The sequence below is a fragment of the Rutidosis leptorrhynchoides genome, chromosome 11 (assembly GCF_046630445.1).
Source record: "Rutidosis leptorrhynchoides isolate AG116_Rl617_1_P2 chromosome 11, CSIRO_AGI_Rlap_v1, whole genome shotgun sequence".
NCBI classification, from domain to species: domain Eukaryota; kingdom Viridiplantae; phylum Streptophyta; class Magnoliopsida; order Asterales; family Asteraceae; genus Rutidosis; species Rutidosis leptorrhynchoides.
Genome location: NC_092343.1, coordinates 103,445,697 through 103,517,785, shown reverse-complemented (window position 1 = coordinate 103,517,785; position 72,089 = coordinate 103,445,697). Strand labels below are relative to the sequence as shown.

Here is a 72,089-nt window from a genome sequence, read left to right as displayed (position 1 = left end):
GGGGGGGGGGGTTGATGGGTTCCAGGGGGGAGTCCATGAGCTTGTTTTGTTACTATTATGCGTTCAGGTGACCAATTTCCAGTGCCGTTAACTGTACCGAGTTTCCGAAACGTTAACAAGTCGTTAAAACACAATCCACCAAGTTTAATTCATTAAATAAATAATAAATTAAATAAGTTTTTCTTAAAGTTAATAATTGTTAAAAATAATTATTTTATCAAAATTCGATCGTTTCGCAGTCCCGAAAGTCATCTGTTGCAGTTCTTAAAACCGTATCGTTTTCTTTGCCAAAACATGAAATAAGTTTGGAATTTGGGGGGGGGGGTTGATGGGTTCCACGGGGGAGTCCATGAGCTCGTTTTGTTACTATTATGCGTTCGGGTGACCCGTGATGTTGTAGCGTGAGGGTACGAAATAGTATTATTTTTACTAGGAAATACTACAAAATATGACACAAGTTTTATTAATTTACGGATGTGATATACCTAAACCTTGCTACAACACTTATAGGCAGTGTACCTAATCGTAGAGTAGTGTAGTTTTTAGTAAGTCCGGTTCGTTCCACAGGGAGCTGGTGAAGTTAACGCTATATTATTAAGTTTATTTGTAAAATTATATATATAAATAAGTAGTAGTATTATTATAAAATGGGGGTTTTACCGTTTAATGACCGGTTTGTCGATTTTAAGCGTAAAAATAAATGACAAAAATTAAAGTGCGTAAAATAAATTGCGATAAATAAAATGACAGAAAATAAAATGACAGAAAATAAAAGTGCGATGAAAAATACAATAAAACAATTATGCTTATTTAAACTTCCGTAATCATGATGTTTAACGTTTTGATTTTAATTAATTGTTACTCGGGTTAATTGTCCTTTGTCATGGTTTATTTGATACCTATCTGGTTTTTATCCATAATAATCCATCGGTCATAAATATAAAGTGCGAGTGTCCTCGTCAAATTACCCTTATACCCGAAGTCAAATATTCCAACTAATTAAGGATTTAAACTGTGACGCAGTTATCACTTCTGTCAACAATTACACCAGTTATCACTGTATGTAATCTACCCCTGTTTTGATTAGATATGAATATTAATTTACCCACTTGATCAGTTTGAATAATCAATTACCCAACCCAAATAATTAATTAAATGATTATAATAGATTCCATATGAACGTCACTAAATAGGACAACCATAATCATTATTAATTATTAGGATAATTAATTTGAAGATAGGTTCGACAGACTCCAATGAGTTGTCACTCAATTAGACAATACCCCCATCTATTAATAGTCAATAGTCCAATTTCCACAAGTGTCGGTCTTTTGCCCAAACCTTAATTATGGTACAAAATCTAATAACCCCGTCTTAATATTTAGTCAAACATCACGATTACTTCGGCTTTAAATAAGCATAATAACGATTTAGCTACTAGACATTAAATTAAAAAGGAAAGACATAACTTACAGTGGGTATTAATATCGTAGTATTACACGGGCAGAGTCTTGACTTAAAACCCGTAAATCATTTGTTACAATACTAAACTAAATCATAATTATTAAAATTATAATTAAAATTAAAATTATTTATTTATGTTATATGTTTACAGAGAAGGAAAAGAAAAAGATGTGTTTGAGTTCGTGCATAAACTGCCTTTTTATAGGCATTTGGCCAGATTTTTACTGCCATGCGACTCGCATGGGTTTATGCCTATTTGCCATGCGACTCGCATGGCCACGCTGGACAGCTCACATATCTTTTGTCTTCTTGTTCGTCGACATATTTATTAAATATATATAAAATATAAATAATTTTAATAATTATTTATATATTATATTATATTTATGTGCATAGTAGACTAGATATTTTTGGTCCATTGCGTCGGGCGTTTCTTCTTGGCTCGGGTCCCGGTTCCGGATTTTCGGACGTCCTTGCGTACTATTTTATATCGTGTACTTTGCGTTTCGTAACTTGTACTCTTGTTATTTTTAGACGTTCCTCATCAATAATTTGAACCATTTTAATTGTATCTTGTACATTTGAGCATTTTGGACCTTTCCGTCTTCAAATCTTCATTTTCGCCTTTTGTCTTCGCACTTATTTAATATAAACGAATATTACTTGAATATGGAACAATTGCAACTAAAATCTTGTCTTTCTTGGGGGATAATGTTATGAAATATATGTTCCTTTTTAGCCTTATCAATATCCCCACACTTGAGCGTTGCTTGTCCTCAAGCAATACAGTCTTGAAATAATATAATACATCACACAAATCACTTCTTTATTCTTCACACTTTATACATTAGTGATTTTGATATGGCGGTATAAACAATGATAGTAACGATGTGGTTTAAAGGTGGGTGTGTCATCCACAGTTGCCTCGGGTTTAGGTCAACGACACTTGCAATCAAATAGCCGATTTACTTTCGGTTTCCAAAGCAAAGTGCACATTTGAAAGGTGGTTTACAGTCCCACATGACTATAAAAATTTAGATCCTTAAGGAAATTGGATCTTTATGAAAACATTTGATCTTTTTGAAAATTCAAGCTAGATTTTACCCTAGACAAGTTTTCTGATTTGACCCACCATTCGGTGTTGCAAAATATATTTGTGGATCAATATTTTGGCTTAAAACTTTTAGGTTCGTGTAATCCACTGCTATCCCGGTATCGGAAGCACACATCCAGTTTACTTGTTCTGTATATTACCTTTCGGTAAACTACCGTCCGGTTGTAAAGAAAAGCGATGAACAAGAAACTGTTAAGGCAATGTCTAATGACATGCATTTGTTCATGGTCTAATTAACGTGTCGGATGCTAGAACTATCCTTGGTAGGAGCAATAGTAAAGATCATCCTTTGATTTTTCGGTTTGGCACAAGGTCCTGTCTTCGACCATGCTATGCAACCACCGTTCTTACGGTTGACACCCGATTTGGTTCAGGTGACCTAATGAATTCCAGGTGAATTCCTAGGATTTTACGTTCAATGGTAATGAACGCATTGAAAATGGGTTTTCAGAAAACAAATCGGTTTGTATTTTTGATCAAAATATTTTCTCGTTCAAGCTCGGGTTTAGATATCATTGAATTCCATGAGTTTGTAATTCTCAATCTTTAAGGTCAATCTCAAGGATTGAGTAATATCAGGCTTAAAAGCTAATTTTTAATCTTTAAGGAGATTATCCTTTCTGGGGATCTGATTCATTAGTCTTATCAAGCTAATTTGCACGGTGCCTCCCCATTGTACGAGATAAATCCTTCTCATGGTTAGGATAAATCTGACCACATGGCGACCCTGTTTGATGCTGAGGTCCGTGGATTTCCTGCTGATTTTAGAGATGACTTTTCTAGATTTTTCGTCAACCTACAGCTGGTCTGGACGACAACTTCATGACCTAAATCAAGAAGCGCGTGTCTTTTTCGGAAGACTTTACTTCCTTTTAATGATGGAATTGATTCATCGTGTAGATCCATCTTTCTTTAATAAATCGGGTAAAACAGTTAATTTAGTCCAAAAAAAAAAACACCTGCAATAACTTTACAGAAACATGTGATAGATAGTTTTTAATTGAATAACTTGGTACATTCTCCCCACACTTAGTTTCTTTCTTTGCCTTTTTATTCTCCTTTATTCCATTTTAAATGAATTCAAGCGTTTTAGGTTGTTTCTCAATTTATGCCCTTTCCGAGGTAACGATAATTTCGGTATTAACACCTAGTTTTCACCGTTCATAAATATGTATAAACATAATTTTGACTTCATTTAATTGAAAATTTTTCAAATTTTCACAAAATTTGGCAAATAAACCAAGTATAAACCTGAGAGAATTTATAACCCTTCCCCACACTTAAGAGCATGCAATGCCCTCATTTGCATGAAATCAGACTATAATTATAAATTCATGAGGGTGATTAGCGTAGAGAAATGATTAAAAATACCCAGTTTGCAAACATCTTGTTAAACATCTTGTTGTTATCTCACATTTGATATTTTGCTTCTTGTCGTCAAAATTAGTACCTTTTGCTGAACTTAATGACAGTCTTTGAAAGTGCGTTGTTTTACCCTGTTTTGTATATAACATAAAATACAAACATATATATACATATTTTTGAAGTTTGGTATATAACCCCACGTTCAAAAATTTATAAAATATAATATTTTTTTGGCATACTTTAAATCAATGAAATAATGATAACAAAATTTGTCGCCTCGCCTTCGGGTAAAGCAATTTCGGTTCAATGACCTAGTGTTCAACTTACGACGAATTTTAGAAATCATTTTTTTTTTAAACTTAATGAAATAAAGTAAATTTTTGTTTTTAAATACACACAAAAATTAAATTTAAAAAGCATATTAATTTCATATAAAACCTAAAAAAAAAATTCAGAATGGAGGGAGAAAACTAGTTCTTTAGTGTCTGCTAGCGGAAAAGACCAATCGGATTCCATTCTCGGAACTACACGAGAACAGAACAACTAACTCTAGATAGCATTTTCTTTTTAGAACATTTGAATCTCCCCACACTTAGGTAGCCGTGGTGTCAAAATTGTGATTAACTTCATCGTTAATTTCTCTTGGTCCATAATCAACTTGCATATCTGTGACTTTTGCTTTAAGCCAGTGACCAGCTTTTTCCGTAATATCCACAAATTCAACTAGCTTCGCCTTTTCTTTAGGCGACAGATTGGATATTAACCGGTTATATAACTTAAAGTTTCCCTTACTTTTAGCATCAATAACCCGTTTAAAAAGTTTCTTCATTGAACTGTTAATAACGGGGTTATTTAATTTCGTATCAACTATGGGGTTCTTTATTATCAAGTCATCATTAGGTGTTACTTCATTTTCCCCACACTTAGGCGTTCTATTATTGTTAAGCATTACCGTTGGAGTTGGTAAAACAACATGGTTCTTACCAATCATTTTTGTCGGTTCAACGGTTTTGGTTTGTGGATATTTAGACTGTCGAATCATAAAGGTGATCGATTTCTCATCATTACTAAGTGTCATTCTACCCTTTCTTACATCAAATAACGCCCCGGTGGACGCTAAGAATGGTCGACCTAAAATTAGAGGAACGTTTGAGTCCTCTTCTATGTCAATGACAATGAATTCGACTAGAAAGGTTAAATTACCTACTTGAACGGGTAGGTTGTCAGCAATTCCAACTGGGTGCTTAATGGTTTGATCAAGGAGTCGAACACTCATATCCGTTGGACTTAACTTACCTACACCTAATCTCTTATATAAGGAAAGAGGCATAACACTTACACTTGCACCTAAATATGCTAGTGCATCATACATGACACAATCACTAAGTAGACAAGGAACAATAAATTCACCCGGATCACCTACCCTAGGTGGAGGTTTTGATGAAACTGTATTCACCGGGTTTACTTCTACTGTTTTTGTTTCTTGCACTTTTTTATTCTTCTTCTTCTTCTTTCCAGAGGTATCACAAACTTTATTACCTATTACTTGCTCATACTCAACTCCTTTTCTTGGAAACGGGATGGGTGGTCTGTATGGTGCCACCACTGGCTTTACATACTCGGGTGGTGGTGGTGGTGTAACTTCTTCATTGTTACTTACATCTAAAACCTCCCCAACTTCTGGTATTGGTTTTTCAGAATTTGTTGATATCATGTTAACATTCTCATTCCGAGGATTTACTTCAGTATTACTCGGTAGCTTTCCTTGTTCCCTCTCACTCATCATGCTAGCAAGAGTACCTACGTGTTTTTCTAGATTCAAAATGGAAGCTTGTTGAGTTCTTAATGACTGATCAAACCTCTCGTTCGTTTGGGTTTGAGTTTCAATAAATTGTGTTTGAGATTCCATTAGCTTTGCCATCATTTCTTCTAGATTTGGCTTTTTCTCTTCGGTTTGATGTGGCGGTTTATACAAGCTAGGTCTTTGTTGATTGAAAGTGTTGTTTTGAGTTGGTTGGTTATTTGGACCTTGTTGGTTGTACGAGTTATTGTTTGGTCCATTTGGATTGTAAAGAATGTTTTGATTTCGATTGAAGTTTAGCTTTGGCGGTTGATAATTATTCTGGTAATTATTTTCCGGCCTTTGGTTCATATAGGAAACATTCTCTCGTTGTTCCATCGTTAGTTCAATGTGACAATCTTTCAATAAGTGTGGTCCACCGCATTGCTCACAACTAATTCGTATTGCGTGAATATCTTTATTCATATTTTCCATTCGTCTTTCGAAAGCATCTATTTTTGCTGAAACGGAATCAAAGTCATGGCTAGAATCGGCTCTAGCCGCTTTAGATGAACGAACAATATCTTTTTCTTGGTGCCACTCATGCGAGTGGGAGGCTGTGTTATCAATAATTTTGTAAGCTTCAGTTGCGGTTTTCTTCATAATGGAACCACCAGCTGTTATGTCGATGTCTTTTCTTGTAGCAACGTTGACACCTTTATAGAAGATTTGCACTATTTGAAAAGTATCTAGACCGTGTTGAGGACATCCTCTCAACATCCTTCCGAATCTTGTCCACGCCTCATATAATGTTTCATTTGCCTTTTGCGCGAACGTAACAATTTCTCCTTGAAGTCTCACGGCTTTGGATGCCGGAAAGAATCGTTTAAGAAATTTTTCAACTAAAACATCCCATGTGTCAATCGCCCCTTCAGGTAACGATTCTAACCAATCTTTGGCTTCTCCCTTTAAAGTCCAGGGAAACAACATGAGATAGATCTGCTCATCTTCCACTTCTCGGATTTTGAATAGTGTACAAATTCTATTAAACGTACGAAGGTGTTCGTTAGGATCTTCATTCGGTGCACCACTGAATTGGCATTGGTTAGTTACCATATGTAGGATTTGTCCTTTGATTTCATAATCTGACGCATTAACTTCTGGCTTAATAATGGCGTGACCTTGGCCCGTGCGTGTGGCTCTCATTCGATCTTCCATACTTAGAGGTTCCGTTACTTCCACAATTGAATTTGTTGAATACGAATCACTAGAGGATTCTGATTTAATGGTTTGTGGCTCAGGAGGAATAATTAGTGGTTCAAGATCTTGGAATTGTCCTTGAATATGCTCCGGGTTCTTAATTGTGAAGTCGGGTTCAAAAGATGGATTATCGGAAATTTGAGTTGGAGTTCTTGTTCGACTAGATGACGATTCTAAAGAAAAATCAACGGCGACAATATTTGCTAGATGTCTTGATCGAGTTACAGGTGGTGAACGTATGACCGGCGGCGAACGTCTTGCTCGGTGCATTCACTGAATATCCTATTAGTTTTTAAAAAGGAAAGAAAAATTATAATAAGTTATCCAATTAATAGACTTTTCTGATTTTGCCCACGTTTCGAATAGCCAAAAGATGCAGCAGAGGGGCAGGATTCGTTTGGTCTCAATATAATTGAGTACTGTTTGGCTCCAATAACCCGGTCCACGTACAAATCCAACTATTACTACGAACCAGAAAATTTTGATGTCTATCAATTTAACCACTTAAAATAAATTTTCGTAATTTTAAGAAATTTAGAGAAGAAGTAGAAAAAATTCTAAGTCCTAAAAACTAGAATGGCGAGAAATAAGAAAGAAATAGATTGCGCGTCGAAAAATGTTGAAAAATAAAAAGGGTAGAAAAATAGGCGTCGAAAAACAAAAATAAGAAAGTAGCACGAAAAATGGCGTCGCAAAATTCTAAAGCACCTAAATCTTAGTCTAAGGAATAAGCACTTAAGGGATTTTACGGCAATCCTAAAAATTCTAGAAATAAAAATAAAATTACGGCAAAAACTAGACTTAAAACTAAGCACGAATGATAAAAATACAAAAATTACGCTTAAAATGACTAAAAGATACAAAATATAAAATAAATAAAAAGTAAAAAAAAAAAATTATTAGTTTTTATAAAAATATTATTTTTATATTTTATATAATAAAAGTATTAATTTAAAACTAATAATAAGTAAATATAACTAATTAAATTAAAAACTAAATATAATAATTAATAATAAACTAGGGTTTAGATTAATAATAATATATATATTCCGTAATTAATGCAAATTTAGGTCAATTATGTGGCCTGTCTGTGACACTCATGCGAGTCGCATGGGGTCAAGCGAAAAGGTCATGCGAGTCGCATGACCTGCTGGTTCAGTTCAGATGACAGGTCAAATTGACAGGTTCACGTAATAATTTAATTATTTATTTTTTTATTTTCTGTTTTCTATAAATAAGATATTTATAAATATATAATTTAAATAAAAACTTAATTTTAAAAAAAACTAAAATAAAATAAAAACACTTTATAATTTTATAACTATATATAAAAAAAAAAAAAACTTAAAAATAGATTTTAATATAAATTTTTTTTTCGGTTTTAATAGATTTTTAATTTTTTTTAATTTTAATATAAAAATATATATCTTTTACAAAAACTAATTAAAATTTAATAAATTTTTTTTTTTTTTTTTTTTTAGTAGTGGCGTTTCGCTTCGGCGTTCCCCGGCAGCGGCGCCAAAAACTTGATGTTGTAGCGTGAGGGTACGAAATAGTATTATTTTTACTAGGAAATACTACAAAATATGACACAAGTTTTATTAATTTACGGATGGGATATACCTAAACCTTGCTACAACATTTATAGGCAGTGTACCTAATCGTAGAGTAGTGTAGTTTTTAGTAAGTCCGGTTCGTTCCACAGGGAGCTGGTGAAGTTAACGCTATATTATTAAGTTTATTTGTAAAAATATATATATAAATAAGTAGTAGTATTATTATAAAATGGGGGTTTTACCGTTTAATGACCGGTTTGTCGATTTTAAGCGTAAAAATAAATGACAAAAATTAAAGTGCGTAAAATAAATTGCGATAAATAAAATGACAGAAAATAAAATGACAGAAAATAAAAGTGCGATGAAAAATACAATAAAACAATTATGCTTATTTAAACTTCCGTAATCATGATGTTTAACGTTTTGATTTTAATTAATTGTTACTCGGGTTAATTGTCCTTTGTCATGGTTTATTTGATACCTATCTGGTTTTTATCCATAATAATCCATCGGTCATAAATATAAAGTGCGAGTGTCCTCGTCAAATTACCCTTATACCCGAAGTCAAATATTCCAACTAATTAAGGATTTAAACTGTGACGCAGTTATCACTTCTGTCAACAATTACACCAGTTATCACTGCATGTAATCTACCCCTGTTTTGATTAGATATGAATATTAATTTACCCACTTGATCAGTTTGAATAATCAATTACCCAACCCGAATAATTAATTAAATGATTATAATAGATTCTATATGAACGTCACTAAATAGGACAACCATAATCATTATTAATTATTAGGATAATTAATTTGAAGATAGGTTCGACAGACTCCAATGAGTTGTCACTCAATTAGACAATACCCCCCATCTATTAATAGTCAATAGTCCAATTTCCACAAGTGTCGGTCTTTTGCCCAAACCTTAATTATGGTACAAAATCCAATAACCCCGTCTTAATATTTAGTCAAACATCACGATTACTTCGGCTTTAAATAAGCATAATAACGATTTAGCTACTAGACATTAAATTAAAAAGGAAAGACATAACTTACAGTGGGTATTAATATCGTAGTATTACACGGGCAGAGTCTTGACTTAAAACCCGTAAATCATTTGTTACAATACTAAACTAAATCATAATTATTAAAATTATAATTAAAATTATAATTATTTATTTATGTTATATGTTTACAGAGAAGGAAAAGAAAAAGATGTGTTTGAGTTCGTGCATAAACTGCCTTTTTATAGGCATTTGGCCAGATTTTTACTGCCATGCGACTCGCATGGGTTTATGCCTATTTGCCATGCGACTCGCATGGCCACGCTGGACAGCTCACATATCTTTTGTCTTCTTGTTCGTCGACATATTTATTAAATATATATAAAATATAAATAATTTTAATAATTATTTATATATTATATTATATTTATGTGCATAGTAGACTAGATATTTTTGGTCCATTGCGTCGGGCGTTTCTTCTTGGCTCGGGTCCCGGTTCCGGATTTTCGGACGTCCTTGCGTACTATTTTATATCGTGTACTTTGCATTTCGTAACTTGTACTCTTGTTATTTTTAGACGTTCCTCATCAATAATTTGAACCATTTTAATTGTATCTTGTACATTTGAGCATTTTGGACCTTTCCGTCTTTAAATCTTCATTTTCGCCTTTTGTCTTCGCACTTATTTAATATAAACGAATATTACTTGAATATGGAACAATTGCAACTAAAATCTTGTCTTTCTTGGGGGATAATGTTATGAAATATATGTTCCTTTTTAGCCTTATCAACCCGTTTCGAGTGCCGTTAACTGTACCGAGTTCCGGAACGTTAACAGGTCGTTAAAACGCAATCCACCAAGTTTAATTCATTAAATAAATAATAAATTAAATAAGTTTTTCTTAAAGTTAATAACTGTTAAAAATAATTATTTTATCAAAATTCGATCGTTTCGCAGTCCCGAAAGTCATCTGTTGCAGTTCTTAAAACCGTATCGTTTTCTTTGTATTCCAAAGCATGAAATAAGTTTTCAAATTAATATATCCACATATTAATTATAGTAATTCTCTAAGAACTAAATATGCATTTATTTCAATTAAATAAACCAAACGCAAGTAAGTACCATTAAGTTAAGCTCAACAGAAATAGCAGGGTTATTACAGCATGCCACAGACATGCTCCATTTTGACATTTTGGCTACCCCTTGGAATAAATTCAATAAGTCGTATGGGTCATCTTTCCCTTTGTAGTATACCAAAAGGGCTGGTATCTTCATTCCATCTGGGAATGAGCAGCATTGGATGCTTGGGACGATAGGAGTTTTCTGACTTCCCCAAGGGTTTTCCGTGCTTTTTGTTTTTAATAATCGGGAACTACTCCCTTGATTATATTGTGACGACCCGTAAATTTCCGACCAAATTTAAACTTAATCTTTATATGAAATTGACACGATAAGCAAAGTCTGTAATATTGAAGTCTCAAAAACTTTGAACTGTGTTCATGTATACATTTGATTTGACTATTCCCGATGATTCACGAACAATTGTTTGTAAATAACTAAATGTATATAAATGTGTATATGTATATGTATATATATAAACAAAAGTATATATAATAATTTGAATTAGTATAATACCAATTAATCATTTGAATTAAATAGATAGTGTAATGTACAAAATAAATAAGATGTTATTAAATAAATATATATATGTATACATGAGTAATATTATATATATATTGTAATATATAAAATTGATAAATAGTAAATATCCAAGACATGTTAGTATATAATATATAATTAGTAAAGATGATTAACAAGTTGTAATATTACGATATTAAATATAATTACGAGTTGAAAATATAGTTGTTAAAGTAGTATTATTATTACTTTCATTAATATTAATATTAATATTTGTATCAGTACTATTAGTATATAAAGTGTATATATATAGATAAGTATATATTTTTAATATTACTATTATCAATAAAATTAATGTTATTATAACTAATAATATTATTAGTATCACTAACGATAAAAACATTTTATTCAATGATTGATATATTATTAATATCAATAGATAATACATAAATATGAAGTTGATATATATATATAAATATTATTATTACAAATATTAATCTAATTAGTATTATTCTTATAATATTCATTAATAATATATTCATTACTTTTGTTTATCTTTCTTCTAGTATAAATTTTGATTATTAATACAATTATTATTATTATAAATTCTATTATTATTAGTATTTTTAATATTAATGAATTCTATTAATAAATTTATAATATTAATTAATATTACAGAGTTTAATATCACAATTATATAAATTTAGATTTATATAAATATAAATACAGATATATAAAAATATATACATATACAGAAACAAAATACAGATAGAAATATATATAGATAGATACAATATATATAGTTAAATAAACAAATAAATACGGTATATATATATATGAATATAAACATGATATTTACTCAAAATAAATAAATATGTAATCTGATTTATATCATCATCAACCTGTAGGTAAATTGAAATTCTGTCTTTAAATAACGATTTCAATAACAGTAATATCCAAAATCAGTTTACCATATCTTTCACCTTTTTAATTTTTTTAATTTTTTTTTACTGGCTGAACTAATCCTGTCGACCAAATGGTTGCATAAAACAAGCGACTTCAGTGGTAATTGATAAGATAGCAACCACACATTATCATTTATCAATTTACAATTACTTGTATCACTAAAATTTTAAACAGAAAAGTAAGAACACCTCCCAAACCTCTGTTCTTCATTATTTTTGTCAAATCTCGAATTTGAATGAAATTTCAAAATGTAAAAATGCAAAGTTATTAGGAATCGTTCATTTAAACTTGCTGCACAGTTTCAAGGTTCAATTTTTCCTATCGATTCCTAATTTTCGAGTCAAAGTTTGATTTTCAAAAGTCAAACAAATCGTTCGTAGCAAAATTCGAATTCATTCTTGAGTCTATGGAGAAATTGATGATTGGGAAAGTTTCTAAAAGTGATTTGACACACAATTCATGTTGTAACTTTTGTCTATAACGTTCTCAAAATCTGAATCAATATTTATTTTTATTTTTTTTATTTGCGACAGCAGATATGAGTTTTTTCTTTTCAATAAATATTTATTTATTTCAATAACACAACTTTACAATTCATGGTTGTTTACAAGTCATAAACAATCCTATAAATTCGTTAATTTAGTTTTTGGATGTTGGTTGGATCGTTTGAGCTTTTGAGGATGGAGAATATAGAACAAAAATAGTCGACAGTTAAATATATATGGTTTGGAAATATTTTAGAAAATATGAATTGGAGTAATGGTTAAGTGTGTGTTCGGGTTGGCGTGTGGTCACGGGTTTGAGTCCAGGGGCTGTCATATTTTGTTTTTGGAACCCATTTCACTTGAGGTAGTTTTCTACTTCTATTATTATTATTATTATTGTTATTGTTATTATTATTATTGTATTTATTATTATTATTATTATTATTATTATTATTATTATTATTATTATTATTATTATTATTATTATTATTATTATTATTTTTATTATTATTATTATTTTTATTATTATTATTTTTATTATTATTATTATTATTATTATTATTATTATTATTATTATTATTATTATTATTATTATTATTATTATTATGTAGTATTATTGTTATTAAGTAAATCATTATTATTATTAACATTAACACAAGTTATATCATTACCATTATTATTACTAGTATTATTATTTGTAAATTATTAGGATTATCATTATTAATATCATACTTATTATTAGTATTACTGTATTATTATTGTTAGTATTATTATTATGATTTTAAGAATATTAAAAATGTTGATAGCAAAAATATATAATAAAAGATGATATGATAAAGATTTTAGAAACTAGTTATAATTATTCGTACATATAACCAACTATTAAATTTTAATATAACACTAAACAATAATGTATATGAATATATTAATACAACTATATAGATACTAATCATATTGAAAATATACACAAATTAAATATATAATATATAACGTATGATATAATAAATAAATCTGTTCACTTACAATTATATGTATTAATATATATACCTGATATAGGTTCGTGAATCCAAGGCCAACCCTGCATTTGTTCAATGTGGTCATATGTATTTTTACTACAAAATACATTAGTGTGAGTTTCATTTGCTCCCTTTCTAAATGCTTTTGCAATATATATTTTTGGGACTGAGAATACATGCGCTGCATTTATAAATGTTTTACGAAATAGACACAAGTACTTAAAACTACATTGTATGGTTAGATTATTAAACCGAATATTGCCCCTTCAATTCTTGTAGCCTAAGAATTAGGGAAATGACCCCTAATTGACGCGAATCCTAAAGATAGATCTATGGGCCTAACAAACCCCATTCTGGAATTTGGAATGCTTTAGTACTTCGATTTAAATGGTGATTGCGATTGCCAATATTTATGGCATACTTGCGAGTATGCGGGGGATATTCTATATGCATTATGTTAATGTCGGTTACCAGGTGTTCATCATACGAATGGATTTTATACACTTGCGAGTGTAATGATATTTATGAAAAATGAGGATCTTGTGGTCTATTAAAATTATGAAAATGATTGATTACGATAAATTAATGAACTCACCAACCTTTTGGTTGGCACTTTAAAACATGTTTATTCTCAGGTATGAAAGAAAATATCCCGCTGTGCATTTGCTCATATTAGAGATATTACTTGGAGTCATTCATGACATATTTCAAAAGACGTTGCATTCGAGTCGTCGAGTTCATCAAGATTATTACTAAGTCGATTATAGTTGGATATATTATGAAATGGTATGCATGCCGTCAATTTTCGATGAAATGAAAGTTTGTCTTTTAAAAGCGAATGCAATGTTTGTAAAATGTATCATATAGAGGTCAAGTACCTCGCGATGTAACCAAATGTAATGTATTCGTCCAGATGGATTAGGACGGGTTATGAAAGTTGGTATCAGAGCGGTGGTCTTAGCGAACCAGGTCTTGCATTAGTGTGTCTAACTAATAGTTGTTTAGATGCATTAGTGGGTCTGGACTTCGACCGTGTCTGCATGTCAAAAGTTTTGCTTATCATCTAGTGTCGAAAAATTAATTGCTTATCATCCTTAAATTCTAGACACGTCTTACTGCCCCTATTGCATAGACAGTGTATAGATAAATTCATATCTTAGCGTATCTGTTATTGTTACCCTTGCCTGACAGCTTCCGTAGATTCCTCCATAACTTATGGGATATTAGTATTATATATGCATATGTAAATTATATATTGCAGGGTACTAATATACATCCTATAATCTATTTCTTATCGAAAATTCTTCATCTGATCGTACGAGATGAATCCCACAACTAGTTCGAGTCCCTCGAATTCTGATAGTTATTCCGATAGTTATTCAGACAACTATTTCGATATGAGTATTCACCTGAGCTCCGAAAGTAGTGTAACCGGAATGGATCAACCAATTAGCCATCATTAATTCTGGATGAATTGGGGGTGGATTCGTAGTCGACTTAACCGATGGAGATGAGAAGAAGGCAATCCTTTCCATCCACCACATTCCCCTCTCGGTGAAGAACCTGAAACACTTACCGGCAAAACTGTTCAAAACACCAATTTTTATCTCAGAGTATCTCACCACGACTATATCATAACTCATATTCTAAACCTTATTCATCCGATCGTTCTGACCGACAATCATCCCGGAATAATAGAAATAGTCAAAGAATTTCGCGCTCGTGTAATCAATTTGGAGAATATGGTGCAAAATTTACCAGCTTTAGCAACACCACCAGCACCAACAGTACCATCAGTAACAGCACCAGTACCATCAACAATCCATGTCTCAACATCTCATTCTGTACCTCGAGCATAATCATCATTCTATATGACATTCTACAACATTTATCTTCGTACGACATGATGAATATGTAATCTCTAAATGTTTTAGAGATTATGTACTCTAGTTCTAGCCGTAAATCAGATGAGCTTAATATCATATTAACTCATTAAATCCATGATTACATCTGAAGAAAATATATATGTATATATGTTTTCATAAAGATTGTAATTAAAAATTCATGTGTACAAACTGTTAATGGTGAAAATATTTTAACGGGTAGGTAATACCCGAGGAATATTTAGATTTCACTTTAATAAGTTATACTGTACATTCTTCGAATCTGATTCAACAGTCATTTATTATCCTACTTACATCCACCGATATACGTATCCATTCACCGCAGGATAACCCTTTTCATTCAATATCATATTTGGATTTTGATCTATCAGAATCTAACAAGTAGCATAATGAAGAAAACATTGGACAAAAATAAAATTTGTTAGAAACAAACAAATTAACTATGAGAAAATTTTTTAAGAATCCACGCTAACAAAATCCTAGCTAACTGTTAATTCCTTATTGTTCATTTTAATTATCACAATTTATTTATCACATTTTAATTCTCGCAATTTTATTTATCGTCATTTAATTTCTGTTATTTACTTTACACACTTTAAATATCGGGACACGTATACAAAGTTTTGACATATCATATCGATGCGTCTATATATATTATTTGGAATAACTATAGACACTCTATATGCTGTAATGCATGAGTTCGCTATACAGGGTTGAGGTTAATTCTTAAATAATATATATACTTTGAGTTGTGATCGAGTCTGAGACATGTACACGGGTTATGATACGTATTAATTAATTCGAATATTATATATTAAACTATATATGAATTATTGAACTGTTAACTGTGGACTATCGACTGTGGACTAATAATATTGGATAATTAAAATGAATTAAAATATTGATTATAACATATGAAACTAAACATTTCTTCAAGTTTGCCACTTGATTTCATCTTAAACCTCATTTGTATTTGGCCGATTACAATCTGCATTCAAACCCTTCGTAACCCTTGAAAACATCTCAATCGAGAGGATGAACCAACAGCACTTCATCTACGTAAGAAGAAATTGATGCATATAGTTATGCACTTGAAAACTCTCGGAACCTGAGTAAACGTTTAACACGTATCTGTGCTAATTCCTTTAGTGTTATTATTACCTAAAATAACTTGGTAATTCCTTTCAAAGTAGCAAATTTTGTCACAGCTCCGGCAAGTTAACTTCGAATTTTCGTTCAAAACAACCTTATTATCACCTTGATTTATATGTATGCTCTTTTATTGTTACCGGAAAACCTTTTATATTCCACCATATTACCATCAACGTTTAATCATCTAAAAACACAATTCTCTTGAAACCACCTCGGATTGATAACTGATGAATCAGATATGGTAGCATTAAACGCAGAGGAAATAGCAAAACTGTAGATGGTCTAAACGGTCAAAAGTTTGATAATAAAGAATGGAATGTTGGGAATGCTCGATAGAAAATTTAGTACCGAAAATTGGATTATGCGAAACTATGAAGGAAACTGTGGACAAATCACAAAGACTAAACTTACCTTCAAAGAATCCAAATGATTCAATGCCTGCTGAAGCCTTTAGCAAATATCTTGCTCCTTACTCTAAACCCTTGTGGACGATATTCTTCATCATCCTCCGATCTTAGATATTCCAAGATATCATCGTATCTTTCATTATAAATATCCTCCATATCTCTGAAGATATTTTCATAACTATTCTTATCTGAAATCATTGATCTCTTCGCGCTATCAGTATTACATCATATAAGAAACTGTTAGTTTCTATATTCTGTAAACTTTCGAGTTTAAATTAAGAATGTTTTTGAAGTAGTGTTGGGAACTGATGCATGAGTTAGTATAATATAATGACACTTGATCAACGTGATTATATTACAGTAATTCATGCTGAGTTTCTAAAATGAAACGTGATGATTCACAGATCATAACGTCATCACGTGCCATGTTACACGACTCCTGTATTCTATTTAACCTCTAAAATATGAAGAAAATATTTCTTGATGATTCGGTCTTTTTCAGGGTATTCTGGTAATTTAACAAATCAAAATCGCGCCATCACGATTTCCTTCTCAGAACATTAACAATGTTCATTCCGAAATTCATATCTGCGAATTCTGGACCATTACAAGCAGTACTTAATCACAAGAAGAAGAAACGAAAGAATGAAAATTCTAAAATAGAAATTGGAGTATAAATCACAGCAAATAGAAGAGAGCATTAACTGTGGATGACAATGATTATAGAAGACAGAAGCAGGAACTTCGAAATATAAAAGAAGATATAAAACCCAACAACAACAACCCAGAAATTACAAACCGTATATATCGATTGTGACGATCGCTCCAAATTCATATGGACGAACACGTCATTCATTGATTTCATTGCGAGGTATTTGACCTCTATATGATACGTTTTGTAAACATTGCATTATTTTGAAAAGGCACACCATAAATGAATATTTAAATCAAAGGTTTTGTCATCTGATAATTTCTACATATAGACAATCACCATAAATAATAGTTTACAACAGTACTTCCATTGACAATGCAGTCAAAATAAGATACATGGTGATGATTTGGTGAATGCAACGTTTCCTTGAGAAATATGTCATGTAAGACTCCATGCACATAGCTTGTCTAACATCAAAGCAAACAACGGAAGACTTCTAGGAAACCTGAGAATAAACATGCTAAAAAGTGTCAACACAAAGGTTGGTGAGTTCATAGTTTTAATGTTTCGTATAATCTGTATATAAAGGTGGATCACAAGATTTCAGTTGTTTCATCCGAAACGTTTATCAAAATATTCTACGAAATTGAGCACCCTGGTAACTAAACTTTAACGTATATATAATTTGTACCCTTTGTATAATCATCTTAATAATACACGCAAACCAACGTGTACGCTTCTCAAATAGCATACATCCGTTAAAAGGCTAGTGCTCTAGCTCGGACGGGGATATCAAGCCCTATGGATCCATATACTACTACTCGCGCCCACCAGTTCTTATAACTGGCAGTTACTAGTTACCAAAGCTAAGGGATTTTCAGTTCAAACTCAGTGTAGAATTTAGTATGTACTTGTATCCATTGCGTTTAAAATAAAGTGCATGTATTCTCAGCCCAAAAATATATTGCAAAAGCAATTAAAAAGGGATCAATGAAACTCACCTTAGCAGCATATAAAGTCGTTCACCAAAATGTGATCGAAACACGGATTACCAAATAACCGTAGATTTCAACGTATCAATATTGAGATTCAATATTGTAGGAAAGTATGTAGACGCAACAGAGATGATAAACACTAGTTTTGATTCACAAATATACCCCCGAACATTACCTTTAATCTCCTTGGCAATAACCCATAATTTCTTTAGCTCTATCCCGCTTGAAAACCATTTTGAAAGTGATACGCTCATGACCTCGTCGTAGTATTTTATGTATAATACTAATTAATAATAATACTACTAATAATATTAAGATTAATAATAATATTAATCATAATTCATAATAATAATAATAATAATAATAATAATAATAATAATAATAATAATAATAATAATAATAATAATAATAATAATTATAATATAAATAATTAAATGTTTACAGAGTATGTGAAATAAATGAAATCAAAGTGCAGAAATCGATCAATTTATAGATGTAATCTGGAATCCATTGTCATGCGATCGCATGAGTTTCATTTGATATGGCCATGCGATCGCATGGCCAGCTGTACCTGGTCACAATGTTTTAACTTTTTGTTTGTCGACATAATTTAATAATAATATATATAATATATATAATTTAAATTAATTAATTATATATTATATCTTATTCTCGTGCTTAGTGGACTTGTAACTTTTGCTCCGACAAGTCGTACGTCATCACTCGACTTATGTCTCGGTTCTGGTTTTTCGAATGTCCTTTAGTACGCTGAGAAAACTTATACATTACATTTTGGGACACGTACCTTAGTCAAAATATAGCCTTAAATTATCCCTAAATTATATCACTCGAAATATAACTTATACATTTGAGTGTTTTGGTCATTTACTTCTATAAATCATCGTCTCGCTACTTGTTAAAATACATTTTAAAATAGTTTTTACTGTAGCAATTCACTGTAGCAAAGTCAATTTTTACTGCAGCAAATAGTGATTTTCGAAAACACTGTAGCATTTTGGGTACTGTAGCAATTTGAAAATACTGTAGCAAATTAGTGTTTTACTGGTTCATCTTAAGCGTTTTAGTTAACTTATCTAAATATCAATCGAATCAATAAACGAATGTTACTATCGTTTACTAAATAACTTGAAATTATATATATGTATATATCTTTTTAATATACATAAATCAGTTTTTAAATACACATTGGAAGTTATTTATAAATAAATTTTAATAATAAATATTTCAACTTATCATATATATTCAAATAGATATTTAAACCAATAAGTTTAATGTAAGGTATCAAACAATTAATACATTGTTACCTTTTCAAGTTATAGTATATATGTATCTATTTACATATAATTGTTCGCGAATCGTCGAAAATAACCGAAGGGTATTTAAATATATAAAAGTAGTTCAAAAATTTTGAGATTCAGTTTTACAGACTTTGCTTTTCGTGTCAGAAATGTTAATCATACAAAGATTAAGTTTAAATTTGGTCAGAAATTTCTGGGTCCTCACATCGATGCATATCGCAATATAAAGACACGGGAGAACTAAAAACACTATGAAACCAAGGGTATAGTAGAAGTAAATAGATTCTTCCGGCGGCAAATAAAAAAGAAGAACAACAGATATGAAAGTTAAGAGTATATCAAGGATTAGAACCGGATGGAGCATATTGACGAACGTTTTAAAGTATGAATTGAGGAAGGAAGAATAGAAGGTGTGAGATGTGAGAATAAGGAAACGAAGAGGGTAGATTTATAGTAAAATATCCGACAGAGCAATCAAAACAGATGATCGTATTTAAGGCGGATCCTAAATTTCCTTAATATCGAAGAATTAAATCTTATTACAAAGATTTTCTCCAAACCTCTTGAACTCCGGAAATCAACCCATCTACGTCAAAAGATATAACGAATCTACGCTTACTCATTTCACTCTTTTGTGATAACTTCACTCGTACTCTTCGAATAATCGAATTATCTTACTTATATTACTCAATGATGATAAAACTCTATTTATCAACTCATATTCGTCATGAAAACATTTTTATCGTTAGCCATGACCACCTCACTCAAATTTCGAGATGAAATTTCTTTAACGGGTAGGTACTGTGACGACCCGTAAATTTCTGACCAAATTTAAACTTAATCTTTATATGAAATTGACACGATAAGCAAAGTCTGTAATATTGAAGTCTCAAAAACTTTGAACTTTGTTCATGTATACATTTGATTTGACTATTCCCGATGATTCATGAACAATTGTTTGTAAATAACTAAATGTATATAAATGTGTATATGTATATGTATATATATATAAACAAAAGTATATATAATAATTTGAATTAGTATAATACCAATTAATCATTTGAATTAAATAGATAGTGTAATGTACAAAATAAATAAGATGTTATTAAATAAATATATAAATATATATATGTATACATGAGTAATATTATATATATATATTGTAATATATAAAATTGATAAATAGTAAATATCCAAGACATGTTAGTATATAATATATAATTAGTAAAGATGATTAACAAGTTGTAATATTACGATCTTAAATATGATTACGAGTTGAAAATATAGTTGTTAAAGTAGTATTATTATTACTTTCATTAACATTAATATTAATATTTGTATCAGTACTATTATTATATAAAGTGTATATGTATAGATAAGTATATATTTTTAATATTATTATTATCAATAAAATTAATGTTATTATAACTAATAATATTATTAGTATCACTAACGATAAAAACATTTTATTCAATGATTGATATATTATTAATATCAATAGATAATACATAAATATGAAGTTGATATATATATAAATATTATTATTACAAATATTAATCTAATTAGTATTATTCTTATAATATTCATTAATAATATATTCATTACTTTTGTTTATCTTTCTTCTAGTATAAATTTTGATAAAATTATTATTAATACAATTATTATTATTATAAATTCTATTATTATTAGTATTCTTAATATTAATGAATTCTATTAATAAATTTATAATACTAATTAATATTACAGAGTTTAATATCACAATTATATAAATTTAGATTTATATAAATATAAATACAGATATATAAAAATATATACATATACAGAAACAAAATACAGATAGAAATATATATAGATAGATACAATATATACAGTTAAATAAACAAATAAATACGGTATATATATATATATATATATATATATATATATATATATATATATATATATATATATATATATATATATATATATATATATATATATATATATATGAATATAAACATGATATTTACGCAAAATAAATAAATATGTAATCTGATTTATATCATCATCAACCTGTAGGTAAATTGAAATTCTGTCTTTAAATAACGATTTCAATAACAGTAATATCCAAAATCAGTTTACCATCTCTTTCACCTTTTTAATTTTTTTTTTTTTTTGTACTGGCTGAACTAATCCTGTCGACCAAATGGTTGCATAAAACAAACGACTTCAGTGGTAATTGATACGATAGCAACCACACATTATCATTTATCAATTTACAATTACTTGTATCACTTAAATTTTAAACAGAAAAGTAAGAACACCTCCCAAACCTCTGTTCTTCATTATTTTTGTCAAATCTCGAATTTGAACGAAATTTCAAAATGTAAAAATGCAAAGTTATTAGGAATCGTTCATTTAAACTTGCTGCAAAGTTTCAAGGTTCAATTTTTCCTATCGATTCCTAATTTTCGAGTCAAAGTTTGATTTTCAAAAGTCAAACAAATCGTTCGTAGCAAAATTCGAATTCATTCTTGAGTCTATGGAGAAATTGATGATTGGAAAAGTTTCTAAGAGTGATTTGACACACAATTCATGTTGTAACTTTTGTCTATAACGTTCTCAAAATCTGAATCAATATTTATTTTTATTTTTTTTGTTTGCTACAGCAGCTATGAGTTTTTTGTTTTCAATATATTTTTTTTATTTCAATAACACAACTTTACAATTCATGGTCGTTTACAAGTCATAAACAATCCTATAAATTCGTTAATTTAGTTTTTGGATGTTGGTTGGATCGTTTGAGCTTTTGAGGATGGAGAATATAAAACAAAAATAGTCGATAGTTAAATATATATGGTTTGGCAATATTTTAGGAAATATGAATTGGAGTAATGGTTAAGTGTGTGTTCGGGTTAGCGTGTGGTCACGGGTTCGAGTCCAGGGGCTGTCATATTTTGTTTTTGGAACCCATTTCACTTGAGGTAGTTTTCTACTTCTATTATTATTATTATTGTTATTGTTATTATTATTATTGTATTTATTATTATTATTATTATTATTATTATTATTATTATTATTATTATTATTATTATTATTATTATTATTATTATTATTATTATTATTATTATTATTATTATTACTATGTAGTATTATTGTTATTAAGTAAATCATTATTATTATTAACATTAACACAAGTTATATCATTACCATTATTATTACTAGTATTATTATTTGTAAATTATTAGTATTATCATTATTAATATCATACTTATTATTAGTATTAATGTATTATTATTGTTAGTATTATTATTATGATTTTAAGAATATTAAAAATGTTGATAGCAAAAATATATAATAAAAGATGATATGATAAAGATTTTAGAAACTAGTTATAATTATTCGTACATATAACCAACTATTAAATTTTAATATAACACTAAACAATAATGTATACGAATATATGAATATAACTATATAGATACTAATCATATTGAAAATATACACAAATTAAATATATAATATATAACGTATGATATAATAAATAAATCTGTTCAGTTACAATTATATGTATTAATATATATACCTGATATAGGTTCGTGAATCCAAGGCCAACCCTGCATTTGTTCAATGTCATCATATGTATTTTTACTACAAAATACAGTAGTGTGAGTTTCATTTGCTCCCTTTCTAAATGCTTTTGCAATATATATTTTTGGGACTGAGAATACATGCGCTGCTTTTATAAATGTTTTACAAAATAGACACAAGTACTTAAAACTACATTGTATGGTTGGATTATTAAACCGAATATTGCCCCTTCAATTCTGGTAGCCTAAGAATTAGGGAAATGACCCCTAATTGACGCGATTCCTAAAGATAGATCTATGGGCCTAACAAACCCCATTCTGGAATTTGGAATGCTTTAGTACTTCGATTTAAATGGTGATTGCGATTGCCAATATTTATGGCATACTTGCGAGTATGCGGGGGATATTCTATATGCATTATGTTAATGTCGGTTACCAGGTGTTCATCATACGAATGAATTTTATACACTTGCGAGTGTAATGATATTTATGAAAAATGAGGATCTTGTGGTCTATTAAAATTATGAAAATGATTGATTACGATAAACTAATGAACTCACCAACCTTTTGGTTGGCACTTTAAAGCATGTTTATTCTCAGGTATGAAAGAAAATATCCCGCTGTGCATTTGCTCATATTAGAGATATTACTTGGAGTCATTCATGACATATTTCAAAAGACGTTGCATTCGAGTCGTCGAGTTCATCAAGATTATTACTAAGTCGATTATAGTTGGATATATTATGAAATGGTATGCATGTCGTCAATTTTTGATGAAATGAAAGTTTGTCTTTTAAAAGCGAATGCAATGTTTGTAAAATGTATCATATAGAGGTCAAGTACCTCGCGATGTAACCAAATATAATGTATTCGTACAGATGGATTAGGACGGGTCATGAAATATATGCCCACATGGTTGAGGGTTTTGTGGCATATTCAAGGCTTGGTAGTAGCAAGGGTTGGTACCTGGTGTTATAGGGATGTTCTTATGAGTTAATATAGGCATTGTTCCTACGAAGGTGGAGTTCTGATTTGCACATGGTATTCCCTGGGGACATATATACTGATTTGGGAGGTCGGCCCATTCCAACTTTGGTGTTGGGGTAGAACGAAAACATTTGGTACGTGAGGCAAGGTAGTTGTAGTGGCAGAAACTACATTATGATTACATGGGGGCCCTGAAGGGATCTCCAGATTTACCTGAGGTTCTGAAGTGTTGGTTGCTTCTACATGTTGCGTTGTGGTTTGGATGTGGGAACTCACCGGAAGGGTTACTGAGGGATTTTAACGAGGTGGCTCTTCCATTTCTCTCTCTTCGTCGTATTCTTTGCTTTCATACGTGAGAGTCCGTCTGCTCTAGAGGATTTCCGTAGCTCTTAGTCCTTCATGACGGTACTGATGTGGTCGTAGTTATTCAAGATGAACGTTTTTTCTATAAGCGGTGATGGTTCCACAGATTGCGAACCAGAGCACTTGATAGAAATGAACGTAGTAGGCGTGAGAGGTAATTGTGTAAGCATCCCTACCGTTGTAAATTCTACTTGTGGTTGATTCGAGGTTGGCGTTTCTATGGGTTGTGGTAACCCATGTGGTATGTGACTGGAGTTTGTCATGGTGTCAAATTTTTAGTTTTCAAAACATAATATATATTTTTGTGTGTCCCACAGGGTGTGCCAATTGTTTGTACAATTCATGACGGATCTTATCGAAGAGATAAGTGTGCCAACACCGGGTCACATAGAGGATAAAATGACGGATATTATTGTTATTATTATTATTATTATTATTATTATTATTATTATTATTATTATTATTACTTTAAATGTTCTAAAATTAATTTTTTGGTTCATATTGATAACAGTTTTAGATAATTATTAGTCACTTGGATGTTACACATTGATTTATAAGGTTAACTGTTTTTATCAACTTCACCATGTTTCATAAAAATAATTATAAATAAAAATATAAAATACTAAATGGTACGGGTGCGGTTAATTAGGTGCATGTACATATTTTTTTCATAAGCACCCACAAAGTTCGGTTATTTCGATAGTGTTAATCAAATCTGCGATTATTCGTCCGGTTCGATTATTTAGGTGCGGTATTACTAGTTAATATGGTTATGATTCGGTTAATGCTGTTTTATGGTCACCTTACGGCCAATTCAATTACATACAATAAATACAATATTATGTCAACAAACTATGTTTAAAATTCCACAAATTTGCAGGTTATAACCTAGTTAATATTATTATTATTATTATTATTATTTTTTTTTTAATTTTATTATTATTATTATTATTATAATATAATGACATAATTAATTAATAAATGATAGAATCAGTCTTTCAATTGTTCACTCCTACTCCATTAGCTTAACGTAAACAAGTATTTATATGGGGAGGTGATACTCACAAACTCCTTTTTGATCCATACACACTAACTTACTATTATACTCTTATTTACAATAATGTAGGCTCAAAACTCTAGATAAACTTAGGGATATAATTGTAAGTTTTATGACAAAAAGTATGTATGGATCAAAAAACAGTGTGTGAGTATCACATCCCTTTTATATGTGCCAAGTTGGTCAGCGAATGATTATAACATATGCTGGAGTTCGGATAACATTGAGATGTTAAAATGAATTACTGAGTTTAAATAATCTAATATGCTAAAAAGTCTTTTTGTTTACATAATTTATTAAGTTTACTTGGTTAAAACAGGCTAGAATAGTAGACTAGGCGTCTAGGCAGGTGGTTTCTCTTTTTAATTTTCCCTATATCTTTTATTTTTTTTATTTTTTTATTTATTTTATTTTTTTTTTATTTGGAACACTCGGGCTTATAGAATTTACTTAGTTTTCTAGGCTTTCAACCTATTGAATTTGTTGGATTAACAAATCTGGCTGAAATGAGTTTAAGTTTCTAATCATCTAGTTGAATTAACTATGAGTTATCATTCATCAACTTGGATCAAGTATTAGGTATGGCCCAACTAGTGATGATGTGTATGCAAGGAAAACACTAAATAACACTCATATCTGGGAAGGCCCGTTATGCCTATATAGGTTCACAAAAAATGATTTTGACCAGTTTTTTTTTTTTTTTTTTTTTTTTTTTCTTTCTTTTTTTTTTGTAAGCGAGTAAACCCTCATATGAACGAGTACATTGACTCCTCTTAGAAGGTAAAACCTCAGGTAATCAAGCCCCGAGCGCGAGACCTGATACCGGGTGAATTGCGCATTATGCGCACCCTCTAGTCACACTCTCTTTTTGAACAATTTGGCATAGTCAGGAATTGAATCCGACTGGTGTGTTTCATTGGACAACTCGGTAACTACTCAGGCAAGCCTGCGTTGTTTTTGACCAGTTTTTGGTATCAAAAAATCGATTGAAAAAAATATGGTTTTTAAAATTCGGTTTTGGTTTTTTTGGAATTGGTATTTATCGGTTTTAAATATTCGAAATGATTTTTTTTCAGATTTTCAACTGCTTTTTACCAGTTTAGTTCTTTTCGATTTTCTCCCATTCGACTTCGATATAAGTGTATAACTAAATTATTCGACCAAAAATGCAAGTGAAATTAAAATTAACTAAATTATAAATTATTCAATAAAAACATAACTTATATTTAATCAATGATATAAAATACAAACACTCATTACAACTAAAACACTTATAACTTTTATTTAAACAATACTATTAAACAATGTCAATACTATACATCCAAATACATTTTGAACTTCGGTATGTCCATTACCCGAAAACGTATTAGTGTACTAAAGTTTATCCACATTCGACATTTTCATCACCTGTTCATCCCAAATTCTTCAGCATCCTCGGCTTCAACTTCAAGGACTTTAAATACACCTTCTTCAAGTTAGGCCGAGGTGATATTTCAATTCAAATTCTTATCTTATAATAGTTTCTTCAAAACATTTTTACCAATTGGACCTTTCAAGCTTGTTACATTTTGTTTCATATCTACCCCGTCAAATTATCTTTCAAACATACACTTACTTCTAAGGATTCCGTGATAAGTCTTTGTGATGACCCGGGAATTTCCGACCAAATTTAAACTTAATCTTTATATGATTTCGATAAGATAAGCAAAGTCTGTAATGTTGGGTCTCTTCAGTTGTGATGACCCGGAAATTTCCGATCAAATTCAAACTTTAATCTTAATATTATCTCGACATGATAAGCAAAGTCTGTAAAGTTGAGTCTCAATGTTTTTGAACTGTTTTAATATATTCGTTTAACCTTTGACCATTCCCGACGATTCACGAACAATTGATTGAAAATAAAAATGCATATATAAATATATACAAAAGTTATGGATATTATATGTCAAAAATTATATTAACAAAAGAAAATAACATATCAAGTAAATACATATATAATACTTATAAATATATAAGACAATCATATTTAAAATACAAACACAAATTGTATAATGTATTTATATTAAAATGAATAAATAATATTCAACATATGTTATATGTGGTACAACTATAGTATGTACTATTAATATGTTAAATATAATTATACATTAAAAATATGATTTGTTAAATTAATATCAATACTATTATTTTTATTTTTATTATTATTATCAATGTTAATATTAATATTAATATTTATATCATTAATATTATTATTTCTAATACAAGATATATATATATATATATATATATATATATATATATATATATATATATATATATATATATATATATATATATATATATATATATATATATATATATATATATATGAAATTGGATATGAATAAGTTGGTATATATAAATTGATATGTTGTTATTATTATTATTAATATTATTGTTATTATTGATGATATTAGTATAATTAGTATTATTAATATTAACAATATTATTGTATTATATATGGTAAATGATATCATTATCATTAGAAATATTATTATTACTATTATATTATTATAAATTTGTATTATTATTATTATGTATATTATATTAAGAGCATTTAATATTATAGTTATATTTATATTAATTAAAATCTATAAAGATAAATATGTAAAGAGATATACATATATAGTGATATATAGATATAAATAGATATATATAGATCTATATAAATGTATTTATTAGAAAACCAACATTTTTATTCATTATTATTATTATTATTATTATTATTATTTAATAATTATTATTTATGTAATTATTATTAATACTAATATATTTATATTAATTATGTAATATATAAAGAAAAATCGTACGAATTAGATTTCAAGGATCCATCGAACTGTATTGAAATTTTATTGTGGTCTTCAATATGTTACATGTTTATATCAAATTCCCAATACAATCCAAAATTCAGTACAAGCTATATCGTTCTTTATTTCTTTTATTATTATTCTGTGTACGATCGATTCTTCAGTCAATGAATCTTGCTATAAAACAAGAGCTACACTGAGTTATTACTTCAATTAATCAACATTACATCCTCAATATCAATTATTAAATTTAACAGCTTTTAATTATCAAATTAAATAAAAAAAATAGGAATTGAGTCAGGTACTGCTCTGTTCGTCTATTTTTCTGTCAAGTCTCAAATTCGATCTAAATTGCAAAATGTGTAAATGCTATGTTGTTAGAAATCTTTTGTTTAAACTGCTCGCAAAGTTTTAAACCCCAATAATTTGTATCGAGCAAGAATTTTAGAGTCAAAGAATTAAGTTTAAAAAGTCAAATGTGCTGTTTATGAAGAAATTCGAAATCGTTATGAGGTTTTATGATCAATTGATGATCCAAAAACTTCATAGAGGTGATTTGAAACATATTTGATGTTATAAGTTTGGGCTAAAACATTACAGAAATCAAAATCAAAGTATGAGTTCATACGTGTTTATTTTTTTTTCTTTTTCTTCTGTTCCAGCATTTGTTTTTAAATATTTTATGTTTTAATTAATTTTTTTAATCACTAATGCTTTCTGTAATTAATTCAAATCCTAATTTAATATATTTAAGAGTTAGTAATCTTAAATGGATCCCTGGGTCTGAATTCGATGAAGAAGAAGAAGAAACCAGATTGAATTTAAATATGGGTTATAAAAATAAAAAGAGTAGAATAAAACAGAAAGAAGTGGTTGGAGCCGTGGTTAAAGGGATATGTTGGGTATCGTGAGGTCTCGGGTTCGAGTCCCGTTGGTGCATTCTCTTTTTAGGGTATATCCCTACTTCTCATTTACATTATTATTATTATTATTATTATTATTATTATTATTATTATTATTATTATTATTATTATTATTATTATTATTATTATTATTATTATTATTATTATTATTATTATTATTATTATTACTATTATTAATGTTAGTATTAATTATTGATAATATTAGTTGTATTATAATTATCATTCTCATTATAGTTACTAACATAAGTTTTAGGTATCAGATATTATTATTATCATTACAAATATAAATATTATTAATATTATTGTTATTACAAAAATTGTATCAATAAATGTATTAGTATTAATTAGTATTATTATTAATATTCTCATTAGTAATAAGATTATTATTATTATTATCATAAATAAGTGATAAGTAGTATTATCAAAAATTCTTATTTCCATTATCATTATCATTACTTGTATTATTATTATTATTATTATTAAACTTATAATCATTATTCTCATTAGTAGTAAAATGAATATTTTATAATTTTATTAATAAAGTATGAATATTATTATTATGATTAGGTTTATGAATTAAGGTTATAGAAACTTTAATCCTTAGTTTATAAAGTTAACACGAAGATTACGAATATAGAAAGCTTGGAGATCAATAGTATTATGAAAATGATACAAAATTATTATGATTATCATTTATATTAATATTAGTACCATCTCTATAATTATTAGTAGTATCATTATTAACAATATCATTATTATTATTATTAACATTATCATTTTAATAAAGTTATTATTAGTATTAATATTATTTTTAGTAAATCATTAATAGCAAACCTATAATTTTTAAACAGATAAATATTTTGTATATAAAACAAACTTATTACATATACTACAATTATATTAATAAGCCATATAATTATATATACAACATATTAACATTACTTATATAAAAATTTATATACAACAAATTAGATATTTTTCAGATATAGACATATTAATATAACTATATAAATAATAATCATCCTCAAATATATATACAAACTAAATACATAATATATGAAGTAATAAGATATGAGATTGTTCGATTACGAATATATATTTTAATATAAATATATAAATGATATAGGTTCGTGAATCCGAGGCCAACCCTGCATTGTTCAATATCGTTATATGTATTTTTACTACAAAATACATTGGGTGAGTTTCATTTGCTCCCTTTTTAAATGCTTTTGCTATATATATTTTTGGGACTGAGAATACATGCGCTGCTTTTATAAATGTTTTACGAAATAGACACAAGTAATCGAAAACTACATTATATGGTTGGATTATTAACCGAATATCGCCCTTCAAGTCTGGTAACCTAAGAATTTAGGGAAATGGCCCCTGATTGATGTGAATCCTAAAGATAGATCTATGGACCTTGACAAGTCCCATTCGGGGTAAGAATGCTTTAGTACTTCGAGATTATTATACAGACGAGAGGTTCTGTTTTGGGGATATTCTATGCATTAAGTTAACGTCGGTTACCAGGTGTTCAATCCATATGAATGATTATTTTTGTCTCTATGCATGAGACGTATATTTATGAGAAATGAAAATCTTGTGGTCTATTAAAATGTTGAAAATGATTATTTATGTTAAACTAATGAACTCACCAACCTTTTGGTTGACACTTTAAAGCATGTTTATTCTCAGGTATGAAAGAAGTCTTCCGCTGTTCAATTGCTCAATTTAAAGATATTACTTGGAGTCATTCATGACATATTTCAAAAGACGTTGCATTCTAGTCGTTGAGTTCATCAAGATTATTATCAAGTCAATTATAGTTAGATATATTATAAAATGATATGCATGCCGTCAACTTTCTATGTAATGAAAGATTGTCTTTTCAAAAATGAATGCAATGTTTGTAAAATGTATCATATAGAGGTCAAGTACCTCGCGATGAAATCAACTGTTGTGAATCATTTATAATCGATATGGACTTTGTCCGGATGGATTAGGACGGGTCCTTTCAGTTGGTATCAGAGCGGTGGTCTTAGTGAACCAGGTCTTGTATTAGTGTGTCTAACTGATAGTTGTTTAGATGCATTAGTGAGTCTGGACTTTGACCGTGTCTGCATGTCAAAAGTTTTGCTTATCATTTAGTGTCAAAAATTATTTGCTTATCATCCTTAAAGTCTAGACACGTCTTACTGCCTCTATTGCATAGACAGTGTATAGATAAATTCATATCTTAGCGTATCTGCTAATCCATATCTTAGCGTACCTGTTACTGTAAACTTTGTCTGTCGTATTCCGTAGATTCCTCCGTAACTTATGGGATTTTAGTATTATATATGTATATGTAAATTATGTATTGCAGGGTACTAATCTACATCCTATAATCTATTTCTTATCAAAAATCCTTCATCTGATCGTACGAGATGAATCCCTCAACCAGTTCAAATCCCTCAGATTCCGATAGCTATTCCGATAGTTATTCCGACAGCTATTTCGACATGGATATCCACCTGAGCTCCGAAAGCATGCGTCACTAGAATGAATCGACCAATCATTCATCCCTAATTTATCTGATGAGTTTGTAGTCGACTTAATCAATGGAGATGTGAAGAAGGTGATCCCTTCCATCCCGCACATTCCCCTCTTGGCGAAGAACCTGACACATTTACCGGCGAACTAGTCCGAAACACCATTTTCACTCTCATTTTCAGAGTATCTCGTCATGATTATATACTATCTCAAATTCTGGGTCTTATTCATTCGCTCGTTCTTACCGACAATCATCCCGGAGTAATCGAAGAAGTCAACGAAATTCGCGCTCGAGTAATCAATTTGGAAAACGTGGTGCAAAATCTACCAGCTTCAACAACAGCACCGGCAACATCAGTACCACCAACAACCCAAGTTTCAACATCACATGCCTCAACATCTTATTCTGTACCTCGAGTATAATCATCATTCTACATGACGTTCTACATCTTCGTTCCTCATGATGATTATGTAATCTCTAATGTATTAGAGACTATATATTCATGTTCTAACGATAAATCAAATGAGTTTAATATCATAATAACTCATTAAATCTATATTACATCTGAAGAAAATATATATATGTAAGTATATTTTCATAAAGATTGTAACTAAAAATTCTTTTGTACAAACTGTTAATGGTGAAAATATTTTAACGGGTAGGTAATACCCTAGAAATATTTGGATTTCGCATTAATAAGTTACACTGTACATTCTTCGAATTTGATTCAACGATCATTTACTATCCTATTTACAACCACCGATATACGTATCCGTTCACCAAAGAATAACTATTTTTTCATTCAAATTCAATTTCATATTTGGATTTTGACTTATCAGAATCCAACAAGTGGCATAATGAAGAAATAATGGACACAATAAAAATTGATTAGAAACAGACTAATTAACAATATGAAATTTTGTTAAGAAACCACGCTAACAAGATCCTAGCTAACTGTTCCTAGCTAACTGTTAATTCCGTATTACATTTTATTTTATCGCAATTTATTTATCGCAATTTAATTACCGCAATTTATTTATCGCAGTTTATTTATCGCAATTTATATTCTCACAATTTTATTTATCGTCATTTAATTTCTGTTATTTATTTTACGCACTTTAAATATCGGGACACGTATACAAGGTTTTGACATATCATATCGACCTATCTATATATATTATTTGGAATAACCATAGACACTCTATATGCAGTAATGCGGGAGTTAGCTATACAAGGTTGAGGTTGATTCTACAATAATATATATAGTTTGAGTTGTGATCGAGTCTGAGACGAATACGGGTCACGATACGTATTAATTAATTCAAATATTATATATTAAACTATATATGAACTATTGAATTGCTAACTGTGGACTATCAACTGTGGACTACCAACATTGGACAATTAAAATGAATTAAAATATTGACTATAACATATGAAACTAAACAATTCTTCAAGTTTGCCACTTGATTTCATCTTAAACCTCAATTGTATCTTGATGATTCCAATCTACGTTCAAACCTTTCATGATTCTTAAAAACACCTCAATCGAGAGGATGAACCAACCACACTTCATCTACGGAAGAAAAGATTGATGTATATAGTTATGCACCTAAAAACACTCGGAACCTGTGTAAACGTTTAACACGTGTCTGTTCTAGCTCATTTGACATTGTTATTACCGAAAATAACATTTCAACTCTTTTTCCAATTAGCCAATTTTGTCACAGCTCCAGCAAGTCAACTTCGACTTTCCATTCGAATTAGCCTTATTATAACCTCGATATATAAGTTTGCCTATCGGCATCATTACCGGAGAACCGTTTATATTTCACCACATTATCAGTAAAATTACCAGTAACTTCACTGAATTTTGGACTTTTTGAAAAATCATTATATTCATTTGAACCCCATTTTGTATTTATCTATACCCTATAACAATAATTGCCATACCAATTACCGAGAATCATCAATCAGTATTTCGAATCTCGTAGTATTTCTACATCAATAGTTATATGTATACATATAACAATTATCTCCTAGAATTACGATCTTCAATTCTGAAATTTTGAAAAGACACCCAGTTTACGAATCGATACTCTGAATGTTGAAAAAGCTGAATGAAGCAGCAGAAACTGTAGGCAACCGTAAACGACCTTAGTCATCGGAAGTTATATGATAAAGAATAGTATGTTGGAAAAGCTCAGAAACGTTGGAACTGGAAAACAGATTGAGCTAACCATGAAGGAGACCAAGGACAAATACAAGGACCATACCCTATATTCAAAGAATCCAGATAATTCTGGATCCGTTGAAATCTTTAGAGAATATCTTGCTCCGAAGTCATGTTAAAATCTTGCGGAAAATCTTTCTCCATCAACCATCGAACTTAAAAATTCCAAAATATCATCATCAATATCTTCGATATTTCTGAGGATATTTTCATAAATATTCTCGTTCGAAATTATATACCTCTTCGTGCTTCCCGTGTTTCATTATATTGGAAACTTCTGAAAAATATAAGTTTAATTTATGAATAAATCCTGGAGAAATGTCAAGAAATTGATGCATGAATTAGTATAATATAATGATACTTGATCAATGTGATTATATTACAGTAAGTCATGCTGAGTTTCTTATGGGATATGATGATTCACAGATCATAACGTCATCATGTGCCATGTTACATAACTCTTTCATTCTACTTAACTTCTGAATATATCAAGAAAGTATATTCTTGATAGTTCTATTCTCCGTGATTCTGGTAATTTGACAAATCAAATCGTGCTAATACATTAGTTCTTATTTAGAACACGATGTTTATCCAAAATTCCATACTTACGAATTCTGGACCGTTACTCGCTTTATTAGAGATCGGGAGGATAATAAAAAGGCAAAGAGTGTAGAGACCCGAACTTTTCCATGTTTATATATATATTATGAAATTAATATTTACATGATTAAGTGTTTCCAACATATTAAGCAATCAAACTTGTTAAGACTTGATTAATTGAAATAGGTTTCATATAGACAATTGACCACCTAAGTTGACCGGTGATTCACGGACGTTAAAACTTGTAAAAACTATATGATGACATATATATGGTTATATATATAGTTAACATGATATTATGATAAGTAAACATATCATTAAGTATATTAATAATGAACTACATATGTAAAAACAAGACTACTAACTTAATTATTTTGAAACGAGACATATATGTAACGATTATCGTTGTAACGACATTTAATGTATATATATCATATTAAGAGATATTCGTACATCATAATATCATGATAATATAATAATTTAAAATCTCATTTGATATTATAAACATTGGGTTAACAACATTTAACAAGATCGTTAACCTAAAGGTTTCAAAACAACACTTACATGTAACGGCTAACGATGACTTAACGACTAAGTTAAAATGTATATACATGTAGTGTTTTAATACGTATTCATACACTTTTGAAAGACTTCAAGACACTTATCAAAATACTTCTACTTAACAAAAATGCTTACAATTACATCCTCGTTCAGTTTCATCAACAATTCTACTCGTATGCATCCGTATTCGTACTCGTACAATACACAGCTTTTAGATGTATGTACTATTGGTATATACACTCCAATGATCAGCTCTTAGCAGCCCATGTGAGTCACCTAACATATGTGGGAACCATAATTTGGCAACTAGCATGAAATATCTCATAAAATTACAAAAATATGAGTAATCATTCATGACTTATTTACATGAAAACAAAATTACATATCCTTTATATCATACACCAAAGACCAAAAACACCTACAGACACTTTCATTCTTCAATTTTCTTCATCTAATTGATCTCTCTCAAGTTCTATCTTCAAGTTCTAAGTGTTCTTCATAAATTCCAAAAGTTCTAGTTTCATAAAATCAAGAATACTTTCAAGTTTGCTAGCTCACTTCCAATCTTGTAAGGTGATCATCCAACCTTAAGAAATCTTTGTTTCTTACAGTAGGTTATCATTTAATACAAGGTAATAATCATATTCAAACTTTGGTTCAATTTCTATAACTATAACAATCTTATTTCAAGTGATGATCTTACTTGAACTTGTTTTCGTGTCATGATTCTGCTTCAAGAACTTCGAGCCATCCAAGGATCCGTTGAAGCTAGATCCATTTTTATATTTTCCAGTAGGTTTATCCAAGGAACTTAAGGTAGTAATAATGTTCATAACATCATTCGATTCATACATAAAAAGCTATCATATTCGAAGTGGTAAAATAGTAATCACTAGAACATAGTTTAGTTAATTCTAAACTTGTTCGCAAATAAAGTTAATCCTTCTAACTATACTTTTAAAATCAACTATACACATGATCTATATCTATATGATATGCTAACTTAATGATTTAAAACCCGGAAACACGATAAACACCATAAAACCGGATTTACGCCGTCGTAGTTACAACCGGGGGCTGTTTTGGTTTGGATAATTAAAACTATGAAAAACTTTGATTTAAAATCTATACTTCTGGGAAAATGATTTTTCTTATGAACATGAAACCATATCCAAAAATCATGGTTAAACTCAAAGTGAAAGTATGTTTTTCAAAACAGTTATCAAGATGTCGTTCTTTCGACGGAAATGACTACCTCTTTCAAAAATGACTTGTAACTTGTATTTCCAACTATAAAACTATACCTTTTCTGTTTAGTTTCATAAAGTCAAGTTCAATACAAAACCATGGCCGCTTAAATCACTCAAAACGGATAAGAAACGAATAAATGGCGAGCAAAACAAAATTGGTAAAAACTACTCATTTTATCTACGTGAAAATTGGTAACAAATCTATTCCAACCATAACTTAATCAACTTGTATTGTATATTATGTAATCTTGAGATACCATAGACACGTATACAATGTTTCGACCTATCATGTCGACACATCTATATATATTTCGGAACAACCATAGACACTCTATATGTGAATGTTGGATTAGCTATACAGGGTTGAGGTTGATTCCAAAATATATATAGTTTGAGTTGTGATCAATACTGAGATACGTATACACTGGGTCGTGGATTGATTCAAGATAATATTTATCGATTTATTTCTGTACATCTAACTGTGGACAACTAGTTGTAGGTTACTAACGAGGACAGCTGACTTAATAAACTTAAAACATCAAAATATATTAAAAGTGTTGTAAATATATTTTGAACATACTTTGATATATATGTATATATTGTTATAGGTTCGTGAATCAACCAGTGGTCAAGTCTTACTTCCCGACGAAGTAAAAATCTGTGAAAGTGAGTTATAGTCCCACTTTTAAAATCTAATATTTTTGGGATGAGAATACATGCAGGTTTTATAAATGATTTACAAAATAGACACAAGTACGTGAAACTACATTCTATGGTTGAATTATCAAAATCGAATACGCCCCTTTTTATTAAGTCTGGTAATCTAAGAATTAGGGAACAGACACCCTAATTGACGCGAATCCTAAAGATAGATCTATTGGGCCTAACAAACCCCATCCAAAGTACCGGATGCTTTAGTACTTCGAAATTTATATCATATCCGAAGGGTGTCCCGGAATGATGGGGATATTCTTATATATGCATCTTGTTAATGTCGGTTACCAGGTGTTCACCATATGAATGATTTTTATCTCTATTTATGGGATGTGTATTGAAATATGAAATCTTGTGGTCTATTGTTACGATTTGATATATATAGGTTAAACCTATAACTCACCAACATTTTTGTTGACGTTTAAAGCATGTTTATTCTCAGGTGAATATTAAGAGTTTCCGCTGTTGCATACTAAAATAAGGACAAGATTTGGAGTCCATGTTTGTATGATATTGTGTAAAAACTGCATTCAAGAAACTGATTTCGATGTAACATATTTGTATTGTAAACCATTATGTAATGGTCGTGTGTAAACATGATATTTTAGATTATCATTATTTGATAATCTATGTAAAGCTTTTTAAACCTTTATTTATGAAATAAAGGTTATGGTTTGTTTTAAAAATGAATGCAGTCTTTGAAAACGTCTCATATAGAGGTCAAAACCTCGCAACAAAATCAATTAATATGAAACGTTTTTAATCAATAAGAACGGGACATTTCAGTTGGTATCCGAGCGTTGGTCTTAGAGAACCAGAAATTTGCATTAGTGTGTCTTATCGAGTTTGTTAGGATGCGTTAGTGAGTCTGGACTTCGACCGTGTTTTCTTTAAAAATGATTGCTTAACATTTTTGTTGGAAACTATATATTATTAACATGTATATATTATGTGATATATTAATCTCTTAACATGTTTGATATTGTGTGATAGATGTCTACCTCTAGCACAAATCCCATTGAATCACCTAATAATAACGAAGAGTCGAATATATATTGGACTGATTCACAAGTTCCCGAATCAGAACCGGAAGAGGAGGAACCGAAGGAGGAAATAGAACCGGTGGGGGAAATAATAAAACGGTTAAGTAAAAGAAAATCCTCAACCAACCGACCAAGGTTAATTATGGTCAATGGTGTTTCCGCCATGGAAGCAAAATATTGGGAGGATTACCAATTCTCCGATGAATCGGATTCCGACGAGAATTCCGATGATGTTATAGAAATTACCCCAACTGAATTTAAAAAAGCAAAAGAAAATAATAAGGGAAAGGGCATAAAAATAGAGAAATCTAATTCCAACCCCGATGAACTTTATATGTATCGTCAACCCCCGAAGTCCTTAAGTTGTAACAATGACCCGGGAACCTCTAAACCACCAGGTTTTTCTAAACCATTGTGGAAAACGACAGCTCGTATTAGGGGAACATCATATATCCCTATAAACTTGGCAAAACGAACCAAAACCGAAGAAGAAGAAATGAGCGAGTCGGAATAAGATAGTTGTATTCGTGTGGTGTAATATATGTAATATAGTGTGCTTATGCTTTATGATATATGTACAAATTGCTTGTATTGATAAGTATTTTTTTTATGAATCTAACTCTTGTCTATTTTACAGTATAATAACACAAAATGGATAGACAACCCAATATTTTAAGAGACCTACCCGGAGACATGATTGATGAAATCTTGTCTAGAGTCGGTCAGAATTCTTCGGCACAACTATTTACGGCGAAATCAGTTTGTAAGACATTCGAAGAACGTTCCAAGAATGCCTTGGTTTATAAGAGACTTTCGTTTGAAAGATGGGGGATATCACATTGGGAAACCCCTAAGTTACGATGTGTTTACTTTGACGCATATATTGCGGGGAACCCAAATGCTATTTTACGCAACGGGTTAAGAAATTATTTTGACTCAATGTATCCGAATATAGGACTTCATGATTTAGAAAAAGCGGCTAACATGCAACATAAAGAAGCATGCTATGCTTACGGGTTAGTAATGTTCGCTTCTCACCAAAGTGAGAAAAAGAACATCGGGCTACAATTATTAAACAAAACGTTCCCACAAGTGACGGAGTCGGTAATTGGGGTAAGAAATGAGGTTTTTAGGTTATTACGAGACTGTTGGTCATTACTTAACCCTCGTCCCTTTGACGACGTTACAATACGCTGTCTTATCAACGGCCATAACGGTTATGTTCCACAAGACCAAGGATGGGAAGTAGTCCTAGTAAAACCAGAATGCATGACTTGTTTCTGGACGTATGAATTACGTGTCTTTATTGCCTTTGCTGAACGACTTGTGTACTAGCTAGAATTATCTTCACAACTATCTTGAATCAAAGTTATTGTGTGCTATATTTCATGCTTTATGTAAAATAAGCGGTATTGTAAGTTTGTAAAATATTGTATAAAAGTTTGAACGCGAAATATTATTATAATCAGTTTTTCATATAGAATTGTAGTAGTTGAATTATATATTAGCTACTAAGTATAAAATGCTAATATGAAGAAAAAGCTTTTATAAATGAGTTCATATTATGCTACGAAATACTATTAACTACTCTTAATATTCTGTATGATTAACTTGTTCCATTTGAATATTTTGAAGGAAATGGCACCGACTACTCGACACACCGTGAATATGAATGAAGAGGAATTCCGTACTTTTCTAACTTCAAACATAGCCACAGTACAGGCTGCGCTACATACCAACAATAACCTTGGATCTAGCAGTACAGGAAATCGTGTAGGATGCACCTACAAAGAATTCATTGCCTGCAAACCTTTAGAATTTTATGGAACCGAAGGACCGATCGGATTGAAACGGTGGACCGAGAAGGTCGAATCGGTGTTTGCCATAAGTAAGTGTACTGAAGAGGACAAAGTGAAGTACGCTACACATACCTTTACAGGTTCTGCATTAACATGGTAGAATACCTATCTAGAGCAAGTAGGACAAGATGATGCGTACGCACTACCGTGGTTAGCATTCAAGCACTTGATGAACGAGAAGTACCGTCCCAGAACCGAGGTCAATAAGCTCAAGACAGAACTTAGAGGGTTACGAACCCAAGGATTTGATATTACCACGTACGAAAGACGATTCACAGAATTGTGCCTATTGTGTCCGGGAGCGTTCGAAGATGAGGAAGAGAAGATCGACGCGTTTGTGAAAGGATTACCGGAAAGAATCCAAGAAGATATAAGTTCACACGAGCCCGCCTCCATACAACAGGCATGTAGAATGGCTCACAAACTAGTGAACCAGATTGAGAAAAGAATTAAAGAACAGACGGCTGAAGAGGCCAATGTGAAGCAAGTCAAAAGAAAGTGGGAGGAAAACGGTGATAAGAATCACCAATACAACAACAACAGCAATTACAACAATAATCGCAACAATTATCCCAACAATCGCAACATCAATCGCAACTACAACAAATGGCCCAACAATAACAACAACAACAACAACAATAACAACAACAGCAACAGCAACTACAACAATCATCCCAACAACAATAACAACCGCAACAACAAAAATCAGAAGCAGCTATGCCAAAGGTGTGAAAAGTATCACTCGGGGTTCTGCACCAAATTTTGCAACAAGTGTAAAAGAAATGGTCATAGAGCGGCGAAGTGTGAGGTCTACAGACCAGGGGTTAACAGAACGAAAGGAACAAATGGTGTCGGAACGAGTAATGGCGGAGCAAGTAGTGTCGGAGCAAGTTATGCCAATGTAGTTTGTTATAAATGTGGAAAACCGGGCCACATTATTAGAAATTACCCAAACCAAGAGAACACGAATGGACAAGGCCGCGGAAGAGTTTTCAATATTAATGCGGCAGAGGCACAGGAAGACCCGGAGCTTGTTACGGGTACGTTTCTTATTGACAATAAATCTGCTTACGTTTTATTTGATTCTGGTGCGGATAGAAGCTATATGAGTAGAGATTTTTGTGCTAAATTAAGTTGTCCATTGACGCCGTTGGATAGTAAATTTTTACTCGAATTAGCAAATGGTAAATTAATTTCAGCAGATAATATATGTCGGAATCGAGAAATTAAACTGGTTAGCGAAACATTTAAGATTGACTTGATACCAGTAGAGTTAGGGAGTTTTGATGTAATAGTTGGCATGGACTGGCTGAAGAAGGTGAAAGCAGAGATCGTATGTTATAAAAATGCAATTCGCATTGTACGAGAAGAAGGAGAACCCTTAATGGTGTACGGAGAAAAGGGCAACACGAAGCTACATCTTATTAGTAATTTGAAGGCACAAAAACTAATAAGAAAAGGTTGCTATGCTGTTATAGCACACGTCGAGAAAGTACAAACTGAAGAAAAGAGCATCAATGATGTTCCCGTCGCAAAAGAATTTCCCGATGTATTTCCAAAAGAATTACCGGGATTACCCCCACATCGATCCGATGAATTTCAAATAGATCTTGTACCAGGAGCTGCACCAATAGCTCGTGCTCCTTACAGACTCGCACCCAGCGAGATGAAAGAACTGCAAAGCCAATTACAAGAACTTTTAGAGCGTGGTTTCATTCGACCAAGCACATCACCGTGGGGAGCTCCTGTTTTGTTTGTCAAGAAGAAAGATGGTACATTCAGGTTGTGTATTGACTACCGAGAGTTGAACAAACTTACCATCAAGAACCGCTACCCACTACCGAGAATCGACGACTTATTTGATCAACTACAAGGCTCGTCTGTTTATTCAAAGATTGACTTACGTTCCGGGTATCATCAAATGCGGGTGAAAGAAGATGATATTCCAAAGACTGCTTTCAGAACACGTTACGGTCATTACGAGTTTATGGTCATGCCGTTTGGTTTAACTAATGCACCAGCTGTGTTCATGGACCTTATGAACCGAGTGTGTGGACCATACCTTGACAAGTTTGTCATTGTTTTCATTGATGACATACTTATTTACTCAAAGAATGACCAAGAACACGGTGAACATTTGAGAAAGGTGTTAGAAGTATTGAGGAAGGAAGAATTGTACGCTAAATTTTCAAAGTGTGCATTTTGGTTGGAAGAAGTTCAATTCCTCGGTCACATAGTGAACAAAAAAGGTATTAAGGTGGATCCGGCAAAGATAGAAACTGTAGAAAAGTGGGAAACCCCGAAAACTCCGAAACACATACGCTAGTTTTTAGGACTAGCTGGTTACTACAGAAGGTTCATCCAAGACTTTTCCAGAATAGCAAAACCCTTGACTGCATTAACGCATAAAGGGAAGAAATTTGAATGGAAGGATGAACAAGAGAAAGCGTTTCAGTTATTGAAGAAAAAGCTAACTACGGCACCGATATTGTCATTGCCTGAAGGGAATAATGATTTTGTGATTTATTGTGACGCATCAAAGCAAGGTCTCGGTTGTGTATTAATGCAACGAATGAAGGTGATTGCTTATGCGTCTAGACAATTAAAGATTCACGAGCAAAATTGTACGACGCATGATTTGGAATTAGGCGCGGTTGTTTTTGCATTAAAGACTTGGAGGCACTACTTATATGGGGTCAAAAGTATTATATATACCGACCACAAAAGTCTTCAACACATATTTAATCAGAAACAACTGAATATGAGGAAGCGTAGGTAGATTGAATTGTTGAATGATTACAACTTTGAGATTCGTTACCACCCGGGGAAGGCAAATGTGGTAGCCGACGCCTTGAGCAGGAAGGACAGAGAACCCATTCGAGTAAAATCTATGAATATAATGATTCACAATAACCTTACTACTCAAATAAAGGAGGCGCAACAAGGAGTTTTAAAAGAGGAAAATTTAAAGGATGAAATACCCAAAGGATCGGAGAAGCATCTTAATATTCAGGAAGACGGAACCCGGTATAGGGCTGAAAGGATTTGGGTACCAAAATTTGGAGATATGAGAGAAATGGTACTTAGAGAAGCTCATAAAACCAGATATTCAATACATCCTGGAACGGGGAAGATGTACAAGGATCTCAAGAAACATTTTTGGTGGCCGGGTATGAAAGTCGATGTTGCTAAATACGTAGGAGAATGTTTGACGTGTTCTAAGGTCAAAGCTGAGCATCAGAAACCATCAGGTCTACTTCAACAACCCGAAATCCCGGAATGGAAATGGGAAAACATTACCATGGATTTCATCACTAAATTGCCAAGGACTGCAAGTGGTTTTGATACTATTTGGGTAATAGTTGATCGTCTCACCAAATCAGCACACTTCCTGCCAATAAGAGAAGATGACAAGATGGAGAAGTTAGCACGACTGTATTTAAAGGAAGTCGTCTCCAGACATGGAATACCAATCTCTATTATCTCTGATAGGGATGGCAGATTTATTTCAAGATTCTGGCAGACATTACAACAAGCATTAGGAACTCGTCTAGACATGAGTACTGCCTATCATCCACAAACTGATGGGCAGAACGAAAGGACGATACAAACGCTTGAAGACATGCTACGAGCATGTGTTATTGATTTCGGAAACAGTTGGGATCGACATCTACCGTTAGCAGAATTTTCCTACAACAACAGCTACCATTCAAGCATTGAGATGGCGCCGTTTGAAGCACTTTATGGTAGAAAGTGCAGGTCTCCGATTTGTTGGAATGAAGTGGGGGATAGACAGATTACGGGTCCGGAGATAATACAAGAAACTACCGAGAAGATCATCCAAATTCAACAACGGTTGAAAACCGCCCAAAGTCGACAAAAGAGCTACGCTGACATTAAAAGAAAAGATATAGAATTTGAAATTGGAGAGATGGTCATGCTTAAAGTTGCACCTTGGAAAGGCGTTGTTCGATTTGGTAAACGAGGGAAATTAAATCCAAGGTATATTGGACCATTCAAGATTATTGATCGTGTCGGACCAGTAGCTTACCGACTTGAGTTACCTCAACAACTCACGGCTGTACATAACACTTTCCACGTCTCGAATTTGAAGAAATGTTTTGCTAAAGAAGATCTCACTATTCCATTAGATGAAATCCAAATCAACGAAAAACTTCAATTTATCGAAGAACCCGTCGAAATAATGGATCGTGAGGTTAAAAGACTTAAGCAAAACAAGATACCAATTGTTAAGGTTCGATGGAATGCTCGTAGAGGACCCGAGTTCACCTGGGAACGAGAAGATCGGATGAAGAAGAAATACCCGCACTTATTTCCAGAAGATACGTCAACACCTCCTACTGCTTGAAATTTCGGGACGAAATTTATTTAACGGGTAGGTACTGTAGTGACCCGAATTTTTCCATGTTTATATATATATATATATTATGAAATTAATATTTACATGATTAAGTGTTTCCAACATATTAAGCAATCAAACTTGTTAAGACTTGATTAATTGAAATAGGTTTCATATAGACAATTGACCACCCAAGTTGACCGGTGATTCACGAACGTTAAAACTTGTAAAAACTATATGATGACATATATATGGTTATATATATAGTTAACATGATATTATGATAAGTAAACATATCATTAAGTATATTAATAATGAACTACATATGTAAAAACAAGACTACTAACTTAATTATTTTGAAACGAGACATATATGTAACGATTATCGTTGTAACGACATTTAATGTATATATATCATATTAAGAGATATTCGTACATCATAATATCATGATAATATAATAATTTAAAATCTCATTTGATATTATAAACATTGGGTTAACAACATTTAACAAGATCGTTAACCTAAAGGTTTCAAAACAACACTTACATGTAACGGCTAACGATGACTTAACGACTAAGTTAAAATGTATATACATGTAGTGTTTTAATATGTATTCATACACTTTTGAAAGACTTCAAGACACTTATCAAAATACTTCTACTTAACAAAAATGCTTACAATTACATCCTCGTTCAGTTTCATCAACAATTCTACTCGTATGCATCCGTATTCGTACTCGTACAATACACAGCTTTTAGATGTATGTACTATTGGTATATACACTCCAATGATCAGCTCTTAGCAGACCATGTGAGTCACCTAACACATGTGGGAATCATAATTTGGCAACTAGCATGAAATATCTCATAAAATTACAAAAATATGAGTAATCATTCATGACTTATTTACATGAAAACAAAATTACATATCCTTTATATCTAATCCATACACCAACGACCAAAAACACCTACAAACACTTTCATTCTTAAATTTTCTTCATCTAATTGATATCTCTCAAGTTCTATCTTCAAGTTCTAAGTGTTCTTCATAAATTCCAAAAGTTCTAGTTTCATAAAATCAAGAATACTTTCAAGTTTGCTAGCTCACTTCCAATCTTGTAAGGTGATCATCCAACCTCAAGAAATCTTTGTTTCTTACAGTAGGTTATCATTCTAATACAAGGTAATAATCATATTCAAACTTTGGTTCAATTTCTATAACTATAACACTCTTATTTCAAGTGATGATCTTACTTGAACTTGTTTTCGTGTCATGATTCTGCTTCAAGAACTTCGAGCCATCCAAGGATCCGTTGAAGCTAGATCTATTTTTCTCTTTTCCAGTAGGTTTATCCAAGGAACTTAAGGTAGTAATGATGTTCATTACATCATTCGATTCATACATAAAAAGCTATCATATTCGAAGTGGTAAAATAGTAATCACTAGAACATAGTTTAGTTAATTCTAAACTTGTTCGCAAATAAAGTTAATCCTTCTAACTACACTTTTAAAATCAACTATACACATGATCTATATCTATATGATATGCTAACTTAATGATTTAAAACTCGGAAACACGATAAACACCATAAAACCGGATTTACGCCGTCGTAGTTACAACCGGGGGCTGTTTTGGTTTGGATAATTAAAACTATGAAAAACTTTGATTTAAAAGCTATACTTCTGGGAAAATGATTTTTCTTATGAATATGAAACCATATCCAAAAATCATGGTTAAACTCAAAGTGAAAGTATGTTTTTCAAAACAGTCATCAAGATGTCGTTCTTTTGACGGAAATGACTACCTCTTTCAAAAACGACTTGTAACTTGTATTTCTGACTATAAAACTATACCTTTTCTGTTTAGTTTCATAAAGTCAAGTTCAATACGAAACCGTGGCCGCTTAAATCACTCAAAACGGATAAGAAACGAATAAATGGCGAGCAAAACAAAATTGGTAAAAACTACTCATTTTAGCTACGTGAAAATTGGTAACAAATCTATTCCAACCATAACTTAATCAACTTGTATTGTATATTATATAATCTTGAGATACCATAGACACGTATACAATGTTTTGACCTATCATGTCGACACATCTATATATATTTCGGAACAACCATAGACACTCTATATGTGAATGTTGGAGTTAGCTATACAGGGTTGAGGTTGATTCCAAAATATATATAGTTTGAGTTGTGATCAATACTGAGATACGTATACACCGGGTCTTGGATTGATTCAAGATAATATTTATCAATTTATTTCTGTACATCTAACTGTGGACAACTAGTTGTAGGTTACTAACGAGGACAGCTGACTTAATAAACTTAAAACATCAAAATATATTAAAAGTGTTGTAAATATATTTTGAACATACTTTGATATATATGTATATATTGTTATAGGTTCGTGAATCAACCAGTGACTAAGTCTTACTTCCCGACGAAGTAAAAATCTGTGAAAGTGAGTTATAGTCCCACTTTTAAAATCTAATATTTTTGGGATGAGAATACATGCAGGTTTTATAAATGATTTACAAAATAGACACAAGTACGTGAAACTACATTCTATGGTTGAATTATCGAAATCGAATATGCCCCTTTTTATTAAGTCTGGTAATCTAAGAATTAGGGAACAGACACCCTAATTGACGCGAATCCTAAAGATAGATCTATTGGGCCTAACAAACCCCATCCAAAGTACCGGATGCTTTAGTACTTTGAAATTTATATCATATCCGAAGGGTGTCCCGGAATGATGGGGATATTCTTATATATGCATCTTGTTAATGTCGGTTACTAGGTGTTCACCATATGAATGATTTTTATCTCTATGTATGGGATGTGTATTGAAATATGAAATCTTGTGGTCTATTGTTACGATTTGATATATATAGGTTAAACCTATAACTCACCAACATTTTTGTTGACGTTTAAAGCATGTTTATTCTCAGGTGAATATTAAGAGCTTCCGCTGTTGCATACTAAAATAAGGACAAGATTTGGAGTCCATGTTTGTATGATATTGTGTAAAAACTGCATTCAAGAAACTGATTTCGATGTAACATATTTGTATTGTAAACCATTATGTAATGGTCGTGTGTAAACAGGATATTTTAGATTATCATTATTTGATAATCTACGTAAAGCTTTTTAAACCTTTATTTATGAAATAAAGGTTATGGTTTGTTTTAAAAATGAATGCAGTCTTTGAAAACGTCTCATATAGAGGTCAAAACCTCGCAACGAAATCAATTAATATGGAACGTTTTTAATGAATAAGAACGGGACATTTCAAAGAGCCCCAAAATATAAGAGAAAATATAAAGCCCAATAACAACACGAAGGTTGCAAACCATGGATACTAATACGAATAGCAATATAAAGACACGGTAGAATTAAGAATAGTATCACCCCAAGGTAATAGTAGAAGTAACCAGATTCTTCTGGTGGAAGATTAAAAAGAAGGATGACAGAAATGATAATTAGAAAAATATCAAGGATTAGAACTGGATTAAGCATTTTCACAATCTTTTGGATGTATAAACTAAGAAAGAAAGAATAAGAATGGTGAGAATAATGGAACGGAAGAGCTTAATTGATAATGGAAATATCAGACAGAGTAATCGAGGAAGATCACCGTATTTAATTATAGAGATCTTAAATTCCTTACTCACCGAAGAATCAAATCTTTTTGATTTCGAAGATTTTCTATAAATCCCTTGAATTCCGAAATTCAACCGAGATGACGTCAAAAGTTAAGACGCACCTTATTTTCTAAATTCAACCATGACTACTCAAAAGTTATAATGAAATTTTCCTTTCTCATTTCACTCTTTTACGATAGCTTCATTCGTTTTCTTCGAATAATCGAATTATTTTATCTGTATTATTCAATAATGATAAAACTCTATTTATCAGCTTATATTTGTCAGGAAAACATATTTATTGTTAGCCATGATGACCTCACTCAAATTTCGGGACGAAATTTCTTTAACGGGTAGGTACTGTGATGACCCTGGAATTTCCGACCAAATTTAAACTTAATCTTTATATGATTTCGATAAGATAAGTAAAGTCTGTAATGTTGGGTCTCTTCAGTTGTGATAACCCAGAAATTTCCGATCAAATTCAAACTTTAATCTTAATATTATCTCGACATGATAAGCAAAGTCTGTAAAGTTGAGTCTCAATGTTTTTGAACTGTTTTAATATATTCGTTTAACCTTTGACCATTCCCGACGATTCACGAACAATTGATTGAAAATAAAAATGCATATATAAATATATACAAAAGTTATGGATATTGTATGTAAAAAATTATATTAACAAAAGAAAATAACATATCAAGTAAATACATATATAATACTTATAAATATATAAGACAATCATATTTAAAATACAAACACAAATTGTATAATGTATTTATATTAAAATGAATAAATAATATTCAACATATGTTATATTTGTACAACTATAATATGTACTATTAATATGTTAAATATAATTATACATTAAAAATATGATTTGTTAAATTAATGTCACTACTATTATTTTTATTATTATTATTAATGTTAATATTAATATTAATATTTATATCATTAATATTATTATTTCTAATACAAGATATAAATATATATGTATATATATATATATATATATATATATATATATATATATGAAATTGGATATGAATAAGTTGGTATACATAAATTGATATGTTGTTATTATTATTATTACTATTATTGTTATTATTGATGATATTAGTGTAATTAGTATTATTAATATTAACAATATTATTGTATTATATATGGTAAATGATATCATTATCATTAGAAATATTATTATTACTATTATATTATTATAAATTTGTATTATTATTATTATGTATATTATATTAAGAGCATTTAATATTATAGTTATATTTATATTAATTAAAATCTATAAAGATAAATATGTAAAGATATATACATATATAGTGATATATAGATATAAATAGATATATATATAAATGTATTTATTAGAAAACCAGTATTTTTATTCATTATTATTATTATTATTATTTAATAATTATTATTTATGTAATTATTATTAATACTAATATATTTATATTAATTATGTAATATATAAAGAATAATCGTACGAATTAGATTTCAAGGATCCATCGAACTGTATTGAAATTTTGTTGTGGTCTTCAATATGTTACATGTTTATATCAAATTCCCAATACAATCCAAAATTCAGTACAAGCTATATCGTTCTTTATTTCTTTTATTATTATTCTGTGTACGATCGATTCTTCAGTCAATGAATCTTGCTATAAAAAAAGAGCTACACTGAGTTATTACTTCAATTAATTAACATTACATCCTCAATATCAATTATTAAATTTTACAGCTTTTAATTATCAAATTAAATAAAAAAAATAGGAATTGAGTCAGGTACTGCTCTGTTCGTCTATTTTTCTATCAAGTCTCAAATTCGAACTAAATTGCAAAATGTGTAAATGCTATGTTGTTAGAAATCTTTTGTTTAAACTGCTCGCAAAGTTTTAAACCCCAATAATTTGTATCGAGCAAGAATTTTAGAGTCAAAGAATTAAGTTTAAAAAGTCAAATGTGCTGTTTATGAAGAAATTCGAAATCGTTATGAGGTTTTATGATCAATTGATGATCCAAAAACTTCATAGAGGTGATTTGAAACATATTTGATGTTATAAGTTTGGGCTAAAACATTACAGAAATCAAAATCAAAGTATGAGTTCATACGTGTTTATTTTTTTTTCTTTTTCTTCTGTTCCAGCATTTGTTTTTAAATATTTTATGTTTTAATTAATTTGGTTAATCACTAATGCTTTATGTAATTAATTCAAATCCTAATTTAATATATTTAAGAGTTAGTAATCTTAAATGGATCCCTGGGTCTGAATTCGATGAAGAAGAAGAAGAAACCAGATTGAATTTAAATATGGGTTATAAAAATAAAAAGAGTAGAATAAAACAGAAAGAAGTGGCTGGAGCCGTGGTTAAAGGGATATGTTGGGTATCGTGAGGTCTCGGGTTCGAGTCCCGTTGGTGCATTCTCTTTTTAGGGTATATCCCTACTTCTCATTTACATTATTATTATTATTATTATTATTATTATTATTATTATTATTATTATTATTATTATTATTATTATTATTATTATTATTATTATTATTATTATTATTATTATTATTATTATTATTAATGTTAGTATTAATTATTGATAATATTAGTTGTATTATAATTATCATTCTCATTATAGTTACTAACATAAGTTTTAGTTATCAGATATTATTATTATCATTACAAATATAAATATTATTAATATTATTGTTATTACAAAAATTGTATCAATAAATGTATTAGTATTAATTAGTATTATTATTAATATTCTCATTAGTAATAAGATTATTATTATTATTATTATTATTATTATTATTATTATTATTATTATTATAAATAAGTGATAAGTAGTATTATCAAAAATTATTATTTCCATTATCATTATCATTACTAGTATTATTATTATTAAATTTATAATCATTATTCTCATTAGTAGTAAAATGAATATTTTATAATTTTATTAATAAAGTATGAATATTATTATTATGATTAGGTTTACGAATTAAGGTTATAGAAACTTTAATCCTAAGTTTATAAAGTTAACACGAAGATTACGAATATAGAAAGCTTGGAGATAAATAGTATTATGAAAATGATACAAAATTATTATGATTATCATTTATATTAATATTAGTACCATCTCTATAATTATTAGTAGTATCATTATTAACAATATCATTATTATTATTAACATTATCATTTTAATAAAGTTATTATTAGTATTAATATTATTTTTAGTAAATCATTAATATCAAACCTATAATTTTTAAACAGATAAATATTTTGTATATAAAACAAACTTATTACATATACTACAATTATATTAATAAGCCATATAATTATATATACAACATATTAACATTACTTATATAAAAATTTATATACAATAAATTAGATATTTTCCAGATATAGACAAATTAATATAACTATATAAATAATAATCATCCTCAAATATATATACAAACTAAATACATAATATATGAAGTAATAAGATATGAGATTGTTCGATTACGAATATATATTTTAATATATATATAAATGATATAGGTTCGTGAATCCGAGGCCAACCCTGCATTGTTCAATATCGTTATATGTATTTTTACTACAAAATACATTGGGTGAGTTTCATTTGCTCCCTTTTTAAATACTTTTGCTATATATATTTTTGGGACTGAGAATACATGCGCTGCTTTTATAAATGTTTTACGAAATAGACACAAGTAATCGAAAACTACATTATATGGTTGGATGCGAATATAAATGTTTTATATGGTTAGACACAAGTAATCGCTGCTTTTATAAATGTTTTATACATGCGCTGCTTCAAGTCTGGTAACCTAAGAATTTAGGAAAATGGCCCCTGATTGACGCGAATCCTAAAGATAGATCTATGGACCTTGACAAGTCCCATTCGGGGTACGAATGCTTTAGTACTTCGAGATTATTATACAAACAAGAGGTTCTGTTTTGGGGATATTCTATGCATTAAGTTAACGTCGGTTACCAGGTGTTCAATTCATATGAATGATTATTTTTGTCTCTGTGCATGGGACGTATATTTATGAGAAATGAAAATCTCGTGGTCTATTAAAATGTTAAAAATGATTATTTATGTTAAACTAATGAACTCACCAACCTTTTGGTTGACACTTTAAAGCATGTTTATTCTCAGGTATGAAAGAAGTCTTCCGCTGTTCAATTGCTCATTTTAAAGATATTACTTGGAGTCATTCATGACATATTTCAAAAGACGTTGCATTCTAGTCGTTGAGTTCATCAAGATTATTATCAAGTCAATTATAGTTAGATATATTATAAAATGATATGCATGTCGTCAACTTTCTATGTAATGAAAGATTGTCTTTTCAAAAACAAATGCAATGTTTGTAAAATGTATCATATAGAGGTCAAGTACCTCGCAATGAAATCAACTGTTGTGAATCGTTTATAATCGATATGGACTTTGTCCGGATAGATTAGGACGGGTCCTTTCAGTCTTGACCTTTCTTTCGATATAATTTTACCGCTAGTAGAAAATGTTGATTCAGAAGCTACCTTCGAAGCATGGCCGGATAATAAGTCTCGAGCCATAGCAGATAAAACTGGAAATTGAACTCCCATTTCTTTTCACCAAGCCAATTATCAAAGTTTGCAAACTCTGTAAGAGTTTAATTGTCGATGTTTATTGATTTGGCCAATAGCCTATTTATACAGATACAAACCTACAGGCATATTTTTCAAATATGGAATAAATATGCATAATCACCAATCTATGGAAACTATAATCTCTACAGCTAATGATACATGTATGGTCAACTAATATTAATGTGTATGTTGGTGTGTACAGCTATGATATAATCGTGTAGTATATATGTCTAATATAGCCCCTCAGGCTAAGCTGGAGGTGGACGAATGCTTAGACTGTCTCTAAAATCTTCAAACAAAATACGAGGTAGCCCGTTAGTGAAAATGTCCGTAATCTAATAACGAGTGGGAACGTGAAGAATGCGTATGTGGCCCCGAGCAACTTTCTCACAGACAAAATGAATATCCATTTCGATATGTTTGGTACGTTGATGCTGGACAAGATTTTCGAATAGAAAAATGGCACTCACATTATCACAAAAAACCAATGTTGCTTTCGAAAGAGAAACGTGAAGTTCTAATAATAAATTGCAGAGCCAGCAAGATTCGGAGACTACATTTGCAACACCATGTATTCAGCTTCAGCACTAGATCGAGAGACCGTTGGTTGTCGTTTCGAAGACCAAGATATCAGATTATCACCAAAAAATACACAATAACCGGATGTGGATCGGCGTGTGTCTGGGCAACCACCCCAGTCTGCATCAGTGTAAGTGACTAGGGATTGTATTGATGACTTTGTTAGTTGTAACCTAAAAGACAAGGTAACTTGGATATACCGTATGATGCGTTTAAGGGCTTCCATGTGACACTCTTTGGGATCGTGCATGTGCAAGCAAACTTGTTGAACCACATAAGATATGTCGGGCCGAGTAAAAGTTAAGTATTGTAAGGCTCCGGCTAAGCTTCTATATAGAGTAGGGTTCGAGTATGGTTTTCCTTTAGAGGTACTCAGTTTGCCATTGGTGTCAACTGGTGTTTTAACCGGGTTACAATCGACAAGGTCAGCACGTTTAATGATTTCCAATGCATATTTCATTTGATTTAAAAATAACCCTTGGGAATTCCGAGTAACATTAATGCCAAGAAAATAACTTAGATTACCAAGATCCTTCATTGCGAATTCCTTAGCAAGGAGAGACATGATCGATGCACGCAGAGCACGTGATGCTGTGACTAAGATGATGTCGTCAACATAGAGCAATAGATATGCAGTTTCATTCTGGCGTTGATAAATAAACAAGGAGTTGTCAGAACGACTGTGTTGAAATTCAATAGTAGATACAAATGTGCCAAACCTCTCATACCAAGCACGTGGTGCTTGTTTTAACCATATAATGAACGTTTGAGAAGACAAACGTGATCTGGTTTGTGTTGATCTCGAAACCCGTATGGTTGATGCATGTAGATTGTCTCATGAAGGTGGTCGTGTAAGAATGCATTTTTGACATCAAGTTGATTAATTAACCATGATTTTGACAAGGCGATGCTCAAAACGACCCGTATGGTAGCAGGTTTAACCACGGGACTAAACGTTTCGTTGCAATCAATACCAATAGTTTGTGTACGACCATCACCAACTAAACGAGCTTTATAACGCTCTAGTGAACCATCGGATCAAAATTTGTGCCTGAAAATCCACATACTACGTATAATATTCATATCATTAGTCCTAGGTACAAGAATCCAAGTCTTATTTTCCATGATTGCCTGATATTCGTCGGTCATGGCTTTGTTCCAATGAGGATCCGAGATGGCTTCTTTGGGATTCATTAGAATAGGAGATAGAGAGGTGGTGTGGAAGAGATTAAATTAAGTTTTTGGTTTGAAAGTGCCATGCATACTACGAGTGACAACAGATCGAGTAGGTGGTGGTGGTGGTGGTGGTGTTTCGTTTAGTGAGGTAGTAGAATGGGTGTCAGGAATAGAAGTAGGAGACGTATTTTGTGGGGATTGAGAAGAGTTTGTGGAGTTAGAGGGAGTAGTAGGATTTTCGGTATTTGAGAAGGTGGCAGAAGGTGTTGTTGGGCTAATAGGATGTTTAAGTCCATTAGGAGAAGATGGTTCTAAAGATGAAGATGGGCCGAGAGGTGTGTTTGGCCCAGTATGAGATGTAGAGGGGATGTTTTGTGTGATTGGGCTTGCGTGAGGTGGACATTCAGAAGGTGATGGATCATTTGGTGAGGGAAAAACAGAGGGAGTAGTGTTTTGTGTCATAGGAGTATGAGTGAATATTGGATGTAGAGGTTCTTGTAGAAACTTATAGTCAGTAGGTGATGAGGAAGAAGTTTGTGCAAAAGGAAACTGTGTTTCGTCAAACAAAACATGACGGGAGATGAATATTTTCTTGGTTTTGATATCGTAACATTTATATCCACGATGATTTTTTGGATATCCGAGAAAGACACATGGGGTGGATCGAGGTTGAAGTTTATTAATTGTGGTAGATGGGAATAATGGGTAACATAGACACCAAAATATCCGGAGATGATCAAAAGAGGGATTTCTAGAGTATAGCTGTACACACCAACATACAGTTAATATTAGGCGATTCCAGGTTGAAGGATCTTTTGGAATAGCTGAACTATCGGAGGTTGTAGAATCAGAGGATTGGGCTGGGGTGTTGATGTGGTCAATTACATCAAAAGCTGTACAGGTAATCTTAAACAATTATGCCCTTGTTGTGTATTGTGATTTGTTAAGTTCTAATGTAATGGGAATGTGGTTTTTGATGTTTGATACAGTGAAGGCAGGGTGATATTTGTGATCGGCCATGGATATAAGAGATGGAAGATTTGGGTGACGGCTGCAGGAAAAAAAATTGGGGAAGGAAGGATTATTGGCCTGATACCATGTAAGAGTTTAATTGTCGATGTTTATTGATTTGGCCAATAGCCTATTTATACAGATACAAACCTACAGGCATATCTTTCAAATATGGAATAGATATACATAATCACCAATCTATGGAAACTATAATCTCTACAGCTAATGATACATGTATGGTCAACTAATATTAACGTGTATGTTGGTGTGTACAGCTATGATATAATCGTGTAATATATATGTCTAATAAACTCGCTGAGAATTAAAGTTAGTAAAAAGTTTGTAGTGATATATTGTCCAAATTCACTTGTTGGGGTCGATGTTCGTTGACGCTTGCTAGTGTCTTTGATTAAGCCATTACAAAGGTTTATATTAAAATCGCGGGTCATTCAAGACATTCCTACTTAGATAGAGTCACCATATTTTTGTTGCATAAGTTGCAAATAATTTTTCAGTTTTGGTTAGATATAAATACTTGCTTGTTTATATAGCTGGGCTCATCGTCATCTATTCCGTTGGCGATGCCTAAATTTTGTATTATTCTTGATATTAAAAGTCTTACGCCTCCATCGTTTGAGCATGGATTAATTAAGTGTAGCGGAACAAGTAAAAATATAAGGTAAAATACTAAATATCTTGTAAGTTTCTTGTTTATAACTTTAACCATTCCTTTAAACACTGGAGTAGATGAGTTTTCAAATTCAGATAATTTTCAGTCAAAGAAAAAAGTTGGTTTATAACTAATGTGCTAATTGGGTAGTAACATGGGCGGAACTTAATGGGGGGGGGGGGGGGGGGGGGGGGGGGGGCTGTGGCCACCCTTATAATTTGGGGAAATAGTAAAAAATTAGTGATATTTTAAGATTAAGTTTATAGTTTTATCTTTTTGGCCGAGCAACATAACATATATTCTCCACAAATTTAATGGCAAGTAAAAATAGTTTCTTGGGCAGATAAAAAGAATTTCAATCAATCAACTAATATTTCGGGATTCATTAGTTGTTTTAATTAAAGGCGTTTAAAGTTGGTTGTTGTTGTGGTATAATTTCAAATATCATGCATGTAGAATTCACCAAGGGGTGTTTCCTTATAATTTTTATGAAAACGTCTATAGTTCATTTGACGTTCATTGTTCAAATTATATATTGTTACTAATAAATTCCTAAAAATTATTTCCAAAATATCAAATACTTTTAATGTGGTTTGCACGGATAAATTTATAACATGATGAGTAACACAATGATAATGTGAAAAAGCACAATCTAAAATTGATTTTATACGAAATTATAATAAATGTATATCACTCAGATTACTGGAGGAATTATCTAGTAAAATTCGATAAACTTTATCGTCAAAATTATATTTATTTAAAGTTTCATTAAAAAATTTTCTTAGATAAGATCTCATATGAAGATAACCATACAGCTTAGAAGCAAATGTCCGTTTTATTAATAACCAAAATTCGAGATTAATCCAATGACCCGTAAGGGCGAGATAATAAGTTGTTGTACCATGTGGTGCAATCTAAATATCACACGTTATAAAATAACATATTTATAGTTTCAAATCCTTCAATAATTTCATTTTAGCAATTTTTCATAATTTTAAAGCATTGCATCTAAGAGTAGTATGACTTACTTCTTGATACCGCGGTTGTAGACCCTTTTTGATAATATCCGTAAGCTTTTCATTGTTGAAGTGGTTGACTGGAAACAATTAATGAAAAACTTTGTAAAACCTTCTCCAAGCGCATCATTATCATATGTAAAAATTCGAATATCCAAACCAATGGTAGCTTGTGATGTATCTTGACTCACCACTGTACAAGAACCGTGGATTTGAGATTTAAATGTAGAATTAGATCTGGCGTTAAGGAACATCAAATATCTCTTGCAACGAGACTTTTCCACCCTGAACCGAAAGCTTATGAGTGGGAATGACAATGGATCAGATATGGATTGGGCGATGCCATATTCACATTCATATCATTTAAACTTTTTAATCAATATCCATATCCATCTAATTTTAAATCATCCATCCATATCCATATCTATTGGATTAAGCATGCTAATAGATGTTTTTTTTTGTTTTTTGAACAACCAACTTCATTAAAACACAACGAACTATACTAGCAAGGAGCTAGTATAGACCCGCAAACCACATTACAACGGCTTACAGCGCCAATCGTTCCAATTAACAATCTTTTTACCTCTACTTCTATACCAATTAAAAGAAAAAAGACATACCGAATCAAACAAAATACATCGTTTTAACGGACTTTGATGAAATAACTGACTATTCCTGAAGCTCCATAAGTGCCAAACTGTAGAAGCAACAATGACATACAATCTGACCTTTGTATCCTCGCACTCTCGCCAATCTTCATACCAAGCTATCTAGTCAGTCCATTCGGAAAAAAGGGCAACGACATCTCGATCCAAATACGAATTCTTCTCCATAAATCGGACGCCACTTCACATTCGAACATAACGTGATGAATTGATTCAATTGCAATGTCACAAGATACGCACCTTATTGATTGAATTTCCATTCCACGACGCTAGAGATTAAGTCGAGTGGGAAGCTAATCTAACGCCAACCTCCATAAAAATACATTAATCTTCCGCGGTATTTGTTTTATCCACATCGTGTATAAACTTGATGAAGGAAGTACCTGATCGTCAACAAATGCTCTAGTACCACTTACTGAGTATCCATTGTCAACCGATAGAGACCCGATAGAGACCATATCCAAGAATCAATATCATCACCCAAAACCAAGTTGCCAATTTTCGACACCAGCTCATGAACAGATGCTTCATTACGTGAACCTATACCTTCTCGATTCCAAGCCCATTACCACGACCCATTAATAAACTTTCAGCGATTGTGCACTCTTGATTACTCTCTAGCCGAAATAATCTACCTAATCCGTCTTTTAACGTGCCATCACCTAATCAATTATCTTTCCAATAACGGACGTTAGAACCGTTACCAATCTTCATTCGCAGCACGTTTAAAGGGACTGCACCTGAATTTTTAGCCTTAAAAAAAGCTGTTAAAATTGACGACCAAATACCATTCACTGTCGGGTTTGTTTGCAGCCCACCCGACTCCCAATGAATAGCTTTAATGACTTTTGCCCATAAAGAATAAGGTTTGGATACAAATCTCCAAATCCATTTAAACATGAGCCCAAGATTAAATGCTCGCAAACTAACAACACCAAGGCCGCCTTTATCATGGGAAGCCAACACTAGCTCCCACCGTACCCAATGCATCTTCGATATGTCGCTTGTACCACCCCAGAAAAAATGAGCTCTTAATTTCTCTAAGTCATTAATAACGAGATCGGGACACCTAAATAACAATAGATAGTAGATGCCTAAGCTTCCCAACACCGCCTTCACAAGCGTTAAACGTCCTCCGATTGAGAGTAAATTGGCTTTCCAACAAGATAAACGTTTAACAAACCGATCTCTAAGAGGGTTCCAAGACGAAATTCTCTTCATGTTAGCACCCATAGGTAGGCCTAAGTAAGTAAATGGAAACGTACCTTTGAAACACCCAAGTTCGAGAACATAATCCATATAAATTTCTTCCATTTCATACAATGCTAAGTAGTGTTCAAATTTGTACGGTTAAAAATACTTGTTATTAATCGTTTATATAACTAAAAACTATAAATTTACTAATTTGTACAACTAAATATCAAAAGATGCAGGGTCGTCCCATTAATTTTAAGGGCCCTATTCGAAAAATAAAAGTGGGTCTTTTGTATACAAAATTTTTTCTTATATAACATAATACTAAGCTTCGACATCTAAGTATTGGAGCATGAATTGGATTACAGAGTATTCGACATTGATTATGTATCTTATTCTTCGATTTTTCTATTTTTTAATTAACAAATTGACCAAAATATGTAAAAATGAGCCTATATATGTAATGTTAGGATATTTTTTAGGGGCCCTTACAGATGTTGGGCCCTGTGCGGCCGCATGGCTTGCACGCCTCAATATCCGGCCCTGAAAAGATGACTTATTAAAATTGAGAAACATCGATGGTAAGTTCATTGCTCATTTCGTTAGTTACATCGAATCACATCAAAACCTTAAAAGTAAGATATATGTACCTAATGAAATAAACCAATGTAATTTTATGAAGAAATATATATCTTTTAAGAAAGTAAGTACGTATATATATTTATCGGGTTAACACCATATAATTGATGTCTATTTTAGTAATATATATATATATATATATATATATATATATATATATATATATATATATATATATATATATATATATATATATATATATATATTTTGAAAGGCAAGTAAGATTTTTATAAAGATAAAAGAAGCACACGAATTACACTAGCAAGCAGCTAGAAAGACACAGACCGCACAAAACACATACGAGACCACACACAAACTCACGAATAAAACTCACAAAACAAAACAAAGCTCGAACACTAAAGCGATATTAGCACGAAGACACTAAAAACACCCGACGACAAGTAAAGGAGACTATGAATCCGAATCTGATGGCGCGCAGGAGGAACAACATGAGCAACAACCAACTTCATCATCGTCCTCATCCGAATCTTTCATCACGTTCTCGATAAAATATCTTTCATGCCAACGAAAATTTTCCCGACGTCATCTACGCTTCATATTTCTCCTACCCCAAACGTGTTTAATGAAATGACTTTTAATCAATGAATGAATTTTTCTCTCCTTAACACGAAAACGAGCAACCGTGGTCACGTCCTGCAATTCGACACAACCCCTTTTGTTTAAACAAGGATCACCCACGTCACGTTCATCTGAACCTAGGCCCAACCCATTTGGTGCAAACATGTCCTCACTAGAATGGGCATGCCCATTTGGGGTGTTATGCTCAAGCCCAGATTGTAATTGGATTTTCGTTGGGACTTGAAGAAAAGAAAGAGACTCAAGCGTGCAGTCAGTACTCTCGAAACAACCACTATCGATACCTACAAAGTCGTCTTTGGAAATCACAACATCCACTCTCGGCCCTTGTGTTTCACACATCGGCGGATCAACATCTAAGATAATTTCCGGTGAGGACTCAACCGAAAATTCATCAGACTCATCGGACGAAACCTGGGTATCGAATTGACCGGCCGGGATGAACTCACCATCTTCAAAATCATCGGTATTGAATTGACCGTCCGGGATGAACTCACCATCTTCAAAATCATTCTTTCCATCTGCAAATTCAAAATTAAGTGATCCATCTCTAGATTTTTCCATGTTACCTGCATCACAGGTTCCAAAATTCACTCCCTCACTTGACAAAATATTATCTCCCACGCAGGTGTCATTGTCAGGTTCTAATTTGGACTGAGATTTACTGAAGCTGTCAAAAGAGTTTTTTACATCGTCTCCGGTAGCAGCAGCAAAACCGATTTGATTCACTTCAACCAATGACCAAGCAAATCGATCTTTGTTAAAACTAAAAACGAGATTGTGATTGTTCACCGATTCAGGTAGATTGATTTTGATATATCTACCTCCGACCTTTATCTCGATACGATTATTCACAGGAATTTGAACCACCTTGGTTTCATGGATAGAACCGGTAAGCGAATCAACAAAGCTTTTTCCTTCCCATTTTGTTGGATTGGACAGCCCATGGCTCCAAGGAGCAGGTGGAAAGTTATCATACCCATCCACATTCAGTTTTTTCTCACGATCCATACTCGATGAACGATTAATTATATTTCTTTCCAAGGCCTTGTAAGCTCGAATCCACCTCCCATTACTTGTATGGAGTTCAAAGTTTTTGTGAAAGAATCGACATCAATAATGCCATCAAAACGAACATAACCGAAACATTGACCGCTCGACAATCTCTTCCGTGGAAAAAACACGTCTTTAAGAGTACCGTACTTCTCGAAGACGTTCCGGCAATCTACTCGAGACCATGAACCCGGGAAGTTGAAGATCAAAAACGATGTTACTCGATTATCGCACGACGTTGAACACGAATAGCCATTTGGCTTCGACATGCCGATCAAAACATCCTCAGCCAGTAGACTGGCCGACGAAAATGATGTTGTCGGATGTGGGAGTAATATATATTTGTAAGCTAAGTGATTGGTTGAAGGTTGTCGGAGTTAATGGTTGCTGGAGAATATTAAACTTTTGTAGATGAAGCTGAAATGAATGTAGAAATTGAATATTAAATCTAAACGGAGAACAGCAGGTGGAATTTTTTGGATGGTGGTGTATGGTGGAACACGGTAGAGGTTCAAAAAAGGTGAAAAAAATTCAAATTAAAGTGGCTTTTGGGTTTACATCGGAAGGAGAGTTGAGAGAAAATTTTATGCAAGTTGAAATAAAGGGCCACTTTTTGAATGGGTAACTTATATATATATATATATATATATATATATATATATATATATATATATATATATATATATATATATATATATATATATATATATATATGGGTGAAAGCGGGTTCTTCTATGAATACAAATTTTCGTCCATATTCGATCCACTAATCTCATCATCCTTATGCATCGGATCCGATGTTAGATCGTCCATATAAGCTTTTAGTGGATCAGATCTGGATATCCATCAGATCGGATCATTCATCACTACTTGTGAGTGATCCATTATATTATTTATAGCAAAGAAAGATATCATTGAGTATACAAAGATACATATTAGAGAGATTATAGAGATATATGAGAACGTTGTATTTTCAACTGAAACCAATAACATATATTAATACAAAATTTGTGGGGGTAATATGATCCAATAAACTCAAAAAATACAAAAAACGTAATAAACAACTATTTTTATCACTTGACTGTTCAACCCCTAAAAAATCGATTTTTAACTCGTTTGCTTAAAAATCGGTTATTAATAAAAAAAACCAGTCTAACTGATTGGAATTTTTAAAAATCAACTGATTTTGTTTATAACTAGTTGAAGATTACACGCTTCATGATGAAGATGAGGTCGTAGCTACAAGTGGGTTGATTCTCCGGAGGAGAATGGTTTTAGTGCGGTTGGTAGGTAATATCTGAAGGTTCTTGTGTAGGTATTTATCGTGAGTGGTATGATAAAACGTAGAAACTTCGAGCCCCGTTGAAATATCTGAAGGTTCTTGGTTCCAAGGTTAATGTTGGTGGTAAGGACTCGATCCCAAAAAAGAATAAAGAGGTGGTCGATGGCTCGATTTGTTTAATGATAACTTGGAGGAGTTTTATTTCGGTGATGAAATGCGAAGTTTGCTTAAAGATGATCTTGCTGATGTCCGTGTAGATGGTATTTCAGTTGGGGTTAAGGTTATGTGTTTGGATTCTCAAAGGTTTGAGGATATCTCGATCAGCTATTTGATAAGAATCTTTCTAAGATTTCATTGGATAACAAAACTATTCGTTGCGGGATGAAGGTGGTATTGTGTGGCCTCGAGTGCTCCACGTGGTTTCTATATAGAAGCGGTGTTGGGTCCTCCCTGATATTGGGTAAGCTTATTGGGTCGTCTTCGTTTGGGTCGCATAAATCATATTCATATATGTCTCGAACGGAAAGTTAAACTTGCGGGATAAAGTCGAAGGTAAAGTCTCTAAATCGGGTACGAAAGGTAGGAAGGGGTCTTGATGTGGTGGTTTTGGTGGATTGTTCGATTCGCTTTGTCTTTTTAGCAAATAAATGAAATTAGTTGTGGTTTTTGTTGTAGGTGGTGTTGTTAGATTGTTTGTTTATGTTAGGATAGCTTGTTTTACGTTTGTTGTGTTGCTTGTTTGTTGATGGTGTTGCCTCTTGGTTCCGTTTTTTATTTTTTGCCTCGTCCTGGCTCGTGCATGGAGTAGTTAGTTTAGGTGTGGTTTAGTTGGCTTTGTATTTGCGCTCTATGTCCGAGGCGTGAAAGAGTTCCTATATTTTTGTTTCTTGTATTAGGGATTTTCATCTCTTGATGAATGGTCCTTCGTGTATAATATTATTATTGTTATTGTTAATTTAGATGAGAAAAGATATCAATAATTAACAATTAAAATCGTTTTCCTCTCTTTTCCTCACCCTTAAGTTTGCCCAAAATAAAATACCTCAATAATGTTAAGAATATATATAAGTGAAATTGGTTAAAATTCCCTATTTCCGGATATCATTAACAATATGCCCTAAAAAAAATGGAAATTGCAACATATGCCCCCTGTCCACGCATCATGCAACACACATCATGCGTGGTTGATCGTGCGTGATGCGTGGACACAAACTACTTTGGGTAAACTGGCACGTTCATATCAAACTAGCATGTTGTTAATAGATATGCACTAGTAATGTGATGACCCGTCTAAATCCACTTGGACGAATACATCATTCATTGATTTTATAGTGAGGTTTTGACCTCTATATGATACGTTTTGTAAACATTGCATTCTTTTGAAAAGGCACGCCATAAATGAATATATAAATCCAAGGTTTTCGACGTCTCATGATTTCTACGTATAGACAATCACCGTATATAATAGTTTACAATACTACATCCGTTGGCAACGCAGTCAAAATAAAATATATGGTGATGATTTTGTGAATGCAAAGTTTTCTTGAATAAAGAATGTAGGACTCCATGCACATAGCTTGTATAACGTATAAGCAAACATCGAAAGACTTCTAATAACCTGAGAATAAACATGCTTAAAAGTGTCAACACAAACGTTGGTGAGTTCATAGTTTTAATGTTGCACATATTCTGTATATAAAGGTGGATCACAAGTTTTCAGTTGTTTCATCCAGAAACGTTTATCAAAATATTCTACAAGATTGAGCACCCTGGTAAATAAACTTTAACGTATATATAATAAGTACCCCTGTTTTAACATACATGCAACCAACATGTACTATACACGCAATCCAACGTGTACTAAACTCAAATAGTATACGTCTGTTTTATAGTTCAGGCTAGGGTTTCTATACCTGGAACAGATGGGGATGTCAAGTCCTATGGATCCATATACAACTACTCGCGCCCACCAGTTCTTATAATCGGCAGTTACTAGTTACCAAAGTTAAGGGATTTTCGGTTCAAACTCGGTGTAGAATTTAGTATGTACTTGTATCCATTGCGTTTAAAATAAAGTGCATGTATTCTCAGCCCAAAAATATAGATTGCAAAAGCAATTAAAAAGGGAGCATATGAAACTCACCTTAGCAGCACATAAAGTCATTCACCGAAATGTGACCGAAACTCGGAATGCGAAATAACCATAGATCTCAACCTAGAGAACATATGTTGGTTAATAAATGTCTAACAAGCTAGGTCAGGTCATAGTGTATCACAATCCTAATGCTCGAGACCGACATGCAAAAGATAACAAAAGTCATCTCAAAAGTCAACCTGACCCAATATGATCTTTAAATCTATACATGTTTATTAACATAGTATAAGTCTTGATAATTGAACGAATTTATAGTTTATCAAACTCAAAATATTATTTATTTCAGGAGCTATATTATATTTGAATTATCATGGCAATCGAAAATATTTTATTATTTCACATAGTTTTCCAATACTTGTAGAATCAGATTATAGTGTTTATAAAGCTTTAAAACATGATACGACAGTTAACTTTGACAATTGTTCAACAAAACGAGCCGTGCCTTATATAGAAATTCATCTACTCGATTAGTAATATCTAAAAACTCCAATTTATCAATCTCATAGACAAGTTGTTTAAATATTAATTTACAGTTTCAAACACAATTTCAATTAACGTTAACCATAATTCAGTTGACTATATCTTTTAATCCGTTCATCGAAATCACACGATTTCTAAATGAAAAGTTAATAATTTTTCACCAGCTTTCCAAAAACATGCATATCATATACTTTATGACAGTAGCATATGTATCAAATTCGTGATACATCATAAACTATCTAACGACAAAAATTAAACATACAAGCATGCATAATCATATATACTCGAGCAATAGTCAGGGATACACTATTAATATATAAAAGTTAAGTTCTGAGTGTTCACGTATCAATATTGTGATTCAATATTGCAGGAAAGTACGTAGACGCAACGGAGATGATAAACATTGGATTTGACTCACGAGCATACCCCCGATCGATACCCATAACCTCCATAGCTATAACCCATAATTTCTTTAGCTCTATCCCTCTCAAAAAAACTCATTTTTGAAATCACTCAAACATCACTCCGTCGTAGTATTTTATGTATAATACTAATACTAATAATATTAATGCTACTAATAATAATAATATGATTAATATTAATAATAATAATAATAATAATAATAATAGTAATAATAATAAATTAAATAAATGTTACGGAGTATATATGAAGAATTAGAGAGATAGAATGAAAAACTAGAACCAGGACCCGAATGCTTTTATAGAACTTTTCTGTAACCGACACTCATGCGATCGCATGAGTGTCCTTTGCATTATCCATGCACTCGCATGAAAACTGGTACCAGCGAGATTCATTTAACAATGTTGGCCGACACTTTTAATCATTTAATATATTTAAACTTTATAATATATTTAATCTTTATAATTAATTAAATATTATATTTTATTCTCGTGCATAGTTGGCTTGTAATTTTTACACCGATGTGTTGTACGTTGACCCTCGACTTAAGTACCGGTTCCGGTTTTTCGAACGCATTTTCGTACGCTTAGAAAACTGGTACTTTACGTTTCGTGTAATGTACCTTTATCAAAAACAAGACTCAAATCAATGAAAAATTATTTCACTCAAAGTGTAACTTATTCATTTGAGTGTTTTGGTCATTTGCTTCTTAAAATCATCGTCCTAATATATATATAATAATATTATTTTAAATCTAAACGTTTTATGACTAAGTTATTATTATATTTTTATCACATTATAAAATATATATTTATATTTATTTTTATTCATGTCAAGTTACAAATATTTGTTCGTGAATCGTCGCTCAATATCATACAAAGATTAAGTTTAAATTTGGTCGGAAATTTTCGGGTCGTCACAGTACCTACCCGTTAAAGAATTTTCGTCCCGAAATTTGATTGGGATCGTCATGGCTGACAATAAGTATGTTTTCATGACTCATACGAGTTGGAAACTAGGGTTTATCATCAATGAGTAATAAAACAATTCGTTTATGTGAAGCGTACGAGTGAAGTTATCACAAAAGAGTGAAATGAGAAAAAGTAAGTTTCGTCATATCTTTTGACGTAGATGGGTTGATTTCCGGAGTTCAAGAGATTTGGAGAAAATCTTCGTAATAAGATTTGATTCTTCGGTAATTAAGAAAATTATGATCCTCTTCGATTTAATGCGATGATCTGTCTCGATTTTTCTGTCTGATATTATACTATAAATCTACCCCCTTATTTTCCTTATTTTCACACCTCCCATCTTCTATTCTTTCTCTCTCAATTCACATTTCTAAAACATTCGTCATTATGCTCCATCCGATTTTAATTCTTGATATACTCCTAACCTTCATATCTGTCATCCTTCTTTTTCATCTGCCGCCGGAAGAATCTATTTTCTTCTACTATTACCTTGGGGTTATAATGTTTTTAATTCTCCCGTGTCTTTACGTTGCAATACGTATTGATATACACGGTTTGTAATTTTTGTGTTGTTGTCAGGCTTTATATTTTCCTTATTTTTCGGAGTTCCTGCTCCTGTTTTTCCATAATCATTGACATCTACGGTTAATGATCTTTTCTGTTTGCTGCGATTTATACCCCCTTTCTATTTCGGAGCTTCATGCTTTTGTTTTCTTTTCGCAAGTAATGATCCAGAATTCATAGGTATGGAGTTTCGAATTATCATAATATACAAAGTAGAAAGGAAAGGTAGTAGCATGATTTGATTTGTCAAATTACCAAAATATTCGAAAAAGACTGAATCATCAAGAAAATATTTTCTTGATATTTTTAGAGGTTAAATAGAATACAAGAGTCGTGTAACATGGCACATGATGACGGTATGGTCTGTGAATCGTCATGTCCCATCAGAAACTCAGCATGACTTACTGTAATATAATCACGTTGATCAAGTGTCATTATATTATACTAAATCATGCTTCAATTCCCAACACCTCTTCAAAAACATTCTTAATTTAAACTCGAAGGTTTACAGAATATAGAAACTAAACAGTTTCCTTTATGATGTAATACAGATAACGCGAGGAGATAAATGATTTCAGATAAGAATAGTTATGAAAATATCTTCAGAAATATCGAGGATATTTATAATGAAAGATACGATGATATCTTAGAATTTCTAATATCGAAGGATAATGAAGAAAATTTGTCCGTAAAGATTTAGAGTCAGGAGCAAGGTATTCGTTAATGACTTCAGCAGACACTGAATCATTTGGATTCTTTGAAGGAAGGCTTAGTCTTTGTGATTTGTCTATAGCCTCCTTCATGGTTTGCTCAATCCGTTTTCCAGTTTCAACTTTTCTGAGCCTTGCCGACACACCACTCTTTATTATCAAACTTTTGGCCATTAAGACCATTTACAGTTTTGCTGCTTCATCAGCATTCAAAGTTATTATAACTGAATCATCGGTTATCAATCTGAGGTGTTTTCAAGAGTTCGAAGGGTTTGAATGAAGATTGTAATTGTCAAGATACATATGATGTTTTAAAATTTTGAATGATACAAATATTTTTTTTTTTTTTTTTTTTTTTTTTTTTTTGGGTTTTATGAATAGAAGTGATGTCTTAGTACAATTCTGAAGTCAAAGTATAGCTTTGAAAGATGTAGGAATCTAAGAGTGATATCTTCTGTTAAATCTTAACTTGGATTCTAATTTGTCAAAATCAGAATATGTAATCAAATTTGGGTTAGCATGGTTGTTTTGATTTCTATAAAAGAATATATCTCGTTGTGAATGTAGTGAGTATAGTTGATGATTTGTTGAATCAGAATCGAAAAATGTAACATATTAATTGTGAATTTATATATCTTTCGGGTATTACCTACCCGTTAAAAGTTTCACAAGTAATATTTTGTACTAGAAAATTTTATTACAGTCTTTATGAAAATATATGTATATATATTTTCTTCAGATGTAATACAGATTTAATGAGTTAATATCATATTAAGCTCATTTGATTTTCAGCTGGATTAGAAGTGAATAATCTCTAAAACATTAAATATTTCATAATCTTCGTGGAGTATTTCACTAATATAATCAATACTTCGTTATTCAGTTTTATTGATATTTCCTCAGTGAATCATGTTGGTGCTTATAGAACTCTTGCTAACTTCGCAAGGTACGAATGATGTTTTCTGGAAAGTTTCAAGTACATTGAAAATGAAAATGTAAAATCAAACATGTATTTGAACAATACACTTGATTTATTATGAAATGGAATCTATTAAGTCGAAGCAGAGATTATAGTTAACGATTATTAAGTCATTAACGAAGGATGTACATCATAGCATATTAATAACATGAACGAACCGAGTAGTTAAGATTCACACGTAATAGCTTAGTATGAAAAGATTTATTTTGATCTTAAAATTCATATATGTATAAAATATACATATAATTTCTTCAGAAGGAATGAGTTAATACTTCATAACTCGTTGATACGATATACGCGTTATTGATTAGTGATGATGTTTGCGGTGATTATGGATCTGGCGGAGCTTGTGATGTTGTAGATGCTGCTGATGCTGACGATGCTGACGGTACTGACAGTGCTGGTGATGCTGACGGTACTGTTGATGCTGTTGGTAAAACAAATCTAGCTTGTAAATCGTGCACCATTCCGATCAGGGTTTTATTTCATCATTTCTATTCGCTCACTCATCTGGTTTACAATTAGAACAAGAATAAGTAATCTCTAAAACTTTTAGAAACTACATATTCTCTGCAGAATATTTCTTCGATGAAGTTATGAATAAATACTTCATCGTTTGTTGTTATTGGTATTCCTTGGTATCTATGGTGCGTATGACGTTGATGTTCGAGGTACAGATTGTGATGTTGAGGTGTGGGATGCGGATGTTGTTGGTGGTGGTGGTAATGGTACTGTTGGTGTTGATGATGGTGGTACTGTTGATGCCGGTGATGCTGCTGGTGCTTGTAATCTTTGCACCATATTCTTCAAAGCCACTTCCCGAGCGCTAAGCTCGTTGACTTCTTCTACTACACCGGGATGATTGGCGGTTCGGACGAGCGGATGAATAAGATCCAGAATTTGAGATAATATGTAATCATGACGAGATACTCTGGAGATGAGAGAGAAAATGGTATTACGAACAGGTTCGCTGGTAAGTGCTTCAGGTTCTTCGCTAAGAGGGGAATGTAGTGGATGGAAGGGATCGCCTTCTTCTTGTCTCCAATGATTAAGTAGGCTACAAACCCATCCCCAATTCATCCAGAATAGATGATGGCTAATTGGTTGCTCCATTCTGGTCACACTGCTTTCGGAGCTCGAGGAGTTTGAGGAATCAAGTGAGAAATCCATATTATATGATCAGATAAAGGGTTTTCGATATGAGATGAGTGTTGAATACTGAATGATATCTTCGTCTCCTTGAATACGTATATATAGCAAAAAGATTCCGTAATTTACAGAGGAAATTAGGAAAAGTGTCAGACAAAGTCTGCTGAGATAAATATGATAAGATATGATTTGTCTATACTTCCATTTATGCAATAATTGCAGTAAAACGTGTCTAGATTAAAGAATGATAAGCAAGTAATTTTCGACAATAAATGGTAAGCAAAACTCGGTAAAAACATATACGGTCATAGTCCAGACTCACTAATGCATCCTAACAATTACCAGTTAAACATACTAATGCAAATCCTGGTTCCCTATGACCTCAAGCTCTGATACCAACTGTGATTGTAACATCCCGCCTTTTTCCGTTTACTTTTCTGTTTAATTATTTAAAGTCCGTTATATGATTATAACATCCCTCGTTGATACGCGTTTTAAAAATATCTCATTTAGGTAAATCACGCACCCGCAACCGAACTCGAGGGACTAGTTTCGCCAAAGTGCCAAAGAGGTGACTAGCATTTGACTAGTCAACCCCACCTCCCATCTTTTTTCATTTCCATTTTCCTTTTCTTTTACTACTTCCCTATTTTCTTTCAATTCTCCAATTTGAAGATTCATCATCTAAATCCGTTCAAGCAAGCATCAATCAAAACAAATTACATATTTGGAATCCTTGCAATTTCCTCTTCAATTCCATACCAATTTCATTACATTTGGGTAACTTTCTAAAATTACTAGATCTTGTGTTCTTGATGTTTTAAGTTATAAAGTTGTTAATTAGTGTCTATGGCTCAAGTCTAACATGATTATATGATTTATATGCTCGATCTCGTTGTTTGAAGTAACTAGCTTGAATATGAACTTTGGTGTGTTTGATTTGATGATTTGGTTGCTTGAATGTTGTTAAATGATATAAGTACATGTATTAAATGTGTTCCTAGTATCACTAGCTTCAATTTGATGTGTAGGTTGTTTGAGAAAACTCCATAAACTTGATTAGTGATTTTGGTGAATTTGGGTTAGGGTTTGATAAGCTTGAAATGAATATTTGATGCATTGAATGCCATGAATTATTGTTAGTAAGTAGTTAGTTGTATTGTATGCTTGATTATCTACAAAACGGCGTGTTTTATGTATGCATTAAATGCCCGAATCATAAATGTGCACTTGTAAAATTTGAAGCATTAAATGTGTGCATTGATTGATCATTTGATTTGAAAATTCGGTTATTGCAAATAATGTTTTTGGTTGGTGAAATGTATTTTGTTGTGTTCTTTGTCAAATTACCTTTCTAACGATATAAGATACGAGTTCTAAGTGTTAGCGGTTTGTGATTTATGCTTGAAAGAGTTTTGATTTAAGACTTGGACATTTGAGACTGACCAGGTACCAGCACACGTTAAATGCCGCGGCGCGGCAGTCTTGGGTCGCGGTGCGACC

General features: G+C 31.5%; 1 protein-coding gene across 1 annotated transcript; it reads right to left on the bottom strand.

Moving 5' to 3' along the window:
- Positions 1 to 53,829: 53,829 nt before the first annotated feature.
- Positions 53,830 to 54,718, bottom strand: LOC139874826 (uncharacterized mitochondrial protein AtMg00810-like). Its single transcript, XM_071862220.1, has 2 exons — positions 54,584 to 54,718; positions 53,830 to 54,498 (listed from the first exon to the last, which is right to left on the bottom strand). Exons 1-2 carry the CDS (start codon positions 54,716 to 54,718, stop codon positions 53,830 to 53,832), a joined length of 804 nt encoding a protein of 267 aa, XP_071718321.1.
- Between the last annotated feature and the right edge of the window lie 17,371 nt (positions 54,719 to 72,089).

Bases quoted from the DNA above. Each gene is read 5' to 3' on its own strand.
- LOC139874826 (XM_071862220.1), bottom strand. From the start codon at position 54,718: ATGCATTCTTACACGACCACCTTCATGAGACAATCTACATGCATCAAC. The intron at 54,499-54,583 runs GTATGAGAGGTT...TATCAACGCCAG, and splicing joins AAACAAGCACCACGTGCTTG to AATGAAACTGCATATCTATT.